Source organism: Silene latifolia, chromosome X, assembly GCF_048544455.1.
Source record: "Silene latifolia isolate original U9 population chromosome X, ASM4854445v1, whole genome shotgun sequence".
Taxonomy (NCBI): domain Eukaryota; kingdom Viridiplantae; phylum Streptophyta; class Magnoliopsida; order Caryophyllales; family Caryophyllaceae; genus Silene; species Silene latifolia.
In genome coordinates, this window is record NC_133537.1 from 305,209,306 (window position 1) to 305,281,394 (window position 72,089).

Sequence of the window (72,089 nt, forward strand, 5' to 3'; positions counted from 1 at the left end):
AAAGGTTATTCCTTCATATTCACATTCATGATCAATGCTTAAGAATTGGTGAGGAGTGGTTTGTTGGGTAGTTACTTAGGTTGCCTTCATTTGGGCAATTTGAATTGTCAACTCCTCGCCATGGGTAACAATGCTTTGGAGAACATTGTTCTTATTTTGGCTCCCTTCTAGCACTTGTGTGAAGAAATTTTGTTGGTATCCCTTCATTGGGAGAATCATATTTTGAATGTCAAAGCCATCCTCATCTTTTTATTGTGTGTGGGTGTGAAAGTGATCATATTCTGGCATTTGGAATTGGTTGTAAAGTGTGTTTTGGGAGGGTGGTTGTTGTGGATATTGGGTGTGAGGATTTTGGTAGGAAAAGTTGGAGTAGTAGTTAAGACTTTCATTGTATGAGTTGTAAGGTAGGTTTGTGTTAACTTGCTCCTCAAACTTCCCATACCCATAGCCATACTCCAAAGATCCACCACATACTCCATGTGTCAAGTCTTGCGCCATCATCATTGCTAAGACAAGGAAACAACTACAAACATGGAAACTACACGAAAGTGGTAAGAATGACCTTGAGGAACAAGTTCCTTAAAGTTAGAGCACAATTAAAATAGATAAACAAACAAGAACTTAATCACAAAACACCGTCCTCGGCAGCGGCGCCATTTTGATGGAGAGCGAATCGTTGTTCACTCAATCAAACCCATTTATATTCTCAACAAACAACTAGTAAGTGGTTAACTCAAGGTTGATCCATGAGACGGTGTGCTTTGGGTTCTTAGCCTATCTATCTCAATTTATGCAAGTGTCACGATTTGGTTTAAGTTGTAAACTACACTACTATAATGGAAATGTAAGCAAATGGATACCTCAAGGCAATCAAATAGAGATGTAAACAATCGATTAAAAGTACTAGGGTATCATGGGATCATTGGGGAATCATGGTAAGATAGCATAATTGAGTCACATAGATGTAATCAATTATTATTGTTGGAATCGAGTTAGTTTATGTCTTGCAATTCCTAAGGAGTTTTAAGTCTCGGAGCCGGATCGATCAAGACTTTACAACACTTACATCGACTTAATCCGCCCTATTCAACTATATGCATGGTCTAAAAATTCTTGAGTTAGCTTATATATTATAAGTCTTGTTGAAAAGACAAGAGAATCATGCTAGGTTGTCAATTAAGCATTTCATCAAATATAACATATGCATAAGTTGAAAGTACAATAAGCAAGTATTCATATAAACTCATTAAGCATAGATTTACACCACAATTACTCCCCTAATCCCCCACTAACCCTAGGTAAGAGACTATCACTACACATCATGATTAATATGCTAGCAATGGTGTCAAACATCACAACACAAATGAACATGATGATTAAGCAAGGTAACAAAACAAGAGATTAACAAGTAAGTAAAGAGGGATTTAGAAGGCTACCAACTTGGAAAGTAAATATGAACATAAATAAAGAAGAATCCTTGAATAAAGATGGAGACTTGTCAATTAGTCTTCAAATAAACACCCAAAAGATCCAAATGTAAATAACTTGAAATGAACAAAGGAAATTGAAGAGCAATAGAAGAAACCCTTTGATTAATGGTGGAGAGTTGTCAATTCCCCAATACAAACCAAAGAATTCTTCAAGTACAAGGCTAAATCTAAGATTGTTTGAGAAATAATTGAGGAAAGATTAAATTGTAATTTATGGAATGATTAAAGACTAATCTATTCTAATCTACTCCTAAAAAGGCTTAATCTAAACTAAGGGCACTTAGCCTTCACTAATAGGGCTTAACCCTCAATTTATTACAAAGAGGGTATATATAGAAATACAAGGATTAGGTTAACTAAGGGCTGAAATGACGAGTAGACCTCTTAATTAAAATGTAATGCCTTGCAAGTCCTGGAGAGGGGACGCACGACCTGGCTTCGAAGACAAACATCCTGTATCGACGGACGCCCGTCTTGAGCTTGGAGACGCCCAAGCCATTTTTTGAATGCTCGTCCTGAGCTGCTTTTCCTCTTTTTGTTTTGGCTGCCCCCTAATATGTGGGGGTCCTTCTCGGGTTATGGGGATCCTTTTTCATTGCCCGATTCCTAGTTTTATTGACTTAGGTCTTTAGTGTTAGTCTCCTCTTCGATGCTTAGTCTTTGGGTGTTATCAATTTAGCTCCGTTTCACTCTGTTTAGGCAAAGTTAGTGTTCCTCTCCTACATAGGACACCAAACCTCACATAATATGCATAAAAGGAAGCTAAAGACAAGAAACGACCCTAATAAATACTAAAAAGCACATGAACTAGGTTAGTTAGGGGACTAAATGTGCGTAAATAGGAGTCACATCAGAGGCTATAAAAAATTGATTTGTTTTTATGCTTAATGTTTGGACGCATCGCTATTTTGGCAAGCCCCACCTTGCCTTGCAAGAAGGCATCTTACTTCATAGATGTCTTGTTGTGAGTTGAAGGGGCATCTTACCAATCATTACGCACAAGAAGATACTGCAGATCTAACTGTGCGTAACTAGGCTAGTTAGGGTAGTTAGGGGACTAACAGTTGGACGTAGGTGATGCGTGCATTTTATATAGCCCTTTTAAGCCTTATTTGCATGCATTTCTATGCGATTCCCGTAGTTTTGAGCTCCGAAATGTCCCAAATATTCTACTTTAGTTCGTTTGGCTTATGTTGCAGGAATGGACCCGAAAGAAGCAGAATCGAGCCTTTTACTGTCCTTTTAGCTTGCATTCAGGAAATGGAATATTTGGAGCGGAAATACCACTACCCGGGGAAGCGTAAAGTTGTCTCGGAAGCTAAATCAACGAGCTTTGTGCAGACTGATACCGTCGTTTAGTATCAAAAATAAAATTTATAATCCAAACTACTACTATAGATAGTGGTAGTCAGTGTCGAACCACAAGGAGGCAAGCAATTTAAAGTTGTCTAATTTAAGTCTAAAGTAACAGTTTTGGGAGGGGGGGGGGGGTGATTTGAATGATTCTATAACTAAAGGAAATAAAATCAAAACTAAACTAAAGCAAATAAATGAGCAATTAAAGAAAATAGATGAAATCAAATATTAAAAGGATGCTAAGATAGTCGGTTCACTGTAGTTTCGACGGCAGTATCCTAGGTAAGTTTGAAATAATCGCATAAGACGGGAAAATAAGAAGTCCTCTCGGTCCATTCTTAACAGGTAGCATCTTTTGATCTAGCTACGGGTCCCTAAGTATCACTAGTACTGACTCTCGCCCTGAAAAGTGATTCTTAAAAGCCTAAATTTTACCTATCTTTCGATCTCAGTATAATTTAGTCGTTTCAATTGGTAGTCTAATTCCCTCCCCTATCTTTCGATCTAATGGGTCGGTCAATTACTAAGTATTCAACTAGTCGCGTGCACTCAATTTGTCAAATTAAGCAATTTAATCAATTAAAACGGAGCTGATCTTACGTGAAGCGGTCGATCGACCAACGGGCTCAGTCGATGTCGATCGACCAAGACCCGAATCAGGTCTACGAAATCTACGCCGCCTACACTACAGGTCCCCTACATCTTAGCACGAAGGGTTTAGCTACTCATGATAGAATTTATAATAACAACGAAATTAACAATTAACGAAATTGGGTGCATGATTAAATAAACTAAGCAAATAAGATGCATAAACGAAATGAGGCCTTGGGAAACTACTCTATGCAATCCTAATTTATGAATGAATAAAAGCAAACTGAAATCAAGGAATCAGAATTACCGAATAAAAGCAGGAAGAAGAATCCGAAAGCACGAACTTTATTGACGAAAATAAAGTTAATTGTGTTGAATGTTTATTAACTAAATCTAATCTATGAAATCTGATGCTAAAAACTTGATATTGAATGCTAAAAAAATTCCCTGCTTGTTCTGAAACATAGGTTCACGTTATATAGGAGTATAGCGTGACTCTTATTCCTAAAAACCTAATTACAATTGGGCTTCTAACTCTCGTCTTTAATTTGCGTCAGAGTCGCTGTGTGGTCGATCGATCACTAGGACTAGTCGATCGACCAAGCTTCGATGTACAGTAGCTTCTGATCTGATTTAGGAATCGTGCTCTGGTCGATCGACTAAGGGCATCAGTCGATCGATTGCTTCAACAGGTACTTTGCTCCAAAAGCCTCGTAAATTTGTCTTTCAGGCCTCGTTACGCGCACCAAGTTCGCTTCCCGAGTCTTTACTTCACGTCAGGTCCTATGCCTAGTACTCGGGGACGGATTCGGCTCATTTTCCGCTGCATTCTTCCCATTTCTGCAATATTACACAAAAACACGAAAGTAGACGGAAATAGGGAAAATAGAAGCATAAACTACATAATTGAGCTCTGAAATGCGTGTAAAATATGGTGTAAAACATCATATTTAGGACACGCATGAAACTTCCCCAAACCAAACCCTTGCTTGTCCCCAAGCAAGAACTAGACTCAATCTTAAAACCTAATGGAACGCGTTCATTCTCAGAGCTAAATGCAAATTGCAAAGCCTAAACCAGTTTAATGCTAAAAATCAACAATCAATTAGTAATATGAATCATGCAAGCGAGTTATGTAGTCGTTAAAAATTGCTGAACTTTAAACTATAGAGACTTATCATATTGGACTCTCACTGGTCGCTCAAATCACTCAATAAATACAGATGAATATATGTAAAGATAGGAAGAAGTAATATTTGTAAAGACTCTCACCAACTACGACCTATAAAACATGCCTGCAGTCTAATATGAAAATAATCTCTACAACCGTACATATGCATTCCATCCATTAAAGACCATTGACACATGCCGAGGGTACAATTTGGATATGTGAGGCTATGGGAAAGAAGGGGCTAAGACGAATTTGGTAAAAACAGTTATAAGCCAAGCTAGTAACTAAGGGAACCAAATTAAAAAATCATACCAACTTCTTGCTCAAGATTAAACGATAAAGCGGTGCTAATAGTAAGCACAAATCTCACATTCTCCATACAAACTTAATTCCCCAAATGATATTAATTGCAACATGGGAATATAAAATCACTAACTAATGAAGATTCAATCATGTGATTTTTTCTTTTTTTTTTTCTCTTTCTCTTCTCTTTTCCTTTCTCATCTTTCCAATATCATCTCAATAAGAGCATATGCAACCAAAAATGAAGTAACAATCCCAAAAACTAAAACTACTAGCTTGACAAGGGCACGCTAAATATAGGATGTAGTTAATAGGACAAAAGGCTATTTCTGGCAGTGTGAGGCTTATGGGAAAAATGAATAAAGGGGTGGCCTCTTCCACATGTATCAACATACCACAAACCGAATGCATATAGGTATTAGGCAGATTAAGTTCACATTTATGCATATTGATATAACATGTCTCATAAGGAGTACTACTCACATTCCTAAATAAATCGGTCATGAATGTCACCAGTTATAAGGCTCTAAAACTCAAAATATAATGTAGTTTGCCAAAAATCTAAGTCAAGTCTCAAGATTCAGCGAATAAATTAACGAAAACTCGTAGATATGCAATAAGACTCTACTAATAACATGTTAATGAGCACGGTTTAGGCGTAAACAGATGAAAATGCAATGTCATCATTGAACTACTACCGTTCCGACTCGACCTACATGCTAAAATAAATGTCCAATTTTTTTGAATTTTTTGAAAATTTTCAATTTTTTTGGATATTCTGTATATAAGAGGAAAATAAAAAACAATGCAAGACAAAAATGTAAACGTGAATGCAACGCAAAACCCTTCCCCAAACAAAATCACACAATGCCCTCATTGTGAAAAATCATATGAGAAAATAATCAAGGGAAATGGGAGTTTGCAATAATATTAACTAAGAAGACATGAAGGAGACATGGGGAACTCACAAGACTTTAAGCGCAACAAAAGGAAACCTGCCCAAACCAGTAGCGAGCTAGAGGTTTTGGCAGATCTTTGCCATAAGGTACCTGAAAACACAAAAGTACCGCGCATAATTCCGAGAAAACAACTAAGGAACGAGAAATATGTGCGGAAGAATAAGAATAGAAGAAAAGGGAATCAGCACGGGAGGTGGTCGATCGACCAGAGCACCTGGGAACAATGCCTCTGGAGTCCTCCGCATCAGTCGATCGACCAGGGGGTCCAGTCGATCGACTGGCATACCTGACGATTCTGCCTCTTTTCTTCGAATTAACTCAATGAATTGAGTTTATATGGTCTAAATACCTACAAACATGCACATAATAAAGCGCTCTAAAATTGCGCTACCCAAACGAAAAGTCTATAGTCTTATAAAATCCTATGCAAACCAAATAAAGCGAAGTCTCGCGCACACCAAAACAATAAATAGTCTAACAAAAAATAGTAAATAAATTGTTTTAAAAGGATTTGATCAACTAATAGTTGGTCAAGAATGGCCACGGAATGGCCCACTTGCTCGGCTTCTGGCTACAAGAAGTAGCCTCTATAGTGCTCATCCTCTCAGCTGCACTCCTAACAACTCCAATATCCGCAAAACTCAACGGATTAACATCTCTAACATCTTCCCAATCACTGACCTCGTCTGGCTCGTGAAAATCCAAATCGGACTCCGTCACTTTGTCTGGTTCCTCATCCGGCTCCTCATCAGGCTCCTCATCAGTTGCATAGCTCAGACACCCTAGACCGCCTCTCTGCACAATGGGCTTTCTCACAACTGGAGCAACATGCGGCTCTAAATTCCCCAACCCAGCTCCTGCAACAGTCAAAACAGAAGGATCTTCCTCCAATTTGCTCCCAATCTCGGGCGGAGGTGTTATACCTGAAATAGGCATAGGGGCAGGCATATCAGGCAACACAACACAAGATTTAACTACATTGCAAGTTAGTGGGTACATAGCATCCTTGTTCTTATAGGTCTGCGCAAAAACAATGGACTGTTTTCCTACCTTAAAGGTCAACGTCCCTGAGCCAACAACTATAACTGCCCCAACAGTGTGCAGAAATGGTCTACCCAAGCATCCTCGGGTATATCTAGCACGATGAAGTCAACTGGGAAAAAGAACTTTCCTCTTTGCACAGGTATGTTCTCTAAGACTCCTATAGGCCGGACCGCAGAACGATCAGCCATCTGCACTGTCATATTTGTAATTGCAAACCTAGTCACTCTCAATTTCTTAGCAAGACTCAAAGGCATAACACTAATACTGGCCCCTAGGTCACACAATGCCTTCTTAATAGAAAAGGTGTCAATATTACATGGGACTGAAAAACTACCTGGGTCTTCTAGCTTATGAGGTGCAGTATCAGTCAAATAGGAAGATGACTCCTCAGTTAGTGCGACAGATTGTAAAGTATCAAGTGACTTCTTTGTAGACAACAGCTGCTTCATAAATATCATATAGGCAGGCACTTGATTAACTAATTTTAGGAAAGGAACTTGCACATTTAAACTACGAATAACATCTTCAAACTTGTTAAACGATACCTGTTCCTTTGTCGGCACCAATCTCTCTGGATAAGGGGCTGTAAGAAGCAACTTAGCCCTCTCCTCTAGGTCTCTCATACCGGCATCAGTGGACTTAGGCTGAAATCCACTACTTTGTCCTTGTTGTAGCTCGAACCTTCTTCAGACCGTCTCAGGAATGAACCATTAATCGTCGTAGAGTCATACTTTGGAACCGGAACTGACCCATCAACATTTGGATCTTGCCTCAATAATTTCGGAGTCGTCGTACCCCGAAATAAGTAGTCTCTCAAGTTATCAGGCATTGGAGGACGAAAAGGTTCACAATCAGACGTATCTTCCGTCGATCGACCATGTAGGTCAGTCGATCGACCAACTGCACTGTTGCTCAAAGTTTCTGTTTTGTTACAGACTCGCCACTGTTCACCAGATGCGGTCGATCGACCAGGTGTGTCAGTCGATCGACTGATGCACCTGTTGATCGTCTTTTTCTTGCTACTGTTCATCCCAGCCTTTTTCTTACTCGGTTCCGCCTCATCGTTTTCAGTAACATCTTCGACCATAGTGGGCCTATCAAGGGTAGACCCACTCTTCAAAGTCATCGCATTTAGAGTCTCTTTTTGATCCGGTTGCGACAGTAATTGACCCGGAGCTCTAGTTGCAGTTTTGCTTGCCTATTGGGCAGTTTGGCTCTCCAACATTTTTTTAGAAGTCTCTCTAGCTAGAGACTCCTTTTGCAGCAAACCCAACAAATTCTGAACCATGTTTTTTAATTCGGAAATATCAGAACTTTGAAATTGCTGCTGTTGAGGCACATAGGGAGGCTTTTGATACTGCTGCTGCTGCTTATGAGGGGGCACATAGTTTTGCTGCTGCTGCTGCTGTGGTGGACCCGGAATAAGAACATTCTAGCTAGTCCACCTCAAATTGGGGAGGACATTAGAGGGATCGAGATAAGCAGCAGTGTGCCTAAAATGTTGAAAGGCAGCACATGTTTCATTCGAACTAGTACAAAACTCCGAAACATGTCCCTCTCCTCCACATCTTTTGCATGTAAAGGGACCGTCTGAAACTGCATTAAATTTATATATCCCACCTTTTTGGGATCCCCCAAAATCTAACTTGTCGAATCTCGCAGTAAGGGCCTCTATTGCAGCTGTAGTAGGAGATTCAGGTGCTTTTCTCTGATTCCCTCTAGAATTCCCATGCTCAGCTTTATGGGTGGCCATATCTTCAATAATCTTCCACCCCTTAGTCTCTCCACTATTCTCCTGGAATCTGTCATTGGCTGCAGCATCCAGGATAGCCCTCTGATCATCATAAAGCCCATTATAGAATTGATTACACAGGAACCATTGCTCGAACCCATGGTGCGAAATAGATCGCACTAGTCTCTTGAAACGGACCCATGCCTCATGAAAATCCTCATCAGAACCCTGTCTAAAGCTTGTGATCTGAGCTCTAATCGCATTGGTCTTCGATGCAGAGAAATATTGTTTTATAAAATGCTAGGGCTAGTGAATTCCAATCAGTAATCCCATTAGCAGCTCGATCCAGATCTCGGTACCACTCCCTAGCAGCATCACGGAGCGAGAATATGAACATCGTCTCTTTTATCTGGTCCTGGGTCACACTACTGGTGGGGTTATGGAACAACAATGAGTCAATGAATATCTCCATATGTTTAATCGCATCTTCATTCGCAGCTCCCCAAATTGGTTTCTCTCAACCAAGTTAATGTAGGACGGTTTCGCTTCGAATTTTCTATCCGTCCCAGTAGGCAACGCGAATCCCTTATAGAGATTCTCGACTTTTGGCTCGGAGGATCTGGTTATACTTGCTTCTTCACCATATCCGGAGATGTAACGGTCTTAGTCAAGAAGTAGAAATTGGAGATGAAGGTGGATCCTCCTCAAATAACTCGTTCTCGTAATAACTGGACAGAGTACTCAGCTCTTCCTCTGTCGGCAATACTCTAGATGATCGTCTCAACTCACGCAAAGTCTTCTCGATCTCAGGATCTAACGGTAGTAATTCACCGCCTTGTGACCTGCGCATAAGAGGAAACTACAAGTAGAATATGAGAACAGTTTAAGGAACAGATGTCCCTTAAACTAAGAGAAAGACTAAAATAAAAACAACTAAAAATTTAACAATTGCCTCCCCGGCAACGGCGCCAAAATTTGATACCGTCGTTTAGTATCAAAAATAAAATTTATAATCCAAACTACTACTATAGATAGTGGTAGTCAGGGTCGAACCACAAGGAGGCAAACAATTTATAGTTGTCTAATTTAAGTCTAAAGTAATGTGATTTGGTGTTGGGGTTTATTTGAATGATTCTATAACTAACAGCAATAAAATCAAAACGAAACTAAAGCAAATAAATGAGCAATTAAAGAAAATAGATGAAATCAAATATTAAAAGGATGCTAAGATGGTCAGTTCACTGTAGTTTCGACGGCAGTATCTTAGGTAAGTCTGAAATAATCGCATAAGACGGGAAAATAAGAAGTCCTCTTGGTCCATTCTTAACAGGTAGCATCTTTCGATCTAGCTACGGGTCCCTAAGTATCACTAGTATCGACTCTCCGAAAAGTGATTCTTAAAAGCCTAAATTTTACCTATCTTTCGATCTCAGTATAATTTAGTCGTTTCAATTGGTAGTCTAATTCCCTCCCCTATCTTTCGATCTAATGGGTCGGTCAATTACTAAGTATTCAACTAGTCGCGTGCACTCGATTTGTCAAATTAAGCAATTTAATCAATTAAAACGAAGCTGATCTTACGTGAAGCGGTCGATCGACCAACGGGCTCAGTCGATCGACCAACGGGCTCAGGTCTACGAAATCTACGCCGCCTACACTACAGGTCTCCTACATCTTAGCACGAAGGGTTTAGCTACTCATGATAGAATTTATAATAACAACGAAATTAACAATTAACGAAATTGGGTGCATGATTAAATAAACTAAGCAAATAAGATGCATAAACGAAATGAGGCCTTGGGAAACTACTCTATGCAATCCTAATTTATAAATGAATAAAAGCAAACTAAAATCAAGGAATCAGAATTACCGAATAAAAGCAGGAAGAAGAATCCGAAAGCACGAACTTTATTGACGAAAATAAAGTTAATTGTGTTGAATGTTTATTAACTAAATTCTAATCTATGAAATCTGATGCTAAAAACTTAATATTGAATGCTAAAAAAATTCCCTGCTTGTTCTGAAACATAGGTTCACGTTATATAGGAGTATAGCGTGACTCTTATTCCTAAAAACCTAATTACAATTGGGCTTCTAACTCTCGACTTTAATTTGCGTCAGAGTCGCTGTGTGGTCGATCGACCACTAGGACAAGTCGATCGACCAAGCTTTGCTTGAAAGTAGCTTCTGATCTGATTTAGGAATCGTGCTCTGGTCGATCGACTAAAGGCATCAGTCGATCGACTGCTTCAACAGGTACTTTGCTCCAAAAGCCTCGTAAATTTGTCTTTCAGGCCTCGATACGTGCACCAAGTTCGCTTCCCGAGTCTTTACTTCACGTCAGTGTTGGAAATCTATATCTCATTAATTTACATATTCATATATGAATTAATTTATTTAGTCATAAAATAAATTGTTGATCTTATGCATGCAAACTAAATAAGAAGAGATAAGAAAATCGATTTCTCACCATCTAAATTTCGGTCATTTGTGGGCACCAACAAGATCTCCTTCTTGTTAGTTCTTGAGCTTTCTAATAATGGATGAACATTCATGACTTCAAAATAGAAGCCCTCCAATAAGTAACACCCAAGACTATCCCAAAATCCCACAAACTAATATGTACTAGATATTTGTAATGTGGTTTACCTTAAAATCGGTTACTAATACTCATATACTACTACTAGTATTATTAGTGATTGATTTGTACAAATTAGATTCATAAAAATGAATTTTATGAAGAACAAGAGAGAGAAGGTAGTGATTTTCATAAAATATGAGAGAATGAATTATTAAGAGAAAAATCTCTCAATGGTGGTATGTAAAACCGGTGGGGTGGGGAGGATTTTAGGTCCTTTTTCTTTTTCCTTTTTGTCTTCACAAGACAAATTGTGTAAGCCTATGTCCATAGTCATGTCACTATCAAGCATATTAGACAAATGAATAAGACAAATGGAAAAAGACAACACTTCTCACAATGCCCACCAATTTTCGGTTTATATGTAGTATGGAGTCCATTTTATTTTTGTCAATTGTACAATTGTATGTCATGAGACATGTGACATGTCTTATGTCATGTTTTAATTTAAAATGCATATTTAATAAATTAAATATCATTTACAAATTAAATAAATCGCATTTAACAAATCGACTAGTAATTCAAAATTACTTTCACATAAAAATGGTCATTTAAATACTAGTTAGTATAATTCACAACATCTTGTAATTATAACTAACTTATCATTCTCATCTCGCGTGTTTCGCAAACACCGATTAATTTTAGTAATATAACTTCTTAAATTACTAAATAAAATCTTATTTAATCACATTATAATAAGATGCCATTTTCTCTCTTATGATAATAATTTATTCAATTTTAAGGAATTAATTAATCTGTATCGACATACAATTAATTAACCTTTTCAATTAAGGGAAACGTCCTTTAGGTGTGACCTCGAGGGATCAACTGATCACCACCGTCGCACGACAGTAATGTCAAACTCTAGCCAGCCAATCATTACCGGTATGTGTGGACCAGTTGACTATATATGTAATGTATCATCCCTTTCGTATTCTTGGTATGAGATTATGTAATCAATATAATCGACAATTGTGATCGCATTATTGTCGGGGACACTTACTGCAACAGTCAGGTCCTATGCCTAGTACTCGGGGACGGATTCGGCTCATTTTCCGCTGCATTCTTCCCATTTCTGCAATATTACACAAAAACACGAAAGTAGACAGAAATAGAGAAAATAGTAGCATAAACTACATAATTGAGCTCTGAAATACGTGTAAAATAGGTTGTAAAAAGTCATATTTAGGACACGCATCACAGACTCAGTGGCTGTTACCTCGATCGTGAGCTTTTGTTGGCCTATCTACTCGATCGAGTGCTTTTGGTTGCTGATAATCACTCGATCGAGTCCTTTCTACATTCGATCAAGAATTAGGATTTTGAGGTCCCTCTATCTAGTAGTGATGTACTCGATCGAGAGGTTTTTCTGGAGGATTAACTAGATCGAGTAGTTTCAATATGCTCGATCGAGCACTTTGCTATTGGACGTAGATTTTAATATCTTTAATTAACGTGCTTAGGTTAAATAAATGTCTCTCCTATAAATAGGGAGACTTAATTAGGTTAAAGACATCTTTTACACAACTCTTTTTCCTTTTCATCTCAACTTTTATACTGTTGAACGTTACTTTGCTCCTCACATTCTGGATCCAAACTTTTGTAATCTTTCTTTCTCTCTTTTATTCAAGTATTATTTTCTCTATTGCACACATTATTTTCTTGTCTTTTAAATTCTGTCCTTGTTAGTATTGCTATTAGTTTTACCATGTTTTCTATTGCTCTATTATTCGTTGTCGTTTTATTCACCGTCATGCGTAACTAATTTCTCTAATGCTAGGATTAGGGGAGCCATGATAGTAAAACGATGATGCTTTAATTGGCTTAGGAGGTTTACATGTGAGAATTGTTTGATAGCAATATAACTGTAATTATTAGGTTGAATGCATGCAACTGAAGTAATTAAACTGGTTAAATTCAGACCTAGATTGGAAGATTGGAATGAATAGACCTGTTATGAACAATAGACTACTGTAATGAGGGCAGAAGCTAAGTTAGTAGTATTTTAGGGCGGATAGCGTACCGGAAAGACCTTTCCACTACCCTTCTCATATCAGATCGACTGACCTACATTTAGCTGACTGGTGTAATATCATGGTGAACCGACATCCTTGCATATTTCTCTCTTTATTTGATCTTAGTTCTCTTCACTCTTGCTATTTTAGTTTTTTAGTTTAGTTTAAACAACTCAAAACCCCCGTTTTATGACCATAGACAGACTAGATAACGAGTAGATAGTGACCGCCTCCCTGTGGATACGATACCCGACTTACCTCTGCTATTTTAGTTAGAGCCGGTTTGTTTTATTTTTGATAGGGTTGCGACAGCCATGTCAAATTTTGGCGCCGTTGCCGGGGAGGCAACAATTTTATTTACTTGCTTTATTTCTATCTGTCTTTAGCCTCTAGGGATTTATTCCTTAAGGTAGTTCTTATCTTTTCTCCTAGTTTTGTTTTGATAGGTCCTACAGGTCATACTTAGACAGGATTCTGGGCGAAAGATCATCAAAGGGAAGGCTTGAGTACCTTTGATTCTTCTGCCAAGATGTCTAGCGTTTCCAGAATTATAGCACAATTTGAAGCTCAGAATGTAAGATCTGACAAGCTGGGGAGTAGACAATCTTGGGGTGGTCCATCTCAGTTCCATACTATGGTGCAACAAGTGGTCGACTGTGAGAGATGTGGTGCTGCGGGGCGCAATCCTTTGCATATGTGCCGCCACATCCGCTTTAGCAACGAGGCTATCAAAAGGCTCAATTTATTTGGCCGCCGCAATAATAAACCCCTCCTCATGATAAGCAGAAAGAAGAAATTGCTGAATTGACGTCTTTAGTGAAGGCACTTGCACTGCAAGCGCAAGAGATTATGCAAACTAAAGATGCCATTATCAAGAGACTCGAGACTCAGTTGGCTCAAGTAATTACAGAGCAAACTTCTAGGCAACCCAAGACAGTCTATGTTGTTCACACCAGGATTGATCCTCCTTATGAAGGACGTGAGTTGCCTATTGTTGATGCCGATATTTATGACTCGGAGACTGAAGTTACTGTTCACAGGGAAGCGTCTTTTGTCAATTCAAGTGCTGTGTGATGAAACAATTCGATCAAATGATTTACTTAATTGATCGAATTTATATTCTACGCAGCAAATCTTTGTTACTTCTTCTGCAGGTCCTGACAGGTTGAAAGACCCAGGAGGCGGGCATCATACGTTGAATTTGGAGACTGGAACAGTATGGATTGATGACCCAGATGGAGGTTTGGACAACGCTATGCGATATAAGAAGAAAGGGCGCGAGGAAGCCAAAGGTAGAGGCCATGACGCCGATATGAGTTGCTGTTCCTCGGTTGATGCGATGTTATGGAGGACTCAAGTCAAAGTCATAGATGCTGAAGGGACCGCATTTAGTCAGAAGCCTTGTTGTGGGCCATTGATTTGCGTAGGTGGATGAAGAAAGAGGTCGAGCTGGGACCTATCTGAAACTAGCGCTGTCTGGGAGGCAACCCGGAGTTTAAAACTTTTCAGTCGATTTTTCAAACATTTTAGTTTTTGTTCGGTGCTTAATAATTGATTTTCAGACGATAGACTGGAATATTTGGTTTTGTTGAGTGCCTGATCTTCTCGATCGAGAACTTCCGTGACCCATTTTACTCGATCGAGTACTATGCTTTCTCAATCGAGTAAGCTTGTTTTGATTCGCTTCAAGTGACGTTGTTATGAAGCTATTAGCGACCTCCCTTGTTGCTGGCTGGTTTGGGGAGGTCCCTATTTCGCGTTTTCTTATAATTTTTCCGAACTTCATTCTTCTTTTCAGTTTGCATTTCCTTTCCCTAGGATTGAGTACAATCGGGGCATTGTACAGTTTGGTTTGGGGAGGGTATGTGCATCCATATCTGTGTGTGCATGTTGTTTTTATTGCATTTCGTTTGAGTCAGAATGATGTATTTCAATGATGAAATTGCACTACTTTTAGTCAATTCACTTAAGCCTTGCATAAACTATTTATCTTTCTAGCATTGTCTTATTGCACAATCTACAAGTTAATGTTGAAATTTAGCTGAACGAATAGACTTGACCTGAAATTTTGGCAATCTACTCATATTTTCTATGTTTTAGAGCCCTAAAACTGGTGCCATTTGAGACAAGTTCATGTACGATTGTGAGTAGTTACTCCTTGCATAACATGTATCATTAATTTGCATAAGTATGAAATTCAATTGCTTATTGCCTGCATACATTCGGGTTAGTGGTTTGTGTCACATACCGGGAGGTGCTTACATTTCCTTTTCTTCCATTTTTACCCATTAATTCCACATTTAGCCAAATTTGCCTTTTGACCCTTAACTACATCCAAATTTAGGCTGCCTTGTCAAGCTAGTTTAGTGTTTGTTGTTGCGGTATATAGTCCATTGAGCCGAATTTGGCTTGTATTGATAATCGGGAGTTGGTAATATGGAGAAGGAGAATTTAAAAAAAAAAAAGAAGTTGAAAAAAAAAAGAAAGAAAAAAAAAGAAAAGAAAACCGAAAGAAAAAGAAAAAGATGAAAAAAGAATTTGATTGTTAACGGTTTTTGCTCCTATATTCTTATTCTATATCTTATGAGGAGTTTATATTATTCGGTTTGGTGAGTTTTTATGCCAAATTAAAGGCATTGTGCTTAATTTTGATGGATTTGAAGCGGATATGGTTCATTTGGTTCTATTTAGGTAGCTAGCTTGGCTCTTACCCTCACATTTCCATAAATGTTTTGCCCCTTTCTAACCCATTACCTCACTTTTTCATACTTTTGTAAGCACTCGGCTGTGATAGGACCTCGTTTGGTTGGAATGTATGTATGGTAGCTAGAATTGTCTATCATACTAGTTGAATGCATGTTTATGTTGGTCGTAGTTTAGGTGAGCGACTATTTTTCTTCCTCTCTTACAATTAATTGCTTACCCTTTACTTCATGAGAGAAGAGTGACTCGTGAGAGTCCATTATCAAAAGTCTTGCAAGGTTGATGGTTCAGCTTTATTATAAACATCTCATAACTCGTTTGCATTTGACAGTTTTTGCTATAAGTATTAGTTTGCTTGCATTAAATTGGTTTAAATGGGCATTTGTAGCTGGCTCTGAGTTTTTATTCCGTTCCATTAGTTAGTTGCGTTTAGTTCACCTTATTATTTTAAAGCCCTCCTCTCGTTGCTACATTCGATCAAGAATTAGGATTTTGAGGTCCCTCGATCTAGTAGTGATGTACTCGATCGAGAGGTTTTTCTAGAGGATTAACTAGATCGAGTAGTTTCAATATGCTCGATCGAGCACTTTGCTATTTGACGTAGATTTTAATATCTTTAATTATCGTGCTTAGGTTAAATAAATGTCTCTCCTATAAATAGGGAGACTTAATTAGGTTAAAGACATCTTTTACACAACCCTTTTTCCTTTTCATTTCAGCTTTTATACTGTTGAACGTTACTTTGCTCCTCACATTCCGGATCCAAACTTTTGTAATCTTTCTTTCCCTCTTTTATTCAAGTTTTATTTTCTCTATTGCACACATTATTTTCTTGTCTTTTAAATTCTGTCCTTGTTAGTATTGCTATTAGTTTTACCATGTTTTCTATTGCTCTATTATTCGTGTCGTTTTATTCACCGTCATGCGTAGCTAATTTATCTAATGCTAGGATTAGGGGAAACATGATAGTAAAACGATGATGCTTTAATTGGTTTAGGAGGTTTACATGTGAGAATTGTTTGATAGCAATATAACTGTAATTATTAGGTTGAATGCATGCAACTGAAGTAATTAAACTGGTTAAATTCAGACCTAGATTGGAAGATTGGAATGAATAGACCTGTTATGAACAATAGACTACTCTAATGAGGGTAGAAGCTAAGTTAGCAGGATTTTAGGGCGGATAGCGGACCGGAAGGACCTTTCCACTACCCTTCTTAGATCATATCGACTGACCTACATTTAGCTGACTGGTGTAATATCATGGTGAACCGACATCCTGGAATCTTTATCTCTTTATTTGATCTTAATTCTCTTCACTCTTGCTATTGTAGTTTGTTAGTTTAGTTTAAACAACTCAAATCCCCCGTTTTGTGACCATAGACAGACTAGATAGCGAGTATATAGTGACCGCCTCCCTGTGGATACGATACCCGACTTACCTCTGCTATATTAGTTAGAGCCAGTTGGTTTTATTTTTGATAGAGTTGCGACAGCCGTGTCAAATTTTGGCGTCGTTGCCGGGGAGGCAGCTATTTTATTTACTTGCTTTATTTCTATCTGTCTTTAGCCTCAAGGGATTTATTCTTTAAGGCAGTTCTTATCTTTTCTCCTAGTTTTGTTTTTATAGGTCCTACAGGTCCTACTTAGACAGGATTCTGGGAGAAAGATCATCAAAGGGAAGGCTTGAGTACCTTTGATTCTTCTGCCAAGATGTCTAGCGTTTCCAGAATTATAGGACAATTTGAAGCTCAGAATACAAGATCTGACAAGCTGGGGAGTAGACAATCTTGGGGTGGTCCATCTCAGTTCCATACTATGGTGCAACAAGTGGTCGAGTGTGAGAGAGGTGGTGATGCGGGGCACAATGCCGTTATTTGTCTGGCGGAGAACGACAAAGTCTATGCGTTTAAGTAGCGTAGACAAGCTAGTCATTCCTTTGCATATGTGCTGCCACATCCGCTTCAGCAACGAGGCTATCAAAAGTCTCCATTTATTTGGCCGCCGTAATAATAAACCCCTCCTCCTGATAAGCGGAAAGAAGAAATTGCTGAATTGACGTCTATAGTGAAGGCACTTGCACTGCAAGCGCAAGAGATTATGCAAACTAAAGATGCCATTATCAAGAGACTTGAAACTCAGTTGGCTCAAGTAATTGCCGAGCAAACTTCTAGGCAACCCAAGACAGTCTATGCTATTCACACCAGGATTGATCCTCCTTATGAAGGATCTGAGTTGCCTATTGTTGATGCCAATTTTTATGACTCAGAGACTGAAGTTAGTGTTCACAGGGAAGCGTCTTTTGTCAATTCAAGTGCTGTCACGACAGAGGAATTCGATCGAGCATATATTGGTGTTTGATCGAGAAATTTGGAGGAATATTTACTCGATCGACCAGATATTGGTGTTCGATCGAGCATTGCTGGAGAAAAACCCCTCGATCGAACAAATTTTGGTCCTCGATAGAGTAATTTGTGTGATGAAACAATTCGATCGAATGATTTACTTAATCGATTGAATTTATATTCTACGCAGCAAATCTTTGTTACTTCTTCTGCAGGTCCTGACTGGTTGAAAGACCCAGGAGGCGGGCATCATACGTTGAATTTGGAGACTGGAACAGTATGGATTGTTGACTCATGTGGAGGTTTGGACGACGCTATGCCATATAAGAAAAAAGGGCGCGAGGAAGCCAAAGGTGGTGGCCATGACGCCTCGATGAGTTGTTGTTCCTCGGTTGATGCGATGTTATGGAGGACTAAAGTCAAAGTCATGGATGCTGAAGGGACCGCATTTAGTCAGAAGCCTTGTTGTGGGTGTTAGAAATCTATATCTCTTTACTCAACATATTCATAATGTTATAATTTTAATTTAGTCATAAAATTAAAAGATGATCTTATGCATGCAAACTATAAGTAAAATAAGGAAGAAATATTCATTCTTACATTGAGGATTTCGGTTTATATGAGCACAAGAGAGTTCTCCTACGCTCTTGTTCTTGAGCTCTCCTTAATGGATGAACAAGGATTCAAGAAGAGAATCCCTCCCAAGGTTTTATACCCAAGGTAAACTCTTAATAAAATTAATATTATTATTACTAGAACAATATTAATTTTGTGTAAAAATTGACCCAAAAACTTATTTGATCTCTCTATTATTTTGGTTTAGAGAGAGGGAGGAGAAAGAAGATTTTATCATTCTAAAATTCTTATTTTAGATGAATGAATGAATTAATAATACACTAGACTATTTGATAGTGTATATTAGGTAAAGTAATAAGAAAAACCCATGGTTTTTCTCATCACAAAACCGGGTGGAAGGGGGGAGGTTTTGATGCCCAATGCATGAACAAAGTGTTCTTCACAATGATCACTAGGTTTGCATGGCTAGTTTTTAGGTAAATCATTATGCTTACCACTCACTTAATTAACATAATATATTTTCCTAATACCTCATTATTTCGGTTAACATGGATAAAATGGACTCCATTTTATCTTTGTCAAATTGTCAAATTGTCATATGTCACATGTCATATGTCACATAAAATTGTTATGTATTTTTAACATATTAAAAATCAACGTATTTATAAAAATACGTCATATACAAAATTGACTTAGTAATTCATAATTACTTGTACCAAAATATTTTACCAATTATAAATCACAACATCTTGTATTTATAATAATTTATTCATTCAAATGTAATTATTGTTTCCTTAAACAATAATTTCATCTAAGCAATAAAACAATTCGATTACTCAGACCGTATCTCATTTAATCAAATTACAATGAGACACGTAAATATTACTTCCAAAATCGTCCGTCAATTTTAAGTAATTTAATTGACCCGTATCGTCATACAATCAATTAAATGATCAATTAAGAGTGTTTCCCTATAGGTATGACCTAGGGGATCAACTGGTCACCACCGTCGTACGACAGTAATGTCAAACTCTAGTCAGCCAATCATTACCAATATGTGTGGACCAGTTGACAGTAAAATATTACTTCCCAATTGTATTCTTTAAAATGAGACTTAAACATGTGATCATCATGATCAACAGTTGTGATCGCATTATTGTCGGAGGACACATATTCCAACAATCTCCCACTTGTCCTCGACAAGTGTGCGTCACCAATTCTCTTCTCCTATTACTATCTCCCACTCAATGCAAGGTGTCTTTCAGGTCGTACTTGCAAGTGATCATATCGAGAGTGGTTTCCTCGATCTGGAGAATAACTGATTGACCGGATTTATCCACTATGGATACATTCCGAGCGTGGCCACGCATTTCCAGTTCATTACTCCTCGAGTGGCCCTGAGATATTGTTTTAACCCTGACTAGGGGTGGACAATTCATATCGCACTCATTCCCTTCGACTAGCCACAACCATCATAACCCAAAATATGCCCATTTGACCCCATTTACGAAGGTCGTAGTAACACAAATCAAAGTTAATCTGAAACTGTGCCATCTTAGGCGAATAGTCTTTAGTCAAAAGAATCGAATCATTAGAATACTATAGTAGCTCTCGCCACGACCAGGCTATATAAATTTGCCAGAACTCTATAAGCGGTCATCAGGCCCGACAAAATGTTCCTAACAGTCTGCCTATGTGATCGACTAGTCATTCTCATATGACTCCATGACACTTGAACTTGCCATCAATCGCATCACATTATAGTCACTTCGAGACGTCACCTCATGTAAGTAACTATGGGCGAATACAATGCTAATCTGTGTTTACTTAAACGGGGTTCAATTGTCTCTACAACCCGTTGGATGTAACAAAGTATAAGGTGAGTTAATAATAACTCAAACGACAAATGTCGACATCACACTCGGGTAGTCAATACCATATTACAACCTTGTGATGCATATCGTAAGTGTGTAAACACTTGTTGATTGCAATAGAAGTTTAACATATCATGTGTCCATGTGTTCAAACTTCTTTTTATCGCATTTTCCTTTACGTTCATGTTATCTATCATAGCATGAACCTTACCAAGTACACATCTAGGTTCACAACCTCCGTTTCGGCTCTTTTTCTTGAAAGAACTTCTTTGTCGATTATCACATAACAAACGAATTTATGGTGAATGATATAACTTGTACTGATCAAGTACTCCACCCACACACAATGCACTAGGTATATGTTTTGTAGAATCTTGCAACAATTGTCAAGATGATTAGCCAAGCACTTCTCACAAGTCCTAGCATATTAGGAAAAATTAGTTTTGAGTAACTTCTTATTCAACTAAGTATCTTTCCAAACTTCCTATTTCTCCTTTTAGCTTGAAAAGCTTAGGATTTTCATAAATCCTTACGTGTTGTTCAAACATTAATATGTGCAACCTCTTGACATATAACAAAGTGTTCTGTCCAACACTGAAATCTCTTATCGAATTCTCCTCGAGAATTCATGACGTTTCTTCTATGGCTTGCCAATGATTCATCATGCTCTTATGCATATGATTCATTATTGGACATGTGCATGATTATTCTAATGGCGGAAACATTAGTAACTAATAATCATGAGATCAACCATTCTTAGGTTCAATGAATGACCATGACTGCTACTGGCAATTCCATTTTTATTTACATGAATAACCTACATTTCTTGTTGATTCGATGTGTATATCTCAATACTTATCCAACATCTCTTGATGTAATTGGATTCATCATAGTCCATTTTCATCCAGAATTGAAAACTCAAATACTTCTTTGTGAAAGAAAGTACTAGTTCGTCATTCTCAATGAGTAGTGAGTTGTTAATTTTACAAGATGATTGCTCCCACTAAATTCCATGTCTACACATGATAATTTCCAAACTCCCACTTAATTCCAGATGTTTCGTAATTGACTACTCAATTGAAACATTTCAAGAATTGAGATTTGTTGCTTTGCTAAGTTATTGAGATAAAACCACATATGTTCCCATTTCAAAATACCTATTTTGAAGTGGTCTCATCTTATCCTTATGGAAAGAGATTTTAATCTCTAACTCACTCATATCATAATGATGAGTAGCAATGTCATTATTTAAATATGAATAATATCTAATACACGTCCTTCAAAATACCCTTTTCGGAAAGAGGTTTAACCAATTCATTTTCATAATGAGGTTAAGTAATGACATTAGCGTGGTTAATACTTAACTTAGCTATTGAGGATATCGGTATATCAATCCTTGCAACTTCTAGTCATAAATCTCATTTATTTTCTAGGATGTAACTTTGATTCATTTAGGCTCTTAAGTAAATATCAATGTTGAAACTATTGGTCAAAATTTATCATAAACTATTCAAAACTCTTGTTAAGACTTTACATTAGTCATTTTTTCTTCCAAAACTTTCTTTTGGTCTCCTCGTGTAGTTATCTTGAGAAAAATCTTTTGATTACTTCACTTGGTCTCTTTTGTCATGTAGATCTATTCGAGACCATAGATCTCATCTATTGGGCATACTATATAAATAGGTACACCTTTATTCAAATCATTCTCCCTTGCGTAGATCTCATTTACACAAATATACAAATTTCTTTTGGTGTTGTGTCCTCATTTTTCTCCCACTCTATCTTTAGAATAAATACACTAGAGATTCAAAGATAGCATATGAGACACAAATAATGATTTTTGAAGTATAAGGAGGACTATCTCATAGGTTGACTAATTGTTTTAGATTTTGTAAGTGTACTTGGTGATTAACTTTCCTTTAAGAGAGTTCATTAACTCAATATTACTTTGTAAATGATCATACACAAGCCCTAAGCTTGTGGACATATAATGAATCGCATCATTATAGTTGTCTATTAGATCACTTTAAGTGAATGATCATATGTTTCTATGAGCAAGCGGATAAAGACGAATTTTATAACAAGGATAAAATGATAAAACGGGTGACTTGGGTTGCAAACCAAGCCACCATTATCCAAAATACAACCAATATCCAAAATACATTTCCATGTCGAACACGGAAATCAAAAGGTTCTAAAATCAGAAACATAATTAAAATAAGACAATAAAAAGCGAAGCTTCATGGAAGCTATTCCTAGCTTCTCGATGGTTTCTCAAGCTTGCTTTTCTTTTCCCATGTCCTTGCTTGGCGGAGGCCCTATTTACAATAAAAAGGGGATACATTATCACAACTTTGTATCACAATACCATAGTTGAATTAGAAACATAAAAGAAAGGATAGTCATTTACCTACTGGAGTGATCTTTCCAGCCTTAATATCACCAAGGTATTTGGAACAATTTCTTTTCCAATGTCCAATACCATTACAATAATGGCATTTATCAAGAGGACCCTTCTTGATTTTGGAAGTGCTAGCTTCATAAGTCTTAGCTTTGGTGAAAGTGGGAGCTTGCTTCTTACCCTTCTTCCCATTCTTCTTGAATTTCCCCTTGCTTTTGGTGCTAATGTTAAGCACATCATTGGGTGGGTTGACATTTAACCCCATGTCTCTTTTGGCTTGCACAAGTAACTTGTGCAATTCTTCAAGAGACACGTCCTTGTCTTGCATGTTAAAATTCACCCGGAATTGAACATACGCTTTGACTTTGGATAAGGAGTGTAGAATCCTATCTACAATGATTTCTTTGGGGATTTCAACCTTTGAATTTTCAAGGTCTCGATTAGCTCCATTAATTTGAGCACACGAGGGCTAACCTTTTGGCCCTCTTTGAAGTCGAGATCAAAGAATTCCGCGGCCGCCTCATATTGGACGATCCGCGGAGTTTGTGAAAACATTGTCACAAGCTTAGAGTAGATTTCATTAGCGGTGCCCATCATAAAGGCTCTCCTTTGGAGATCCGCCTCCATTCGAAAGATCAACACGTTTTTCATTGCGGCGGACTCCTTATGGTAAGCCTCATATGCTTCCCTAGTGGCGGCGGTCGACCTAGTATTAGGTTCGGGTGGAGAGGCCTTGGTAAGGTAACGAAGCTTGTCGTCACCTTGGACGGCTAGTTTGAGTTGGGCATCCCAATCGGAGAAATTTGACCCATTCTTTTCAAGTTTACAACGATCCATGAAGGATCGGAGCCATGAAGTATTAGCGAGAGGTGTGGCGTTTGGATTTGGAGTAGCCATTTGTTATGAGAAATAAGAGCGGTCTACAAAACAAAATAGAAGGAGTAAAACAAATGTCGTTTTAAAATAATAATACTCGTAAAAATTTAATTTAAACAAGTTTTTATTGCATTTTTCTAGTGACCTCTACCCAACTAGATAAATGATTCCGAGATCCAAATTCATATTAACTTGGGCACGGGGTAGCCGATGAAACCCTTATCAATATAACTCGGTGGACTAACTTTTTAATCGATTCTACTTTTAGAACTCTCGGTCGATAAAATTACTCTAATATTTATCTATAGCCCAAAACACATCCGACAAGGGCACGGGGTAGCCGATGAAACCCTTATCAAAAACTTTTGTTGAGTTCAATCCAAATTTCGAATAAATGTGTCCATGATCCAAAACCCATATTAACTTGGGCACGGGGTAGCCGATGAAACCCTCATCAACATGAATTCGGTGGATAGACATTTATCACCCACTTCCCCTACGTAACAAGGTTTGTACCCCGGGGTAGCCGAGTGCACTCCCTCGCGAAATAGGTTTTCATGGTTTCTACTATTTGGTAAGGCTAAGTCTCAATTGATTATTTTAGCGAGAGGTCATGTCAATTTATTATCTATCACGTTTTAAGTGAACTAAAGCGGTGAACTACGATAATTGTAATTGACACGGTCGATAAACTCGATAAAATGACAATGCATGTTTTAGTTATGGCGATTTAGCGATGCATGCAACATATAAATAAAATGCAAAGCATAAAATAAATCCTAGTATGGCCTTCCTAAAATAGAAAATCTAATTAACTATTACATATTCGAAAACCAATTCCATTGGTCCCTTGAACTTCGGTTGAGGCACGCATCTCGAGGTAACACCGTCTTTATGTACCGCCTTCTTGAGTGACACCGTCTTCAAGGAACTCCGCAATAAATAAATTACATAAAAAATTACATAATTTCCTATTATACATTTGTAATTAAAATAAAATAAAATAAATCTATTAAATTACAAAACGGTGATACGAGATCACAATAAATTAAAACCGAATCTATATTCCCATACATTTCGGGTAATACCAATTAAAAAACTAAGGCCATACTAAGTAAAAATTACATAATTCAAAAATTACATAAAGTAAAATTATGACAATCATAAATAAAATGCAGCATTATAATATGTATGAACATGCCCAATTTTATGCTAAATCGCCTTTAAGGAACCAATATCGTATATTACACGGTTTTTACGGATTTGCGTGATTCAACGTTTTAAAATCACAAAAATTACATAAATTCATATTTATGCACAAGTTAATTACCCTAACCTCTTAGGACTCAAAATTAGTCTTCACTAACTATTTGACTATAATTAACTCATATTTCTTAAAATTGTTCATTAATGGACCCAAAATTACAATAAAAATGCTATAAACTTCAAATAAATCACAAAATTTCAAATAAATTCAAAATTTGAAATTTAAACTTATGAACATTCTGGACAAAATACCATGACACTCATAATGTTCAAAAACGTAGGTTAAAATTTCGTAAAATTATCGGAAAAACTATGTTGCGGTTTATCGGATTTATCAATATAAGTCATAAAAACATGAGAAAAATTATATTCACCAACTTTTAAATTTTAGATCTGAAAAAGATAATAAAATGTAACATGTGACGTTTTTCCTTAGTCATGGAGTATGTTTTAGCAATTATTCACTAATTAAGTCACTATTTATGCTATTTTTCATCAAAAATTCATAAATCATGCAAAAAGACTTCAATATAGCCTATTATTTTAGACACATCTTGTAAAATTGCATGTGACAACATACTAAATTTCTATGACCAGATTCGAAATTTATCTCATATTAACCTATTTTTCATTTAAATTTGATTTTTATCATGAAAAATCCATATTTCGAGCATAAGAACTCCAAAAATTATGAAAATTTACAGGTCATCTCAAAATAATATATGTGATTACATATCCAAAAATCACTGGAAAATTCGAAGTTTAGCTAATTTTAGTCCGAAAATAACATTTTAATCATAAAATCATATTTTAATGCCATTATTATATAAGATGAACAATAAAAATCCATAAATTAACCAAAATATCCTAAAAACATTTTAGGATCAGAAACTTTAACATGCATAATTATTTTCGTGGTATATCATAATAACACAAATTTAACAAGTTTTATATGTTAATCATATAACTCGGAAAAACTATAACCGATTTGCATGCAAACAACCAAGGCTCATGATACCGCTTGTTAGAAATCTATATCTCTTTACTCAACATATTCATAATGTTATAATTTTAATTTAGTCATAAAATGAAAAGATGATCTTATGCATGCAAACTATAAGTAAAATAAGGAAGAAATCTTCATTCTTACATTGAGGATTTCGGTTTATATGGGCACAAGAGAGTTCTCCTACTCTCTTTTGTTCTTGAGCTCTCCTTAATGGATGAACAAGGATTTAAGAAGAGAATCCCTCCCAAGGTTTTATACCCAAGGTAAACTCTTAATAAAATTAATATTATTATTACTAGAGCAATATTAATTTTGTGTAAAAATTGACCCAAAACTTATTTGATCTCTCTATTATTTCGGTTTAGAGAGAGGGAGGAGAAGGAAGATTTTATCTTTCTAAAATTCTTATTTTAGATGAATGAATGAATTAATAATACACTAGACTATTTGATAGTGTATATTAGGTAAAGTAATAAGAAAAACCCATGGTTTTTCTCATCACAAAACCGGGTGGAAGGGGGGAGGTTTTGATGCCCAATGCATGAACAAAGTGTTCTTCACAATTACCACTAGGTTTGCATGGCTAGTTTTTAGGTAAATCATTATGCTTACCACTCACTTAATTAACATAATATATTGTCCTAATACCCCATTATTTCGGTTAACATCGATAAAATGGACTCCATTTTATCTTTGTCAAATTGTCAATTTGTCATATGTCACATGTCATATGTCACATAAAATTGTTATGTATTTTTAACATATTAAAAATCAACGTATTAATAAAAATACATCATATACAAAATTGACTTAGTAATTCATAATTACTTGTACCAAAATATTTTACCAATTATAAATCACAACATCTTGTATTTATAATAATTTATTCATTCAAATGTAATTGTTTCCTTAAACAATAATTTCTTCTAAACAATAAAACAATTCGATTACTCAGACCGTATCTCATTTAATCAAATTACAATGAGACACGTAAATATTACTTCCAAAATCGTCCGTCAATTTTAAGTAATTTAATTGACCCGTATCGTCATACGATCAATTAAATGATCAATTAAGAGTGTTACCCTATAGGTATGACCTAGGGGATCAACTGGTCACCACCGTAAATGCGGCAAAGTAATGTCAAACTCTAGTCGGCCAATCATTACCGATATGTGTGGATTGTTGACAAGAAATATTACTTCCCAATTGTATTCTTTAAAATGAGACTTAAACATGTGACCATCATGATCAACAGTTGTGATCGCATTATTGTCGGAGGACACATATTCCAACAGTGGGCCATTGATTTGCGTACGTGGATGAAGAAAGAAGGTCGAGCTGGGACCTATCTGAAACTAGCGTTGCCCGAGAGGCAACCCGGAGTTTAAAACTTTTTAGTTGATTTTTCAAACATTTTAGTTTTCGTTCGGTGCTTAATAATTGGTTTTCAGACGATAGACAGGAATGTTTGGTTTTGTTGAGTGCTTGACCTTCTCGATCGATCACTTCCGCGACCAATTTTTCTCGATCGAGTACCATGCTTTCTCAATCGAGTAAGCTTGTTTTGATTCGCTTCCAGTGACGTTGTTATGAAGCTATTAGCGACCTCCCTTGTTTCTGGCTGGTTTGGGGAGGTCCCTACTTCGCGTTTTCTTGTAATTTTTCCGAGCTTCATTCTTCTTTTCAGTTTGCATTTCCTTTCCCTATGATTGAGTACAATCGGAGCATTGTACAGTTTGGTTTGGGGAGGGTATGTGCATCCATATCTGTGTCTGCATGTCGTTTTTATTGCATTTCGGTTATCACGTTTAATTTTTGTATGCATTGCCTTTTATTTTCAAAAACTCAAAAATCTCATAAAAATAAATTCGAAAATTCGAAAAATTCAAAAATTCACATTTACTTTTGCATTTAGGTGGAGTCGGAACGGTGTATTTCAATGATGAAATTGCACTACTTTTAGTCAGTTCACTCAAGCCTTGCATAAACTATTTATCTTTCTAGCGTTGTCTTATTGCAAAATCTACAAGTTAATGTTGAAATTTAGCTGAACGAATAGTCTTGACCTAAAATTTGGGCAATCTACTCAGATTTTCTAAGTTTTAGAGCCCTAAAACTGGTGTCATTTGTGACTAGCTCATGTAGGATTGTGAGTAGTTACTCCTTGCATAACATGTATCATTAATTTGCATAAGTATGAAATACAATTGCATATTGGCTGCATATATTCGGGTTAGTGGTTGGTGTCACATACAGGGAGGTGCTTACATTCCCTTTTCTTCCCTTTTTACCCATTAACTCCACATTTAGCCAAATTTGCCTTTTGACCCTTAACTACATCCAAATTTAGCCTGCCTTGTCAAGCTAGTTTAGTGTTTGTTGTTGCGGTATATAGTCCATTGAGCCGAATTTGTCTTGTATTGATAATCGAGAGTTGGTAATATGGAGAAGGAGAATTTAAAAAAAAAAAAAAGTTGAAAAAAAAGAAAAAAAAAGGAAAAGAAAACCGAAAGAAAAAGAAAAGGATGAAAAAAGAATTTGAATGTTAACGGTTTTTGCTCCTATATTCTTATTCTATATCTTATGAGAAGTTAATATTATTCGGTTTGGTGAGTTTTTATACCGAGTTAAAGACATTGTGCTTAATTTTGATGGATTAGAAGCGGATATGGTTCATTTGGTTCTAGTTAGGTAGCTAGCTTGGTTGTTACCCTCACATTTCCATAAATGTTTTGCCCCTTTCTAACCCACTACCTCACTTTTCCATACTTTTGTAAGCACTAGGCTGTGATAGGACCTCGATTGGTTGGAATGTATGTACGGTAGCTAGAATTGTCTATCATACTAGTTGCATGCATGTTTATGTTGGTCGTAGTTTAGGTGAGCGACTATTTTTCTTCCTCTCTTACAATTAATTGCTTACCCTTTGTTTCATGAGAGAAGAGTGACCCGTGAGAGTCCATTATCAAAGGTCTTGCAAGGTTGATGGTTCAGCTTTATTATAAACATCTCATAACGCGTTTGCATTTGACAGTTTTTGCTATAAGTATTTGTTTGCTTGCATTAAATTGGTTTAATTGGGCATTTGTAGCTGGCTCTGAGTTTTTATTCCGTTCCATTAGTTAGTTGCGTTTAGTTTGCTTGGGGAAAAGCAAAGGTTTGGTTTGGGGAGATTTGATGCGTGCATTTTATATAGTCCTTTTAAGTCTTATTTACACGCATTTCTATGCGCTTCCCGTAGTTTTGAGCTACGAAATGCCCCGAATATTCTACTTTGGTTCGTTTGGCTTTAATTGCAGGAATGGACCCGAAAGAAGCAGAATCGAGCCTTTTACAGTCCTTTTAGTTTGCATTCAGGAAATGGAAGATTTGGAGAGGAAATACCACTACCTCGGGAAGCGTGATGTGATCTCGGAAGCTAAATCAACGAGCTTTGTGCAAACTCAGTGGCTGTTACCTCGATCGTGAGCTTTTGTTGGCCTATCTACTCGATCAAGTGCTTTTGGTTGCTGACAATCACTCGATCGAGTCCTTGCTACATTTGATCAAGAATTAGGATTTTGAAGTCCCTCGATCGAGTAGTGATGTACTCGATCGAGAGGTTTTTCTGTAGGATTGCCTCGATCGAGTAGTTTCAATATGCTCGATCGAGCACTTTGCTATTGGACGTAGATTTTAATATCTTTAATTATCGTGCTTAGGTTAAATAAATGTCTCTTCTATAAATAGGGAGACTTAATTAGGTTAAAGACATCTTTTACACAACTCTTTTTTCCTTTTCATCTCAGCTTTTATACTGTTGAACGTTACTTTGCTCCTCACATTCCGGATCCAAACTTTTGTAATCTTTCTTTCTCTCTTTTATTCAAGTATTATTTTCTCTATTGCACACTCTATTTTCTTGTCTTTTAAATTATGCCATTGTTAGTATTGCTATTAGTTTTACCATGTTTTCTATTGCTCTATTATTCGTTGTCGTTTTATTCACCGTCATGCATAGCTAATTTCTCTAATGCTAGGATTAAAGGAGCCATGATAGCACTACGCCAAATCTGGCAAGCAATAAGTAGCGGATCACAACGATTTAATGCATTTTATAACGACACAGCATTTTCCAAATATTGGCGAAAACCTAGACCGCGCTAATAGGAATTACGGTTTCCCTCGAAAATCGTTGTTATTATAATTTGACAACGGCTGATTAACAAACCGCTGTCAAAAGCTTTTAACGGTTTCCAAAAACTCGTTATAGAATCACTCTTATCAACGATTGTTAGAAAACCGTTACCAGTTTAAGATATCGGCATTTCGAAAACCGTTACTAAATTAACACCAGCAACGGTTTTTGTTACCCGTTGTTATGTTATTGCTACGGATCTTTTGTTACCATTATTATTGTATATGATGAGATAACGGTGTTTGAATTCAACCATTGTCAGTATTTGATAAATATTAAATTTGACCAATCATATTTAATTTGACCAAAATAATTGTATAAATACGTCTTCATAATGTTTTAGGTCAAATTTTAAATTATCAAACATTTACTCTCTAATTTCTTTCTAAATATCTCTCCAAAACAAATATGGCTGGTGAGGTACAATCACGTTCTCTTTACGCACAGCCTTTTACTTGCATTTTCTATAATCTCCCGGTTCATTATGGTGTGAATGGAAAGGGTTTAAACCCTAATTTTGGGTGGTTGACGGAAATCCTTCATAACTCCGATTTCACCGCGGTTAAAAAAGTGTACCCTGTGTCTACAAACAAGCAAGGTTTTGTAGGCTTCGCTTTTATCGTGTTTGACGAAGCCAACTGCCATGATAGTTTTTGTCATGCAAGAAAATTAGGGGCTAGATTTGCGGGGGAAGATGCTGGGAAAGAGGACTTCTATTCGGATGATAAACAACAAGACCCTTATCTATGGGTTGCGACCCTTCTTGATCATCATCTGCTAAAACATTGCAGGAAGTATCACATTCTTGCCACCGTGCTTATGTCATGGGAGAGAGAGCCAATTCCACCTGCGCTTCCCGGTGATAATGAAGGGCCGATCTACGACTTGCTCTATACCGAAATTCATAATGAGTATCCTAATAATTCATCAGATTCTAATAATTAAGTGTTTAATTATTATCTGGCATTGTAAGTGAAAGATCATAGATCCAAATTAGACTCTCTAATAAAAATTAAATTATCTCATAATTTATCATTTTGGTGATCTATGTAACATGCATGCAAATATAAAAGCATAAAAAGAAAGTTTAAGGAAAAACAATTTCCTTACATTGATTTAATGGTAATATGGGCACAAACTAGATCACCTTTCTAGTTTGTTCTTGAGCTAAAAAGATATGGATGATCCTTCTTGAAAAGCCTTCAAAAAGAAAGTCTTCTTCAAGTTGCACCCAAGAACTACACCCACAAATTATCTTACAAATACTAACTAGATACTTGTAAAATAAACCCTTGATAATATGTAAATAATACTAACAATCTTAGTTATTATTTTTAGTTTACTAACAGCTTAGTAAAATGATGGTTATTATTTTTAGAGAGAAGATAGATGAACACATGCAAATGTTCAAGTGTTGTAGTGTAAAAATGAACAAATGATGGAGTGTATATGGGGGATGAGGCCGGGTAGGTGTAGGTGGAGTGTGGGAGTGATTTTCTTATTTTTTGTCAATCTTACATCACATGCAAAAAAGATTATAAGATAACTTATGGAAGAATATAAAGTAAGGTGAAATGATTATGTTCCTAATCATCCACAACTCTATTTTACACGGTCCACTTGCCCATTTACGGGTCCATATTGGTTCTTATATTTGTCGCACAAATACGTGTAATTTTATTTTTCATGTTTAAATACTTCCAATTAATTTCGTTCAAATCACTCCATAAATATACGTGTACCGCTACACATATTATTTACGTACTAATATTAATCACATTAATCAATTAGTAAAATTTTAGTGAATTAACAATTAATTAACTAAAACCCGTCTCCCAAAATTTATTATTCAATTATCGCATAATTAAATAATAACTGCCGTGCCTCGAGTTCGCAACTCGAAATCTCTCTAAAAATAATCGACTAACCTTTTAGTCTATAAATCAAGGGACTAAATAAATTGTATCTCATACAATTAATTAGTTGTCAACTGGGGTTCGTTCCTTTAGGTGTGACCGAAAGGGGTCAGTTGATCACCGCCATCTCACGACAATAACGTCAAACTCTAGTCAGCCAACCGTTATCGATTTACGTTAATCAACTGACGAGGATCAAATAATTAAATATCTGATGATATTCCTTTAATGAGATTTATAATGTAAATGCACTATTGTGGAGGACACTAACTCCAACAATCTCCCACTTGTCCGACACAAGGTGTGCGCTACCAATTCTCTTGTTCGTTTTAATCTCCCACTCAATGCAAGGTGTAACATTCCGTTTGATGTTATGGGTATTTTGATATTGGATTGGCTCTGGATGATATATTATGGAGCTAGTTGGTAGTGTATGGTGTTAGTGTTGAGAGAGATATAATGGAGTTGATGCGATAAAAGAAAGTTTCATGGTGGTGCATGTTGTAATATAATTGGAAGTAGAGTGTTAGCGTAGCGTAAAGGAGGGATTTGTTTTGTGGATGATACTTATAAAAGGCCATGGTCGTGCATGTAGTAGTGTGATCCTTCGGAGTGTGAGAATATTTTATATAGTGTTGACAGTTGGAGGATGATGTTATGAGTCTGAGTAAACTTCGAGGACGAAGTTCCTTTTAAGGGTGGTAGAATGTAACATTCCGTTTGATGTTATGGGTATTTTGATATTGGATTGGCTCTGGATGATATATTACGGAGCTAATTGGTAGTGTATGGAGTTAGTGTTGAGAGAGATATAATGGAGTTGATACGATATCGTGAGCCATGTTGCGGAGGTAATAATAGTTAGCGGAGTTGGTTTTACGAGTTCATGTTTGGGTTGGAGTTTTGTTTAGAGTTCTTAGTCACGTTATTGTGTCTTGATCGAGTTAGTATGTTTGTTTTGAGTATGGGTTGAACTTCGGGGACGAAGTTCTTTTTAAGGAGGGAAGACTGTAATACTCCATATTTATGAGTCTCTGGGTACTCTATCGAGTAGGCCTTACTCTGTCGAGTAAGGGTGAGTTGCGTTTTAAAATAGTTTCTGACCTGTTTGGTACTCGATCGAGTAACTAGGATACTCGGTCGAGTAAGGGGGCACTCGATCGAGTACCTTAGCTACTCGATCGAGTAGCCGGTTTACGGGGAGTTATTTCTCGGGTTTTGTTAATTATGCGATTAAAGTATTTAAGCTTTTTCCGTCATTGTTCTTAAACACTTTTCAAAACCTAAATTACTGTCAAGAGAGAAAGCAAATTACGTTCTTCACTTTAATCGCATTGTTAGCAAATCCCGGAGTTTGGAAGGTCGGATATCACCGTTCGTTATACCGTTGAGATCCTTGCGTCGAGGGTGAGACCTATGTACCATTTGTATAGTATTTCCTTTAAGTTGTTTAAACCCTAATATGGGGATTTGAGGGTTTTGTGTAGATTGTGATTTGGTAGTGTTATATGTTTGTATGATAGGAGGAGGTTTTGTAGAAGAGGCTTTTTGATACACCTGTAGAGACCGTCTGATTGTTGTGCTTTCCAGGTTGGATTTCCTACTCAGTATTAGTCCCATAATGAGATGATTGTTGATGTGTTGAGATTGATTGCTTCATTGATATAGTAATTGTGTTGTGACGGCTGTGATTGTGAATGTTTGTCTATGGTTCTCGAGATGCGTTCTCGGCTGAGTAGAGTCACTTGCGGGAGTGGCTTTACGCCCTAGTTTTGCCCTTCGTGGAACCCGCCACGGAAGGGGATGTGCACATTAATGGACAGGGTTATCGCTCAATATGAGGAGCGGGGCTTAGGTGGGTACGGCTGCGGTCCCCCATCGGGGGGGTGGTCCGGTGGAGTCGGTGATTGAGATTGATGGGATTTGGTGTGATTGTGTGTGTGTGTGACGGTGTAAAATTTTGTCTTTTGTCTTATTGTTGATATATATATAAGTTGTGTGATTAGTACGGCCGGTTGTTGTTTTGTAAAACTGCGGTGATCCATTCGGGGATGGTGGCGATGAATTGAGCGGTTTGAGTTGAGTCACATGGGATTTTTGGGATGTGCCTTTCTCGACGATAGAAGTCTTCATTTGTAGCTTAGTAGTTTTATAAACTTTGCTTTTAGTTGATTAGACAATTGGTTTGAGAACTTGTACTCGTATTTTGGGATTTGGCTTCAGTTGTACTTTTCACTAAAGTTATATCATTATAAAGTTGTTTCGTTATTGTCTTATGAATATCATGCCTCGGGTAACCGAGATGGTGGCATCCTTATACCTGAGTGGTCCTGGTAAGGCACTTGGAGTATGGGGGTGTTACACAAGGTGTCTTTCAGGTTGCACTTGCACATAAACATATCGCGAGTGGTTTTCTCGATCGGGAGTGTGACTACCTGACCGGAAAAATCTCTCACAGATTATTTCGGAGCGTGGCCACGCATTTGTAGACATTAAATCCTCGAGTGGCCTTGAGATATAGTTTACCCAACGTGGGTGGACAATTCCTGTATGCCCTATCTATCCTATTGCACATTACAGATCACCATGACCTAGTAAATGCCCTTTTGGCCTGCTTTCACGGCACGACCTAGGACAAAAACCAAAGTCACTCGAAAACTGCACTTGCTCAGATAATAGTCTCCAGTCAAAAGAATCGACTCATAGGAATATCTTAGAGATCCCCGCCACGACCATGCGTCTATAATAGAACTTAGGGACTCTCTAATGTGGGATTTATCTGTATGCATCCCTTTAACTTTAAGGATTATAACGAATTTATTGTGATGATAACTAGTCATAAAATAAATTGCATAAACAAAATCGAAGATGAATAAGAAATAACCTTCGGTCCTAGCTAATAAGGCCTATGAACAATATCGCAATGATATTCTCCTATCAGTTGCACCCAAGATGATATGAGATATTCCCTTGTTCTTTTGCTAGAATCGATCCCCCAAATTAACTGATTAACTTTAGGTTTTTGTGTTTTTCTTTTTGATGAGAGGAGGCTAGGTTAAAAGAGAATTAGGGTAGAAAAATAATGATCTACCTCTTCCCTTATAAAACTGTGTATTAGGTAAAATAGGGTAGATTTTTTTTCTTCCAAAATCTCGGCCCAAATTTCCGAAATTAAGAGGATTATTTTTTTCTTTTTTCGGTTTTAGCAACCACCAAAAATTAGGATAAAATCCTCTTATTTTTGGTTATTCAAAAATTATATATAATGCGTACATTTTATTAATTGTCATACATGTTGTCCCGTTTTAATAAGTCCATACATAACTGATTGTAGTCGATTTATTAAGTCCGGCCTGACAACATATATTATAACAATCTCGTGTAAAATATACTTTAACTATAATAAATATAACCGATTACATTTAATTACGAATTAACATATTAATTCGTCCAAGCTAACATTATATACATTAATTAAATATAACATATTATATTCAATTTTACGAATTGACATTTAATTCGTTTCAGCTAATATTATTTAATCGGCATTAAATAATCGTCTCATCAACACATTGACTAACTGTTTAGTCATATAAGGCATCAATGTGATTACATTTCCATAATCACATCTCTCAAACACATCCTTTAGGTGTGACTTTTAGGGACCAGTTGATCACCGCCATCTGTATGATAATAACGTTAAACTTTCTAGCAAGCCAACCGTTATAAGGTAATCGTTAATCGACTGATAAAATACGAAGTATACCCTTGTGAACCTATAAGAGATTTATTAATGTTATCACACTAATTTGTGGAGGACACAAGCTCCAACAAACTCCCACTTGTCCTCACAAGTGTATGTGCGATAACCGATTCTCATATCCTAAAATTTCTCCCACTCAATGTAAAACAATTTGCAAAATCCGTATTCACAAAGGTCGTATTTTACAAGTGATCTGTATCAAGAGTGGTTTCCCCCCGACTAGAGAGTAACTTAACTGATAAATGAATCATCATTCGAGCATGGCCATGCATTTCAGTTACTACTCCTCGAGTGGCCCTGAGAAATAACTATACCTGATAAGGGTTGGATATGTTCCTCAACTCGAATCCTGCAGATGTAAGCACAGTATGAAATGACCTAGAAAAAATCTACTTAGCCTCCAGTTACGGCAGACCGTGAGAAAGAAACCAAAGTCACCCAAAAACTGCCTTAATCTCAAGAGACAGTCGATAGTCAAAAGAATCGACTCTAGGAACACAATGGATGTCCTATCCACGACCTGACACCGAATGTTGTTAAACATTTAGGACTCCATTACGTTGTCACAAAAATTTGTCCTACGAGGTATCGTTATAATCTCGCATCTGTGATCGATCAATCAACCGTTTGACTTATGGCTCGTTGAACCCACCATTAATCGACTGCACAATATAATAACCAGAGTTATCAGCTCATTAAGGCGATTACAGACCAAACAAAATATAATGTAATTCAGTTCACTTTGTGGCGTTCAATGTTGTCAGTACAATCCACATGAAAAACAAAATATAATAAAAATGATGAAGTTATAAATAGTATATGAAAAAGATAATGTATCAAATCCATAATCAACTACTACAACTCAGGAACACGTTTAATTCCCATGGAAATAACGTGCCCTTCATGCTTATCAAAATTCAACGGTTTAGTGAGAGAGTCCGCGATGTTATCATCCGAAGCTATCTTGTCAATCACAATCTCTTCTTGCTCCACGTAATCACGGATCAGGTGAGCTTTCCGATGTACATGTCTAGATTTGTTGCTAGACTTTAGCTCCTTAGCCTGGAAGATGGCACCTCTATTGTCACAATAGATGGTGATCGGGTCATTCGAACTAGGAACTATTGTAAGTCCTTGTAAGAATTGACGCATCCATATCGCTTCCTTAGCTGCTTCCGAAGCGGCATAGTACTCGGATTCAGTGGTAGAATCTGCTACAACACTCTGTTTGGAACTCTTCCAGCTAACCGCGGCACCATTAAGAGTGAAGACGAACTCGGACTGAGATTTTGAATCATCTCGATCCGTTTGGAAGCTAGCATCTGCGTAACCGATTGCGCATAGCTTAATATCGCCTCCATATGTCAATACCCTATCCTTAGTCCTCCGTAGGTACTTGAGGATGTTTTTAACAGCTATCCAGTGTGTTTCACCAGGATTCTTTTGGTACCGACTCGTCATACTCAATGCATATGCCACGTCTGGACGTGTGCATATCATGGCATACATGATTGATCCTATTGTAGATGCATAAGGAACACGACTCATGCGCTCAATTCCTTCAGGCGTCGTGGGTGCCTGAGACTTGCTCAACTGCATCCCAGACGTCATAGGAAGGTTCCCCTTCTTGGAGTTGGTCATGCTGAACCTCTCAAGAATCTTATCCAAATAAGACTCCTGACTAAGTGATAACGTCCGTCGTGATCTATCTCGGTAGATACGGATTCCCAATATGCATTGTGCCTCACCCAGATCTTTCATCTGGAAATGGTTCTTCAACCATTCTTTAACCGAAGATAGGAGAGGAATGTCATTCCCAATCAAGAGTATGTCATCGACATACAATATCAAGAATACAATCTTGCTCCCACTCGACTTGATATATAAGCATGTTTCCTCGACCGATCGAGTGAAACCATACTCTTTTATCACCTGGTCGAAACGATGATTCCAACTCCGAGAAGCTTGCTTAAGTTCATAAATGGAGCGCTTAAGCTTGCATACTTTCTTAGGATGTTCAGGATCTATGAAACCTTCGGGTTGTACCATGTACAACTCTTCCTCCAAATAACCGTTTAAGAAGGCGGTTTTCACATCTATTTGCCAAATTTCATAGTCATGAAATGCGGCAATCGCTAAGAATATCCGAATGGAACGTAGCATGACTACAGGTGCAAAAATCTCATCATAATGTAATCCGTGCACTTGAGTGAAACCTTTTGCCACTAGTCGTGCCTTATAGGTATCTGGTTGCGCGTCTACTGAACGCTTTATTTTGTAAAGCCATTTGCACTGTAGAGGTTTTACCTTATTAGTTAAATCAACAAGATCCCATACGTCATTCTCATACATGGAGTCCATCTCGGATTGCATGGCTTCGAGCCATAGCTTTGAGTCGGAACAGGACATAACACCTTTATAGGTAGCGGGTTCATTACTCTCTAGGAGCAAAACGTCATTCTCCTCGACCATACCAATGTATCTGTCCGGAGGATGAGAGACTCTACCCGACCTCCTAGGTTCCTCAGGAATATTAACCGTGTCATCAGTTGGAGGAACAACTTCCTCCATCTGTTCCTCGGTTGTTGGTTCTTGATGCGAATTGAGCAGCGGAATTAAGGACGTTTTGGATAGTGCTGAGGACTGTTCGTACTAGGTACGTGCAGACCTGGAATTGTTTGATTAAGACAACAAGAACTATTAAAATGATGGACTATTTTTGGCGAACCGAACGTAATAGGTACGACCCGTTCTGGTTTTTGTGAATATATAAAAGGGATAGTGTTTGAACAAGTAAGACCTATTACTTGATCAAGGTGAGTGAGACCAAGACCTATTGATCTACAACTCGAAAAGTTTAATCGAAAACGCGTTTCAACCAAACCAGTTTTGTTTCTACGCAAGAAACGATTTTAACACAAGTGTTTTTACTGAAATTTCTGGATGATTTTATTCAAGCAAATGAAGGCCTTATATAGCCCTCCAAGCAGCCGTGCAAGCCTAGCAAAGTGAAGAGTTTATCATTTACTCTTCACTTAATTACAATCATTAAAACTACTAGTTCATTGAACTTAGACAATTACTTAACTAAGCTAAGATATTATTGAAACATAATCTGAAAATGCAAAATAAAAGTAAAGCTTGGACCGTCCTCTCCTTGGTAAACGTGCCACAAATCAGCTCCCTTAGTCCATACTTAGCAAATTCGCAAAGGAAGGATAATTGAAGCTTAAAGGCTGAAAACCACGAGCCATAATCAGACTATTACCGTGACTGTTCACAACCAGCTCGTCCAGCCCGTTAACCAAATTCGAGTCATTAATTTGGATCGCATCATCCCCTCCCCCTTGGAAAGGAATTGACCTCAATTCAGCTAGACCATCGTCATCCAAGTAAGGAGAGAGATCACCCACATTAAAAGTGGTGTGAACACCATAATCACCGGGAAGTTCAACCTTGTAAGCATTGCTGTTGACTCGACCACGATTTTGTAAGGACCCTCGGTCCTAGGCATGAGCTTATTCTTGCGTTTGCTCGGGAATCTTTCTTTCCTAAACTGCACCCAAACCAAGTCTCCAATCCCGAACATCCTCCGCTTCCTATTTCTGTTGGACTTGCGTTGATAGGCGCTTGTACGGTTTCAATTTTGGTCCGGACTTGCTCATGGGGTTTCAACATTGCTTTCCACTTTGATGCGACGTCTTTATGTACCATTTCATCCTTTTGCTTTTGGAGTTCCTTTGTTTCTTCGGGATTACAATGATAGGCAGCCTTATTCGAGAGAGATGAGCCCGGAATAAGGTCAACTTGGTGATCAATACCCCGAATAGGAGGCAAACCCATTTGCAAATCATCGGGTAATACATCACTAAACTCCGTAAGGAGTTTTTCAACTCGGCCATTTTCCTGCAAAACAACATTAGAACTCGAATTTTCTTTAGCAACCAGTAAGAAAGCACGTTCACCACCATCAATAGCACTCTCCACATCCCGTTCTCCAATCAATAAAGACATACCAGCCTTGGGAACCGTGTTAGTAGCAGCAACACGGCTGTTTTGAGCTGATAGAGGCTTGAGCACAATTCGTTTCCCCTTATACCTCAATTCATACTCATTACACCTTCCCCGATGCAATACATCCCGATCAAATTGCCAAAGCCGACCCAACAAGATATGACAAGCATCCATGGGCATAACATCACACAAAATCTCATCAACATACGAACCCATAGTTAAGTTCACACGGGCCTGTTTCGTGACCTTAACACTACTACCATTATCAAGCCAATGCAACTCATAAGGACGAGGATGTTTTGTGGTCTTAAGACCCAATTTAGACACCATTTCAGTAGAGGCAACGTTAGTACAACTCCCTCCATCGATAATTAGACTTACCCATCTATCATTCACCATACAATTAGTATGAAACAGTTGGTTTCGCTGTCCCGACTCAATTGGTTTAGAATCAACTTTCAAAGTTCGCAAAACCAAACTAGTATTGACATTAGGTGCCTCATAACTCTCTACTTCTTCTTCCCCTTCCTCATTATCATTAGAAATCAGAAACTCATCCATTTGTTCCTCCTCGGCCAACAATTCATCCCGACACTCTAAGGCTTCTCTTAAGGTCACAACTCGTTGATTAGGACATGCACTTTGATAATGACCGAATCCTTGACACTTAAAGCATCGAACCTTAGCCAAACTAGTCTCTTTTCCCGGGGTTTTAGAGGACTGACCAACGGTGTTTTTAGGGCTGCCAGTCGAGGTGTTAGACACGGCCTGGTTTATTGGAGTACCAACAAATTTAGACTCGGGTTTAGACCATGATTTTGGCTCACTCGATTCTGAACTCGACCCTCCCTCATATTTAGGCTTCCCTTGTGACTCTACTTTCAGACAAAGACCAACAAGAGTATCAAAATCAGAATATTGGTATAACTCAACCGTGCTAGCAATGTTATAATTTAAACCACGCAAAAATCGAGCAATTTTTTGTTCCTCTATTTCCTCCAATTCACCCATAATAGCAAGATTCTGAAATTCATCTAAATACTCGCTAACACTCAATTTGCCTTGTCTAAAATCAGCGATTTTGCGATAAGTAGACAGCCTATGGGTCGATGGTACATACCTTTTCCGTAGTTTGCGTTTTAGGGACACCCAAGAATCAATTTTCTCTTTGCCTTCTCGGACCCTCTTAGCCTTCATCGCCTCAAACCACAGCGATGCTCCTTTGCTCAATTTCAAAATTGCAAACCTACACCTCTTATCATCATCCAAGTCTTTGAAATCGAATAAACGATTGATTTTCCGTTCCCACTCCAAATAGGCCTCGGGATCAGCCCCTCCAACGAATTCAGGAAGATCACTCGCTTTGAATGCATCAACAATTCATTCTCCTCTTCTAGGTTGCCAACGCTCTTCAGTTTCACGAGCATTTTTCAAGGCTTCCCGTACTTGATGAATGAATTCTGGACTATTGAAATCCACCGACATAGTTAAACAAGGATCAAGAGCCGAAGCTCTGATACCACAAATGATGCGAATTGAGCAGCGGAATTAAGGACGTTTTGGACAGTGCTGAGGACTGTTCGTACTAGGTACGTGCAGACCTGGAATTGTTTGATTAAGACAACAAGAACTATTAAAATGATGGACTATTTTTGGCGAACCGAACTTACTAGGTACGACCCGTTCTGGTTTTTGTGAATAAAACGGATAGTGTTTGAACAAGTAAGACCTATTACTTGATCAAGGTGAGTGAGACCAAGACCTATTGATCTACAACTCGAAAAGTTTAATCGAAAACGCGTTTCAACCAAACCCGTTTTGTTTCTACGCAAGAAACGATTTTAACACAAGTGTTTTTACTGAAATTTCTGGATGATTTTATTCAAGCAAATGAAGGCCTTATATAGCCCTCCAAGCAGCCGTGCAAGCCTAGCAAAGTGAAGAGTTTATCATTTACTCTTCACTTAATTACAATCATTAAAACTACTAGTTCATTGAACTTAGACAATTACTTAACTAAGCTAAGATATTATTGAAACATAATCTGAAAATGCAAAATAAAAGTAAAGCTTGGACCGTCCTCTCCTTGGTAAACGTGCCACAAATCAGCTCCCTTAGTCCATACTTAGCAAATTCGCAAAGGAAGGATAATTGAAGCTTAAAGGCTGAAAACCACGAGCCATAATCAGACTATTACCGTGACTGTTCACAACCAGCTCGTCCAGCACGTTAACCAAATTCGAGTCATTAATTTGGATCGCATCAGTTCTAGAATCTCCGAGAGCTCGAAGGTTCTATTACTTGTCTTGTTCTCGAGAAATTCTTTCTCTAAGAACGTCGCACTAGCCGCAACAAAAACTTGATGTTCGGTAGGCGAATAGAAGTAATGACCAAATGTTCCTTTTGGATAACCTATAAAGTATGTCTTGACCGATCGCGGGCCGAGCTTATCCTCGTGTCTCCACTTGACATAAACCTTGTAGCCCCAAACACGAATAAAGGACAAGTTAGGGACCGTTCCCTTCCACATTTCATATGGAGTCTTGTCGACAGCTTTAGTCGGACTTCAGTTAAGTATAAGAGCAGCTGACAAAAGAGCAAAACCCCATAATAAATCAGGTACTACCGTGTGACTCATCATGGATCAAACCATATCAAGTAATGTTCGATTTATTTGTTCGGACACACCATTCAATTGAGGTGTTCCAGGTGGAGTTAACTGCAAAACGATTCCGCAGTCTTTAAGGTGTTGATCAAACTCATTTGAAAGATATTCGCCACCCCGATCTGAACGGAGTGCTTTAACCTTTCTACCCAGTTGGTTCTCAACCCTGTTCTGGTATTCCTTGAATTTCTCAAAGGACTCACTTTTATGCTTCATTAAGTAGTCATATCCGTATCTACTCAAATCGTCCGTGAAAGTGATAAAATATCTATAGCCATCTCTAGCGGTAATTGACATAGGTCCACAAACATCAGTATGTATGAGTCCTAATAGGTCACTAGCGCGCATTCCAACACCTTTGAAGGAAATTCGAGTCATTTTGCCAATGAGACATGATTCACACGTGCCATATGTAGAAAATTCGAATGCGGGAATAGACCCATTATCGACGAGTTTCTTTACACGTTTCTCATTTATGTGTCCCATTCGACAATGCCATAGATAGGTTTGATCTTTGTCACTAACCTTTAATCCCCTATTTACTAAATGAATAGGTGAAACTCCCATTTTTCCCGCCTAAAATATATTGCCTAGAATAGTGCGTGGTATTTTTAACATATACGGTGTGGACATGATAAGTTATAAATGGACATAATATTTTGTACTTAAATATTTATATCATTTAATATTTCACATTCTGCAAAAATTTATCTCGGATTTTTTTAGGATAAGGAAATTCTTTTTTTTTTTTTTAAGAATTTAATGATAAAAATTTATTGACTTTTTATGATAAGAAGTTGCGGCTAAAAAATATTCTATTAGTAAATATTTGTTAAAGTTTCATTGACAATATGATAAAAATTTGCAGTTAAAAAATATGTTATTAGTAAATATTTGTAAATTAACATCATTAATTTTTCGGTAAAAAAAAATACTCATTTTATTACTTCTTACGATCTAAATTATTTTTTATTTCTCCAATCAAAATACATTAAGGAGAAACTTGAAAAATAAGTGAATTGTCAATTTAAATTCTATAAATAATACACTAGAAAGTAAAACTCTATAAATATCGTGCATATATTGCACGAGGTCTATATTAGTAGCTCTATAAATACCGCACATTCATTGCACGGGATCTAAACTAGTTTCTTATTATTCACGTGTAATACTTCCGTGGTTTGATCTAAGATGTAAATTCCATTCATGGAAACCGCTTTGCCATAAATCATTTCATTGAATGAGAAAATACAGCTATTATCCTTTATTAAAAATAAAAATCCGTCTTTATCATGTACGGAAACTGAAATAATGTTCTTAGACAAACTGGTACATAGTAACAGTTATTTAAAAATAACTCAAAACCACTAGGGAGTTGTATTACATATGTTCCCTTCGAGACAGCAGCAACTCTAGCTCCATTCCCGACTCGCAGGTCCACATCACCCTTTCCGAGAGGTGTGATGTTTCTTAGGCCCTGCAAATGATTACACAGATAAGAACCACAACTAGTATCAAGTACCCAAGTTCCGAAACTTGCATGGTTAATCTCAATCATATGAATATAACATGACATACCAATAGGAACGACGCGGCCTTCTTTAATGTCCTCACGGTACACGGGACAGTTCCTCCTCCAATGTCCAGTCTTGTGACAATGGTGGCATTCAATGTCACCGCCCTTGCTCTTTGCCTTGCCCTGTGAGCCACTAGTCTCACCAGGCCCACTCTTACCGTTTCCTGGCTTCTTGAATTTTGGCTTACCTACAGTTAGGTCGCCTGGAGCTTTGCCCTTACCTTTACCCTTGTTGGAAATCGTGAGAACATCCTGCTTCATGCTCCCACTCAATTTCATATCCTTCTCGGTCTGTACGAGAAGTGAGTGTAGCTCATGAGGACTTTTCTTTAAGTCATTCATGTAGTAGTTCGCCCTGAAAAGGGCAAAACCATCGTGAAGAGAATGGAGCATACGGTCAATGACTATGCTCTCACTGATTTTACAATCAAGTGCCTCCAATTTCTCGACATTCTCAATCATGTTAAGAATGTGTGGGCTAACCGGTTGGCCCTTTTGGAGTTTCGCATCAAAGAAGCGACAGGTATGCTCATAAGTAATGATTCTCGGTGCTTTTGAGAACTCGTTAGTGAGCGTGGTGAAAATCTTGTTCGCACCTTGGGCAATGAAGCGTCTCTGCAAATTGGTTTCCATTGCAAAGATGAGTATGTTCTTTATCGCACCCGCTTCCATGACGAAATCACTATAAGCAAGTGACTCGTTAACTCCCGCATTGGGGCTGGGTTTACCGGTATTGGCTCGATTAAGTACTTGAGCTTACCGTCAAGCAATGGCGCATTCCGTAGTGTCGCCTCCCGTCCGCAAAGTTGGACCCATCATGCTTGATCGCGTGTCTTGATTCATGTTGTCCATAAAAACTTTCAGCCAGGACTCGTGTCCAAGTGTGGCACTTGGCATTGGGATTTCGTTATTTCCAGCCATTTGTTGTAACAGTAAAATAAACGTGTTCTACACTGCGAAAAGAAGAATAAATAATAAGCATGTGCATCGATTTTAATTTAAGTCTAATGCAATACTGTTATAACGCGAATAGTTATGCATTTATATAATTGACCTTCCTCAAGAATTATATAAATGATCCCAAGACTCAATTATCTATAAATTGATAAGCCAACCTTTTGGCTAATTCTACTGTTAGAATTCTTGGTCGATAAATTTCTGTAAATTCTATCTTTAGTCCATCATAATCACGAGAAACTTTTCGGACTATAATATTGAGATAAACTAAGTCAACACAAACTACTTACCGAACGTAGAAGGGGTCATATTATGCCTACCGACGAAGAAGGGATTCATAGTTGTTTGCCCTTATAAAGACTAATCTCAATTTCCGTTTTAGAGGAAGATCCCATCAACTTTGTTTTAATTCATTTTAAGTGAACTAATATCTAGCATGCGTGAATGAATAAACTAAGGTGATGGCTTAATAAACATGTGACATCTGTATGTCTATGAAAACTAACATACAACCTATATGTGTCAATTTTCATGCATTTTAGTAGGTGGTTTGGTTTTAGGCGGAAAATGATGCATAAACTAACATGTGAATGAAAAGCAATAAGAACGGTAAAACGTAAAACAAAATAAAGTCCTAGTGTGGCCTATCCTATCAAAATGAACATAAATACAACTTTGGAATCCATCCTTGGACCCGAGAAGCTTGTCTTGATGTTCTATCTTGATCCATGTAGCGGGAGTGAGCTCCAATCTCCATCTTTAGTCTTCTCAAAAATTACAATTTAAAAATTACATAATAAACCTATTTACATTCTAATTTCAAAACCGTAATAAATAAAGAAAACCAAAACGGAGATACGAGATCTCAAATTACATTAAAAATTATGCTCCCATCATTACGAAAACATAATTTGACTAAGGCCACACTAGGTATTACAAATTACAACCGATTGCAAAAATACGTAAATAAAACCATTCAACGATTCATTCAACTAAAATAAAATGCATCAACTAAAAAAAATTAAACATACAAGACATAATTCTTTAATTATGTAGATTAATTTTATCCAAACCAACTATTTAATTGATCAAATTAAGTGACAATTCCTCAATTACTCACTATAAATTTAATCTTAATTCATATTAAACTTGTAATATGAATTTAATCCATCAATATTTTAAACTGCTTTAAAATAATTAGGTATCTATGAATTATGAACCGCTTCACAATAATTATCATACATTATAAATTTAATGTATAATCATTCTAGGCCAAAAACTAAACAAAAAAAAAACAGAAAAGTTTTTTTTTTATTATTTCAAATTGCCCACGGCATTTGCACAAAAAACGAGAAAAAAAATTCTTTTTCTCTCGGCATATACCCAAAAATAAAACAGTCCTTGTTTTTTTTTTCTTAGCTCACGGCATGTGCACAAAAACCAACAAAAAATTATTTTTTTATTTTTTTTTATCATTCACGGTTTTCTGCAAAACCGAAACAAAACAAAAAGATAAAAAAATTTATCTCGGCAAACCCTAAAAAACCAGCCGTCAATTTTTTTTCTTTTGCGGCAAAAATGCCCTAAAACAAAAAATTAAGATGAAGAAAATCGTTTATAGTTGCTATTAGAACATGATTAGCATATCAATTAATGAAACATGATCACCGTATATGCCAAAAACTATATAGTAAAAACGTATTTTATATCATCAACATGACGATTCCATTTACATTACAACTTAATCTTCATTAAATCAAACATCTACCAATTCTTCATATAATTATTTTAACTGATTAAAACAAAAATATGAAAAATAAAAATGGAAATAGCATCAAGAAAAAGAACAAAAACAGGCTGCCCAAAAAAAAAATTTCAATCGGCATAATTTTTTTTTTTTCAACCGTGTATATTTTTTTCGATTCATAAACCCTTTGTTCACATCCAATTATATGAAAATCATCAAAATAAATTTCGTGGCCTTGGTTTTGATACCACTTGTGGGATTCATCTGTATGCATCCCTTTAACTTTAAGGATTATAACGAATTTATTGTGATGATAACTAGTCATAAAATAAATTGCATAAACAAAATCGAAGATGAATAAGAAATAACCTTCGGTCCTAGCTAATAAGGCCTATGAACAATATCGCAATGACATTCTCCTATCAGTTGCACCCAAGATGATATGAGATATGCCCTTGTTCTTTTGCTAGAATCGATCCCCCAAATTAACTGATTAACTTTAGGTTTTTGTGTTTTTCTTTTTGACAAGAGGAGGCTAGGTTAAAAGAGAATTAGGGTAGAAAAATAATGATCTACCTCTTCCCTTATAAAACCGTGTATGAGGTAAAATAGGGTAGATTTTTTTTTTCCAAAATCTCGGCCTAAATTTCCGAAATTAAGAGGATTATTTTTTTTTTTTCGGTTTTAGCAATAACCACAAATTAGGATAAAATCCTCTTATTTTTGGTTATTCTAAAATTATATATAATGCGTACATTTTATTAATTGTCATACATGTTGTCCCGGTTTAATAAGTCCATACATAACTGATTGTAGTCGATTTATTAAGTCCGGCCTGACAACATATATTATAACAATCTCGTGTAAAATATACTTTAACTATAATTAAATATAACCGATTACATTTAATTACGAATTAACATATTAATTCGTCCAAGCTAACATTATATACATTAATTAAATATAACATATTATATTCAATTTTACGAATTGACAGTTAATTCGTTTTAGCTAATATTATTTAATCGGCATTAAATAATCGTCTCATCAACACATTGACTAACTGTTTAGTCATATAAGGCATCAATGTGATTACATTTCCATAATCACTTCTCTCAAACACATCCTTTAGGTGTGACTTTTAGGGACCAGTTGATCACCGTCATCTGTATGATAATAACGTCAAACTTTCTAGCAAGCCAACCGTTATTAGGTAATCGTTAATCAAGTGATAAAATACGAAGTATACCCTTGTGAACCTATAAGAGATTTATTAATGTTATCACACTAATTTGTGGAGGACACAAGCTCCAACATCTAAATGGTCACTGTCCGGCAAAGTGTCACACACTCTGCCTATGTAATCGACTAGTCATCACGTATGACCTCGTGGTGTTGAACAACCATCAATCGACTTACAATCTAGTCACTCCGAGACGTCACCTCATTAAGTGACCAGGGACAAAATACAATGTTCATATTATTCACTTGAATAGTGTTCAACATTGTCTCCACAACTTATTCAGATAAACAGGGTATTTAAAATTTAGTCACACTAAATAAAAGATTCATAAAATAATGAATGCGAAAACAATGAATGTGATTATCATATATATAATAAGAGATACACTATCCAATTATTACATATCCATAATCTAAAGAAACTCTGGTACTCGTCTCAATCCCAATGCAACGACATGACCATCATGCTTAGCCTTTGATAAAGGCTTGGTTAAAGGATCAGCAATATTATCATCTGTCCCAACCTTACAAATGTCAATTTCCTTCCTTTCCACATAATCTCTAATTACATGGTATTTCCTTTCAATGTGTCTAGATTTGTTACTAGACTTCGGCTCTTTGGCTTGAAAAATAGCTCCACTGTTATCACAATATAGAGTGATCGTATCTTTGGCGGAATGGACTACTCCTAGTCCCTCCATGAATTGGCTAATCCAAACAACTTCCTTCGCAGCCTCAGACGCTGCAAGGTACTCAGCCTCTGTTGTAGAATCCGCAGTAACGCTTTGCTTGAAGCTCTTCCAGCAAACAGCTCCTCCATTTAGCATAAATAAATAGCCGGATTGGGATTTCATGTCATCCCGATCGGTTCGGAAACTTGCGTCCGTGTAACCTCTTACACGTAACTCTGTTTCTCCTCCAAACACTAAGAACGAATCCTTAGTCCTTCTCAAGTACTTAAGGATGTTCTTTACGGCTATCCAGTGACTCTCACCAGGCTTGGCTTGATAACGACTTGTCATGCTCAAGGCATACGCAACATCGGGACGAGTGCAAAGCATAGCATACATGATAGACCCAACATCGAAAGCATAAGGGACGGTCTTCATGTGTTCAATTTCCTTAGGGGTGGAGGGAGACTGTGACTTGCTCAAAGTAATCCCCTGGCCCTTAGGTAGAAATCCTCTCTTGGAGTCTTTCATATAGAACCGGTCAAGAACTTTGTCAATATAAGCTTCTTGACTCAATGCTAGTATCCTCTTGGACCTATCCCTATAGATCCGGATACCCAAGATTCGTTGTGCCTCTCTCAAGTCCTTCATCAGGAAGTGTTTCCCTAGCCACTCCTTAAAGGAAGTGAGCGATGGAACATCATTCCCGATGAGCAATATGTCATCCACATATAGGACAAGGAATGCAACCTTACTCCCACTAAACTTCATGTATAAACACGGTTCTTCCACACTTCTAGTGAAACTGTATTGTTTAATGACATGATCAAAGCGATGATTCCAACTCCTAGATGCTTGCTTAAGACCATAAATAGACTTCTTGAGCTTACACACCTTCTTAGGGTTAGATGTATCCATAAAACCTTCAGGTTGTATCATGTACACCTCTTCTTCTAGAATCCCATTCAAGAAGGCGGTTTTGACATCCATTTGCCAAATCTCATAATCATGAAATGCGGCAACCGCTAAGATATTATCCTAATGGACTGAAGCATAGCGACTGGAGCGAAGGTTTCATCATAGTGTAAACCATGAACTTGGGTGAAACCTTTTGCCACCAATCTAGCTTTGTAAACATCTACATGTTTATCCACGCCGAGCTTAATTTTATATATCCATTTACACTGAAGGGGCCGCACTCCCTCCGGTAAATCCACCAAATCCCATACTTTTTTCTCGTACATGGAATCCATTTCGGATCGCATGGCTTCTAGCCAAAGTGAGGAGTCGGGACTAGACATGGCCGATTTGTAGGTAGTGGGTCCATCACTTTCCAAAAGTAACAAAACACCATCCTCTTCAATGTTACTAAGGTAGCGGTCAGGTGGATTAGAAATCCTACTTGACTTTCTAGGAACAATTACCGTTTCAGAGGAAGAGGGAATGCTATCCTCCATGTTCTCCTCTACTTCATTCTCGATTTGTGGCTCTCGAACTTCTTCAAGTTCAAATTTTTTCCCACTCTGTATCTTAGAAATAAACTCCTTTTCTAGGAAGACAGCATCACGAGCCACAAACACTTTGTTCTCGTGTTTATTGTAGAAGTAATAGCCACGTGTTTCCCTTGGATATCCTACAAAAAGACATTTGTCAGACCTCGGAGCAAGCTTATTGTCAGACTTGATCTTGACATACGCTTCGCAACCCCAAATACGCATGAATGACAAATTAGGGACTTTCCCTGTCCATATCTCATATGGAGTCTTATCGGCCGCTTTAGTCGGGCTTCGATTTAGTGAAATGTTGCAGACAAGAGGGCAAAACCCCAAAATGAACTAGGAAGCTCAGTTAGACTCATCATAGACCGAACCATGTCTAATAAAGTTCGGTTTCTCCTTTCGGCCACACCATTTAATTGCGGTGTGCCAGGAGGAGTCCATTGTGATACTCTAGCGGTGATGGTTAATGGTCCACACACATCCGTATGTATGAGAGCCAAAACAACACTAGCTCGTGTCCCTTTTCCCGCAAAAGGTGCACGAGTCATCTTGCCTAGAAGGCAAGACTCGCATGTACCATAAGATTCGAAACCATATGGTTTGAGCACTTTTGATGAAGCAAGTCTCTTAATGCGTCTTTCGTTTATGTGGCCTAAACGACAATGCCAAAGGTAGGATTCGTTTGGATCACCCGTTTTGAGCTTTTTAGTTTCCACATGGTAAACGTCATTAACATCATTTAAAATATAAATGTCTCCAATTGAAATGGCCTTGCCATAAACCACATCATTTAAAGAAAAAGAACAATTGTAGATACCCAGTTTGTGTACAACTTTACGTCGGAAAACTTAAAACGATTTCGAAAATAAAATATTTCAAAACATTTCAAAAATACCTGGAGTGTTTAATGCACGACGACGGGGTCGCAATGACACTAACTAGAGTCAAAACCGATACCGGACCAAAAACCGACTCAAAAATTAAAATCCCGACTCCAACAACGAGTCAAACCGAGTCAACCACCAAAAACAAAACATTTCAAATCTTCTACCTTAAGTTTTCCCGGATTCATGTTGGTCAAGTACCAAACATGTGACTACAAAACCTAGGATAGAACAAATGATGATTGCGTTTGTTGTGAAAGTGACAACACAACTCGAAGAACCGCGACGTGGCTCGCGCCTCTTTGAGCAGCCCAAGTGGCCACGTCGCTCAAAACTCACACAACCACTCATTCTCCTATAAATACCCCTCAAATGCCACCTATTTGAGAGTTACGCGAGTGTCTGCCCCCTCTTTTCTCCCTTAAAATTCTCGACTCGACTTCTTAAGTCACAACCCGACGCGTATTTACGACCTACCGATCGTAAATACAAGCCTTACACATTGTTTGGTACCGTCATTGTGCATTAAATTACTTGACCGACCACTCCGACCATTACACCATCATTAACAAATGTGGTCTACACGACCCCTTAAAATCAAACCGGGTTCAAATACCCATTTTCAACACGTTTTATAACGCTTTCTAAAAGGTCAGAACACGGCACATAAACCGTGGGCTAACCCGCGCCTAAACAGGCTCTCCATTTCTCATTTTCAAAATCAGTGGGAGGCCCCTTACACCGCCGGCTGGCTCGCGCCTCATATAGCCGTCTGGTACAGGGCCTGTTCCTTTCCAGCATTAGTCTAGGACGATCCCGACTCCGGTTAACCCGGATATAGGACGGATCAGATGACTATTTGATTATTCAAAACCATATTTGCAAAATGCCGTACTAAGACAAAATGGATCACGTTATGCAGCCTAAACCTAATACGGTAAATGAATGTTTAATGTCCGTCTTGCATGCAAATCAATCGTTAATCCAATTCGACATCTTATACTTGATACTTGGATTAAACCAACCGACTTAGAAAGCTCTCACATGTTAGGTTTAAATTATTGGATGCGCATTCATGTATTTAAACCGTTTTATCAACTTTTGCATTCAACCAACCAAGATCGATCAGTAGAGGCCGCTAACGCAGGCGGGATTGGGTGTCTGATTAAAGGGCTTCCCAATACGTACCTTCACCTCTTACTCAGAAACTTTGGATAGTCGACGACCTTATCCAGGGCGTACGAGAGTCATTCTAGAGATAGGATGCTAAAGAGGGACGATTTCCTTATCTTTAGTACCTATGTCAAACGCTGCTTTGTGCTTCGATTTGACCGACGTATAATGTGGATTTCGAACGGGTTCCAGGCATCCCACAAATTCTTGGTGGCGACTCCGATCATCTCTAATCGTTTCGAGACCCTTACCGAGACGAAACCGACCGATCTAAAACAATCCGGTCGAAAGCATTTTTACGCCGCCGAGCGTGGCTTTCAAAAGACCGCTGTATGTCCACAGATTGGCTGGGCTTGCAGATGGGCCATGTCCACAGATTGGCGACTCCGCTGGGGAAAACTAGGACACTTACGTCTTTGTGATCTCTAGATTGTGAGACTCGAACGAGGTCTTGGTTGGAATGCATTAATTGATATTACGGTCACAGTTGGGTTCCTTGTCCGGGCCCACAACCTAACCCTTTTCGACCAATTGGCTCGTCTCGTTGGCGTGAGTTTTTCTGATCCCCGCGTTTCGAATCCCGATTGAGTCAAGCATACCATTGACGTTACACATTTCTATTTCGTCAAAGAGCTTTCATCACTTTCGAGCACGAGGCTAGGGCACCCTCCTTACACATTTTGTTTGGATTGGTATCCCTCACGCAAATCGGGGTTTGATCGCTTTGTGTGTAACCCACCCTTATAAACCAAAACCCGTGTCAGCATAATGCATAATATAATGAACTGCGAGTGCTTATGTGTTACTTCATCATAAGTCCTTCCGTGTCATTTTCAAACTTTCAAAATTACCCTTTTGCGCAGTTATAATGGCCGTTTCAAACCTCGGTCTTTCGCCGACCGTTGCACGCCTTTTTAGGACGTCGTAATGACGATTTTCAAACCCGGTTTTTATAACCATTTCAACACGCCTTTCTAGGCCGTCGTAATGACGATTTTCAAACCCAGTTTTTTATAACCATTTCAAACACGCCTTTCTAGGCCGTCATAATGACGATTTTCAAACTCGGTTTTTATAATCATTTCAACACGCCTTTCTAGGCCGTCGTAATGACGATTTTTAAACCCGGTTTTGTATAACCATTTCAACACGCCTTTCTAGGCCGTCGTAATGACGATTTTCAAACCCGGTTTTGTATAACCATTTCAACACGCCTTTCTAGGCCGTCATAATGACGATTTTTAAACCCGGTTTTCTACAACCATTTCAAATCACCTTTTTATGCCGTTATAATCGCCGCATCTAGACACGAATTTTAACCCGTTTCGCGCCAACAATGTCTCTTTCAAAACCCGAGAAAAGCACACACCCTTTTCTCGAGACACTTTCGGGATCCCGAGGACCATACACCGTCCCCGACACCCCTTCAAACATCTCAAACCCGATTTTCAAAACATGCAATTTTGAATTTCAAAAACCGTCTTGGGAAACAATACACTGTTTTCCGAGCCGACTCAAACTCAAACAGTCTTTTGCAAATAAACTTAAGACGACCCTTTCAACTGATCGACTTGTGGAGATTTCTATCTTCGGAACCCGTCCATTAAAGCAACAAATGAATCTTTTTGAAAATTTCTATTTTCGAAAACTTCAGTCCGCCATTCCAATTCCGCCTCGTGTCTATCGAGTCAAAGCAAACATACTTATGGGTCTTTACATATGAGTCGTCTCACCACGAGACCCGTCCAACGGCGTCACGCCGTCATGTTGGACTCGTGTCAAAAGTTCGGTCAACACCGTCACGTCATAAGTCGAGTCAGCACCGAGGCACCACACACGGTCACCCCGTCTTGTTGAGTCTGATCTTTGTCTCGTCCTTTGTGTTGTATGCGTTCAGTCTTGGAACCGTGTCGGATTGAGTTGTAATGTGAGCCGTTTTTCTTTCTCACAGCCATGGCCCCGTCTTCAGCTTCGTCCAACAACAACAATGATAACAACAGAGATGTCACAACCGATCGCCTAGCGGCCGCTTTACCGCCCTTAAGGTCACCCTGGATCGCGTCGAGACCCGTATCGACGCCCTGGAGAACAAGGAAACTGGGGAACACAATACCCCACCTCTGACTAAAACTGAGAAGAGGCTGAAACTCTTGGAAGAACAACTCCTAGCCCGGGGTAACAATATCCATCTTGAGAACAACCAAAGGTTCGAACCTGTTGGGGACCAGTTACCTGACAACTTCACCCTGACCGACGTGCCTAAGTTCAAGGGAGTGGTGGACCCACTCAACCATATCCGTGCTTTCAAGGACTACATGGCCATTAAAGGGGTCAAACAGGAACTTTTTACCCGGATCTTCCCATCCTCTTTGGAACCGATCCCTCGCCAATGGTACTACTCCCTTGATCCGAAAAACCTTACTACTTGGGATGAGATCGCAGTTGAGTTTGCCAAACAGTATGCCGACAATATCGAGATCCAGGCCAATACCCGTACTCTCGAGGTGCTAACCCAGAATGATAAAGAAGGGTTCACTGAGTTCCTAACCCGTTAGAGAAGGGTGAGTACTCAATTGATCAGTAAGCCCAGCGAATCAACTTTGGTGGAAAAGTTTGTAAACAATCTCCGCCCAGTTTATGCCAACCTACTGAGGTATCAGAATATCAAGACCTTTCAAGATCTGCAGATTCTGGGGACACGTATTGAAGATGACCTCCGAAAGGGTGTCTTGGCCAAAACCACTGGCAGAGGCTACCAGGGATCTACCTCAACCGGATCTCGCCCTTACGGCCAGACAAACAAGATTGATGAGGTTAACCTCGTCGAACCATCTGCTAAGAGAACTGAGCGCCCCCAGAGAGTGTTTACCAACATAGGGTCAACTTATGCGAGTGCCCTGAAAAGGCTCATGGACCAGGAGAAGTTACAACCGATCGGACCCACCCCGGATCCGACCGATGCCAAGAAGTCCCGGTTCTGGAACCCCAACGCCTACTGTCAGTATCATCGAGGAAAAGGGCATGATACCGAAACTTGTTTCAAACTTAAGCACCTCATTCAAGACATGATTGACAAAGGAGATTTGCCTATACCCCCACCAACTAAACCGAACAACAAAACGAATCCTCTAGGAATCCACGCCATCTCTGACGATGAGCCGACCCTAGACTGCTCCCACCTCATCCTGCCAATTGATGACGAGGTGAATGCTTTGGAAAAGGATCCTTCAGACGAAGTGTTTGTGTTTAGTGCTGCCACCATGCTCACTATGTTTCAACAAGTTGAAGAGGCCATAGCCAGCCTCTCTGAGAGAATCACCCGACTCGACGACGCCTACCGTCGACTCATCTTCGATCCTCCAGCACCGCGCCCGAGGGAGAATTCCCCAAGCATTCAAAACTACCCACACCAGGATGGATTGCTCCCGCGACCATTCTGGCATAGACCCCACGAAAATCACCCTCAAAATAACTACCCTCAAAATAACTACCCCCCATAACAACTACCCCCATAAAAATCACCCTCACAAAAATCACCTCCACAAAAGTATCCCTCACAAGAACTGCCCACCGAGGAACACCCCTCCAAGGTACCCTCGAGACTCTGAAATTAATGGCATCTGGAGAGATGATGTTGAGGATGTCTATATCATCCCAGGGCAGGAGAAACGGGCGAAAGAAATCGGACATCTCACCCGGTCCGGACGTCCCTATCAGAATCCGAACAATCCAACGGTCGTTCCAACAACGAATGACCAAGCCGTCCCGGAGGTGGACACTCAACCAAGGGCTCCTGAGAACTGAATCCTGAAACAGCTTCAGAAGGCGAAAGCTGAAATCTCAATTTGGCAACTGATCGCAACGTCTTTTGAGCATCGGCAGGCCTTGGGAAAATTAACCGTGCCCTCCACCTCTTCCCCAGAAGAAATAGTGGTGCACATGTCAAGGGACGCCTCTGATCTAAACAACCCGGTCGTCTTCTCCGATGACGATATCCCTCCGTTTGGAGCCAATCATAACCTGGCCCTGTATATCACCGTACAATGCCTCTAGAAAAATATACCCATGGTCCTCGTGGATGACGGTTCCACGGTAAATGTCATTCCTCTTAAGACTGCCCACAGGCTGGGTATCAAGGAAGCTGATTTGGTCCCAACGAATCAAGGAGTACGCGCCTACGACGGCACTCGTCGCAAGGTCGCTGGGCTTATCACTCTGGCTGTCGCGACCGGACCACTGGAAAGACAAACCAGTTTTCAAGTGGTCGACATCGATGCTTCCTTCAACATGCTCCTGGGACGTCCCTGGATTCACGCCGTCAAGGCGGTCACCTCAACTCTCCACCAGAAGATCAGGGTCCCCTTCAACGGGAAAACGATCACAATTCCCGCTTCCCCGATCAAGGCAGACATGAGAAAGGGAATAGCCTCCCAAGCCATTGAGGAGGACGACAATGAAATGTGGGGTTTCCAAGCCGTGAACGCCATAACTGATGAATTGACGCCCTCTGATTGTGACCCGTTCACCAACCTCACGGCCAACCGTATCATGATGCGTCAAGTTTATTTCCCGGGTTTGCCGCTCAATCCACTAAAGGACCTATTGCCTCCCTTGAAACAGGCTAAGGTCCCCAACATTCCCTTTGGGCTGGGATACGAACCTACCGGCGAAGATATCCGGGAGATGAACCTCCTAGTCCGAAAACGCAAGAAGCACGGGGTTATCCTCCGTCCCTACCATCTGACTCTGAACGGATACTTTGTCCCCGAGGGAGAGTCCGAGCTATACCATGGCTTTCCGGAGCCAATCTATGACTCTGTGGCCAGAGCTAGGTACCAGGGAGTGGAAGTCTTCCAGGGCTGCTACTTTATCCCCGACAACATCAAAGCTGTATCAACTGAGTCCAAGCCGTCACCATGCCTTGACGGACAAGCTGTCACACTCCTCTTTGGGGAAGGTAACGTCAAACACCTCGACTATGAGGACATCATCAACATCGCCCTGAAGGACAATCACTTTGACCCAACCGCCTTGATCTCCGATACTGACCCGGAGAAAGCTACACAGGGCTGGAGGAAGACCGTCAAGTGGACCGATCGCCAAGGCCGCTTTCTCAAGATAACAACTGGAGAAGGCCCTATGTTCAAGGAGGGAAGTGAGGAAGAGTCCGAGTCAGAGTCAGAGTCAGAGTCTGTCATAGCTCCTAACACTCCTGATGTCCCAGTCAAGGTCCCCTTCCCACTGTTTTATCACAAAGTCGTGGCCGATTCTGGAGAGGTCGAGTCTACTAGGGTCACCCCCACTCCCATGAATGGTGACAACCTCGGAGCTGTTCCGGGGCCACTTCCTCTCGTTGTGTCGCCTTTGACTGACCACGAGATGTCTGTCCTTTCCGAGCTTTTCGCTCGTGTCAACTTAATGAACGCTAAGTTTGCTTATGACTCGTCTCAATTTAACTACAATGCAATTCTGAATGACTACGAGGAATTTGACTTGAGTGACTACCCACCTCACCTAGCCAAAGAACTTGACAAGCGGGAAACCAGAACCCCCATCATTGAGGAGACCGAACCTATTAACGTAGGAACCGAAAATACACCTCAAGAACTTAGGATAGGGACAACCCTGGACCCCTCGGAAAGACAACAGTTCATTGACCTCCTCCACGAATATAAGGACGTGTTCGCCTGGTCTTACAGAGATATGCCTGGGATTGACAGAGAAATCGCAGAGCACTGGATACCCATTAAACCCGGGGCTAAACCTGTGAAGCAGAAGCTACGCCGGATGCGTCCTGAATGGGCCCTGAAAATCAAGGAAGAAGTGGATAAACAGTTCAAGGCTTGCTTCATCAAAGTGTCTGAATACTCGGATTGGGTGGCCAACATTGTGCCGGTACCAAAGAAAGATGTAAGAATTCGGGTTTGCGTCGACTTCAGGGATCTGAACAAGGCGAGTCCAAAATACGACTTCCCTTTGCCACATGTTGACATTCTGGTGGACAATACTGCCGAGCATGCTCTCCTATCATTCATGGACGGGTATGTTGGGTACAACCAGATTAAAATGGTTGAGGAAGACATGCACAAGACTGCGTTCACTACACAGTGGGGTACATATTGCTACACGGTCATGCCTTTCGGCCTCATCAATGCCGGGGCAACCTATCAAAGAACCGCTACCACTCTCCTACATGATATGATGCACAAGGAGGTAGAGGTATATGTCGATGACATGATTGTAAAATCAAAAGAACGGGACGGCCACATCAATGCCCTCTGGAAATTCTTCGCTCGTCTGTGGAAATATAACATGAGACTAAATCCTCAGAAGTGTGCATTCGGGGTCACCTCCGGAAAACTCTTGGGACATGTCGTCAGCAAAAGAGGCATTGAGATTGATCCAACCAAAATCAAAGCCCTTCAGCAAATGCCTCGGCGTAGGAACGAGAAGGAGATTCGGGGATTTCTCGGCCAGGTCCAATACATCAGCCGGTTCATCGCCAAGCTCACTATGATTTGTGAACCAATATTCAAAAAGCTTCGCGCCTCCGATCACACAGATTGGGACGACATCTGTCAGAAGGCCTTCGACAGGATAAAGGAAATCCTATCCAAACCTCCTGTCCTCATGCCACATCATTCGGGGATCTCTCTATCCCTATACCTGACTGTTACCAACACGGCCATGGGAGCAATGCTAGCACAAACAGTCGGCGACGAAGAACGGGCCATCTTTTACATCAGCAAAAAGGTCTTTGAGTTTGAGACGAAGTATACCCAACTGGAAAAGACATGCCTTACCCTAGTATGGTCAACAAAGAAGCTGCGGCATTACATGCTCAGCTACACGGTCCACATCTACTCCAAGATGGACCCGGTTAAATACATATTCGAAAAACCCGTGCTAAACGGAAGGCTGTCTAGATGAACACTCATGCTGTCCGAATTTGACCTCAAGTTTGTACCCCTCAAGGTTATCAAGGGAAGAGCAGTTGCCGTTTCCTAGCAGAAAATCCCGTCAACGAGGATCCTACGACCGACACATGGTCACTTCCTGACGAAGACATCCTTTGTGCCGACTCCGACGCATGGGACCTATACATCGATGGTGCATCTAATCTGAGAGACTTCAGGGTAGGAATCCTTCTGATATCACCAGAGGGAGAACATGTTCCGATCTCGGTCAAGCTAGACTTCGCCATCACCAACAATGCCGCTGAATATGAAGCATGCCTCATCGGCCTACAAGCAGCCATCACACTTGGCATCAAGAGACTGCGGGTCCACGGCGATTCCTCGCTCATCATCAATCAGGTGTCCGGATCATGGAAAAAATCCGATCTGACAGCTTAGCTCCCTACCGAGCAAAGATCAATCAAGAGGCCGAATTCTTCGACCAAGTCGACTACTTCCATCTGCCATGAGAGGAAAATCAATTTGCTGATGCCCTGGCAAAACTTGCCGCGCTCGTCAACATACCTGACGACATAACATCGATGCCCCTATGTGTTGAGAGAAGGAGCGAGCCAACTCACATTTGTGCTATCATCAACGACGAGGAAAGCCATGATGAACCTTGGTACCAAGCCATCCTCAATTACAAGACCAAAAACGAATTCCCTCCCAACTCTGATCAAAGAGGACAAAGAGCCATCCGTTTACTTGCATCACAATTCGTGATAAACCAAAATCAACTCTACAAAAGAACGCCCCAAGGAATTCTCCTCCTTTGCATTGACCATCACAAAGCCAAAAAAGTCATGGGAGAGGTTCACGACGGAGAATGTGGCCCTCACATGAGTGCAATGATGCTTACACGGAAAATCATGCGGCTAGGTTACTACTGGACAACCATTGAAGCCGAATGCCGTAACTACGTCAAACATTGCCACAATTGCCAAATCTTCGCCAACATACAACACATACCACCATCCCTTTTATACACCATGACATCACCCTGGCCTTTCTCAACCTGGGGCATTGACATCATCGGGAAAGTCAACCCGATAGGCACCAAGGGGCATTGCTTCGTCCTCGTCGCCATCGACTACTTCACCAAATGGGTGGAAGCACAGTTATATGCAGTCTTGACCGCCAAACAAGTGGCCAAGTTCATTCAAAACAACATCATCTGCCGACACGGGGTACCCCATGAAATCATCAGCGATCAAGGCTCTCACTTCCGGGCGGAAACTCAAACTTTGCTGGACAAGTACAAAATCAAGCGACATCGATCATCCCTCTACCGTCCCCAAACCAACGGAGCGGTGGAGGCAGCGAACAAAACTCTTGTCACCATTATCAAGAAAATGCAAGACAACTACCGCGATTGGCCGAGCAAACTCCCATTCGCACTCTGGGGATACCAAACCTCCATTCGAACACCGACAGGCGCCACACCCTTCTACCTGACATACGGTATAGAGGCGGTTCAACCGGTAGAGTTAGAGGTTCCATCTCTACGCATCCTACTGGAGAGTCAAGTCCCTGAGGCGGAATGGACCCGTTGAAGGTACGAACAACTCACTCTTTTAGACGAACGACGACTCAACGCCTTGCACAACGTCAAGCTATACCAACGACGTATACAACGGGCATTCAACAAGAAGGTAAAACCCAGAAACATCCAGGAGGGCGACTTGGTCCTGAAGTCAGTTCGGGCACCATTACCCGTTGATCCGAGGTGAAAATTCAAACCCAACTGGGCCGGGCTATACCTGGTCAAGAAAATACTTTCGGGGGGCGCAGTGAGACTGAGTGACCTAGATGGGGAGGACTTTACAAACCCGACCAACCTAGACCAACTCAAGAAATACTACCCTTGAACCATAGCAACCAACGACCTAGCCTAGTTTTACAACTAGCAACGACCTCAACCCTTTTCAAGTCAAGTTCCTCAACGTGTTCTGATTTGAAATTTCATGTTTTATCGAGTCTAAGCTGCGGCACCTTGCCCGTTTCGAATGTCCTTTGATCTGTCAAAGGCAACGTCCATTTGCACTAAAACAAAACAACCCCCTGAACTACGAGCATAGTTTGATTTCACCTCTTAAGGTGAATACGTAGGCAGTCCCTCTTATACCTGAGGGATACAACCACAAAACCCAATTCAAATTCACATAACATTTCGAACTACGGTCATGGTTTGATTTCACCTTTTCGGGTGAATACGTAGGCAGGCCTTTCTTACACAAGAAGGATACAACCATTCCCACAATCAAAAAACAACCATCCCCATATAAAAATCCCACGTACAAAAACATCCCAAAAAAAAGAAAAGGGAAAACCATTCCCCTTTTCCCACAAAAATACAAAATAAGCCTTTCTCCCTTTCCACAAAATACAACTTTTCCAAGTGCAAATGTTTAGGACGATTCAAATCGAATTGCCTTTACCAAATGGATGGAAGAAACAAGTGTTCGCAATTTTCGACACGAGCAATCCTCTTATTTAATTAATAATGGGAGGGATTACAATTTCAACAATAAATAAAGCTCGACGAGTCTACAACTTGTCGAAGCTAAGGTGTCAATTAAAACACCTCACATAATAAATCTAGCGCAAAACACACAATAACTAGCTAGTACAACATAATAAAAACATACAACAATAATACAACATAATAATAAAGTGGGTAATGGAGGTCCTCACTCTTCCATTCTACCCTTGCCTTTTCCCTCGATGTACATCTTCCCCTTGTTCTTCTTGTTGGCCCGCCTAGCATGGACTTCCTCCTCGGAACGGATCCTCAACGGATCTAAGACGGCAACGGCCTCCGGTCTAGCACAAGACCCCATATTCGACCCAAGACGAGCCAAGGCATGGCCCACCATATTCTTGGGGCCGGAACTCCTCCTCTTCGGTGGTCTCATCACATCGGGAGTAGCTCCATCAACATACTCCTCAAAGAAGGCACGGTTGGCCTTGCCAACCTCTCGATACTTCAAGTCGACAACCTCGTCCTTACGAAATTTGGATCTCTCTTCCAAGGACGGAGCACGTGACCCCTTGACATAAGCGGGAGTCACCCATGTCGTGCCAACGGGGTTTGGTACCTCCCAAAGCGGCCGAGTGGCCCACCATCTTTCGAAGACCTCCACAAGCTCGGAGTTCCGGAAAACGTTCTCTTGGACAAGAGTATCTTGAGCGGGCATGACACGGCTATCGTGTACCCTGTCAAAGATAAAACCTAACGGTCTCAACTAAAATGTAGTAGAGGTAGTCGAGTATCGAATCCACAGGGAGGCGGTGCAATTATCAGTTGCCTAATTCTAATCTTAAGGTAACAAATGGGGGTTGTTTGAATTGGTTGCTAAACTACGAGATTTAAAAGAAGAGAGATAAGGTAAAGAGCAGTAAAAACAAGGAAATAAGTTTAAACTATCAAGAGAGAAGGGACATGTCGGGAATTCAGTTCACTACGGTAGTCTAGTGACTCAGCTGTAAATGACTCAGACGAATTAATGTAAGACGGATGTTGAAAGGTCCTTTCGGTCCACTTTCTATCCTAAATTACCACTAACTTAACTTTCATTCTCATTAGGGTAGTCTATTGTTCACAGCAGGCCTATCTAGTCCAATCTTTCGATCTAGGATTAATTTTAGCCAGATTAAAGGGTGACATAGAAGCGTGCACTCAACTAAGTCGAATAAATACAATTAAATTGCTATGGTGACAGGGTCTCACAACTAATTCATCTAATTCATTTACTACATCGTCACATTTCTACCGCAGATCCCCTAATCCCAACATGAAAGGGGTTTAGCTACTCATATCGCTAATGAAACTAACAGCAATTAAATTTCCAGCAGTAAACATTATGAAATAAACAATAAATTGCATAAAAGAGAAAAACATTATGAAATAAACAATAAATTGCATAAAAGAGAAATTAGGGCAGAAGAAATAATGAGACAAACAAAGAATTAAAGCAAACAAAAGGTTAATTATTATTAAAGGAAGAGAAGGAATTACAATCAATGCGAATCCGGCGTAGAGAACAATCGAATCCGAGCAATAATAATCCCAAAGCAAGGTTACAGTAAAGAAGAATGAAGTACGCAGTAAAAGTTTTATGTAAACTGACTAAGATAAAAGCTAGCTCGTCCTAATGACCTAGTAAAGCGTGCTCAAATAGCAAAGCAAAAGAGGTTAGCGAAATAAACATTCACACGGGCTGATTAAAGCCCAAAACCATCAAAACCACTCGATCGAGTGGATTAAAACCACTCGATCGACCAAATCCTCAGCCAAATCTACTCGATCGACCAGAAAGTCACTCGATCGAGTAGATGGTCTTTCTGCAAGTTAAAGGTCGAGTACAAAGTGCTCGATCGACCACTCTGGGATGTAGAAACCACTCGATCGAGTGGTAAAACAGCTCGATCGAGTAACTTGACTTCCTTTCAGCTCAAGTCTTCGCCTAAATGCCTCGTAATGCGTGCCACGACGCTTCCAAATGCAGTATCTCACTCTGGAACAATCCCGTCTCCTCTAAATGCATGCAAAAAGGACAAAAAGGGGTACGATTCCACTACTTTCGCGTTCATTTCTACAAAATGGACAAAACGAACCAAAGTAGCCAATTCGGGGCAAAATACTATAAAAACAGTATAAAAAACGCATAGAAATACGTGCTGAAATAGGCTAAAAAGACTATATATTAGGCACGTATCAAACCTCCCCAAACCAAACCTTTACTCGTTCTCGAGTAAACTCAAAACTAAACTAATGGAACGGAAACGATAACTCAGAGCTAGCTTAACTTGTCTACTTGAACCAATTTAATGCAACAAAAACTAACAGTTAAAGCTAAGCAGTCAATACGCAAACGAGTTATAAGCTATTCAGAAATATAGCCAACCTATCGACCTTGCAAGACCAACAAAATCGGACTCTCTCGTGGTCACTCTTCTCTCATGAAGCAAAGGGTGAATGTTATATGTAAAAGAGAGAAGAAAAGACAGTCACTCACCTAACTGCGACCTACATAGCATGCATGCAACAAAAATGAAAGACAATTCAAGTACTAATGCACACACTCCAACCAATAATGTCCGTCACAGCCGAGGGCTTACAAATAATTTGTGAATAGTGAGGTTCCGGTGAGAAAAGGCAAAACATGTTATGGAAATGTGGAGGTAAAAGCGTCAAGCTAGTTCCTAACAGGACCATAATGAAACCATCCGAATCTCAACTGACTGAAAAACTAAGAACAAGTGCCCTTCATTTGGCACAAAACTCACTAGACTCAAAACACAATCTCCTCAAAAATAATGGGATAAAACGGAGGAGTCAGACGGTCACAAACTTCCCTTTTTTAGACACCGTCTGAAATAACCAACTGAAACAAAAACTTCTTTTTTTTTTCAGACTTTTCTTTCTTTTTCTTCTTCTGTTCACGTTTTTAAGCTTTTTTTCTTTTTTTTTCTTTTTTTTTCTTCTTTCTTCCTTTCACGTCTTTTCTCTCTTTTTTTTTCATTTTCAATACTTTTTTTTTCTTCTCCTCCTTCCATAATTTTTACACCAACTCTAAAACAAGAAATACAGACCAAACTGCAATGGAAGATCAAACCACAAAAGAACATACTAACTAGCTTGACTAGGCAGGCTTAGTTTGGGATGTAGCTGATGGGTAAAAAAAGGCAAATTTGGCTAATGTGGAGCTAAATGGGTGAAAAATATACGGAAAGGAAAATTTGCAAGCACCTCCCTGCATGTGATACCAACCACAAACCCAAATATGTGCATTTGACGAGAAATTGAATGTCATAAATGTGCAAAATAGACGAACATGCTTTGCAAGGAGTACTACTCAAAATTCCTAATGAACTGGTCATGAATGTCACCAGTTATGGGCTCTAATATCTCAGAATTTTTAAGTAGTTTGCCAATTTATCAGGTCAAGTCTAAACATTCAGCTATATTTGAACAAAAACTCGTAGACTATGCGTATGACAAAGCTAATAACTATCAAAAGAAGTGCAAGGCTCAAGTAACATGACAAGTTATAGTGCATTGTCATCATGGAAATCTACTGTTCCGACTCAACCTTTTTGCAAAAATAAACATGAATTTTTTGAAATTTTTGATTTTTTGTGAAAATAAAGAACAATGCAAGCTGAAAAAGAAACGTGAATGAAAAAACAAATGCAAATGCAGACTCAAAAGGATGCAATACCCTCCCCAAACCAAAACGGACAACGCCCTCGTTGTCCTCCAGCATACACCAGTAGATATATACAAGGGAACGGGAATATACAACCAACAAAATAACAACAATAAAATAAAGGAGACAAAATAAAAGAGTAAGAGATACATACAAAATACGAACTTCCCCAAACCAGCCAGAAAACTGGGGAAGTGAGTAGACTAGTAGCTACTCGTCGTCGTCGTCGTCACTTCTGTCACGGATCTTCTCCACCACCCGGTACTCCGGGTCTCTCTCCTCCTCTCTCCTCCTCCGCTCCTCAGCATGAGCTCTCTCCACTTCCTCCTCAGGGTCCTCGTCCTCCTCCTCGTCAGAAACCGGGTACCCCTCAGGTGGGTACCGGAAGAAGGAAGGGTGTGGCCAACCCTCCGGGATCGGTATGTGTCGCCGCAAGTGGTACTCGTACAGAGGGTGTAAGGCAAGAGCCATGTCCCTCTCCATACGAGCCTGGCGCTCTGCAATTTCACGCAACAAACCGTAAATGGCGCCCCCTTGGTCCAACCGCGGGCGCCACAAAAGGAGGAGGTGGTACGTAAGTAGCCGATAAGATCGGCTCAGACTGTGTCTGGTGAGTGGGAGGTGGAGTAGGAGTAGGAGTGGTAGTAGTAGTGGGAGTAGGGGTCGGATCGGGAGTAGCCGTGGAAGGCTGGGTACTCCCTGAAGGTGTGGACCCCTATCCAGTCTCAAGTCGCCGCTTCTTGGCGGCAGGTGCAGCAGGAGTAGGTCTGGGTGGAAGGAGAAGGTGAGGTAGTGGTGGCAGACGGTGGCCCTTTGCAACAGTAGTTAAGGGCTCAAGACGGGGGAGAGTCTCACAAGGTAAGTCAACAGACAAGGAGCCGTCTATCTTCCAAGTCTGGTAGTCTGGGGTAAGCCAACGCTGAGAGAGCATGGCGTCCAGACTCAGTAGCCTCTCTCCAGCGAGGTACTGCAAGTCACGAGGCCAAACGGGGAAAAGGCGACGGGCAAGAATGGTGGTTATGCCACCGCAGGCAATGGTTCCCGTCTCCTTCAGCCCCTGGCTCCGAAGGTACTGGGCGGTCAAGTAAGCTATGTTGAGGGTGAAGGGACCCTCGCAGTCGATGTTTAGGTAACCGCCCAGGACGTGAGCTCGGTGTTGGTCATGTTGTTCGGCTCCTTTCGGCCGAAGATAGTGCTCCCCATCAGTCTAAGGAAAACACGAACAGGGGGTAGGTGGACCTGATGGAGCTTTTGCTCCCTGAAAGTGGTCAGGGCCAGACACTGCCAAAGCTGACGGTAGACCTTCCTCGGAGCAGCAGTCAAGCCCGTAGAGGAAAGGTCAAGTAAGCTACCAAACTCCCCTAGTGTCATCGGAAAGGTCCGGTTAAACAACCGGAAGGCCACTGAAGAACTCTCGGGGGCAGCCTCGTGTGCCCCGGGGGAGAAGGTAAAAGAGTTGAGAAACTCGAGGCTCAGCTCTAAAAAGGTACGGCCTCTCATAGTGATGAGGCCAGGCATCCCCGTGGCCTGTAGTAAGTCACAAACCGACTCATAAATGCCGAGTCTATCTAGTGTCGTTTTCTCTAGAAAACGGGAAGGTACATGTACACACTTTAGCAGGTTATAAAATTTCGTACGGTGTAAAGCGTTGACGAATAATACCTACGGATAATCTGGGTGAGGGTCGAGGGAGGTGTCCCCTCGGACGGTAACAGTGCCAGAAGTAGAAGCAGAAGTAGCAGCTGTAGAAGTGCTAGGAGCGGAAGTAGAGGTAACAGGAGCTGGCGTAGCTCGAGACTGTCTACGACCCCGGCCTCTGGAACTCAAAGCAAAAGCTCGTGAAGCGACGGTGTGAGGAACCAGGGCTGCTCTGAAGGCAGCTGCGGCTGCTGGCGAGTCCGCCACAGGAGTAAAAGCAGGGGCTGGTGCAGAGTTAGTGGCTACTGTGGTCACCACTGAAGAGGTACTAGCAGCAGTGCTAGTTGTGGTGGTGACCGTAGAGGAAGAGGTAGCCTGAACTGGGCTAGCTGCTGAGCTAGCTAGAGCAAAAACTGTCCCTGCAGCTGAAACTAGAAACACTGGGGCTGCAGTGGTCCCTAAAGTGGAGACAGTGGCAACAGCAGGGGCCACTGTCTCACTCGAAGACGGACTGAATGACGAACTAGTGGATGGTAAAGAACTAGAATCCTTCCTGCAAACAGAAATTAAGGGAGACCAGGGGTATGATGAGAAAATAGATGCTAACCGTGGCTAAAACAGTATGTAAAACCAGCATGTGACAGCATATGAATCCCCTACTAGTCGAAAAATTCGACTTTACAGCAAACAGTTACCAACAATTCCTCAAAATTTCGAATTACTGAAAGCAAAAGGCGATAGGGAATGGCAATAACAGTTAACAACAGTAACGATTAACAAGTAACTGAGGTTAATTAAAGCAATGCAGCATAATAACCGTCTCACAGTCGAAAAATTCGACTTAAGCAGCCCTAATCGCAGTTTCTGTGCAAAGGTTCAGAGTAAACATGTCTCAGCATCGACAATCAGCAGCAAAATCGCAACAAGGATGCTAGCTAGGCAAGTTTCAAAGAAGACAATAACAAAGTGACAAATCGAAAAATTGATCGTCCCGAACTCATATCACCACGAAAATCATGTGAAACTCGAATTAGACATGCGACAGCAGTGAGGAAGGGGAATAGATCATTAAACAAGACAAGTAAGAACAATCAAGGGCAATCAACACAATTAAAGTCGAAAAAATTCGACCAACATGGATTTTCGAACCCTAATTTCGATTTTTCTTCATAAAATTCGAAATAATCGCAATTAAAATGCAAGAGGTTATAGAAATCACTTACTTGATGGCAATGAACCTACAATAAGCAATTAATCTTAAAAGAACAAGAGAAATAGGCGATTTTTCGATATCAAAACCGCAAACCCTAATCCTTCTTTAAAACCGTGTAAATCAACACAAATTAAGGGGGAAATAAGGGGCTTTTGAAGATTAATTAGCAAGCAACGGATTGTAGGTGGCTGATTTGGTGATTTGGGCAAGAAATTGGGGATTTGGGGTTGATTTTGATCGCAATAAGGGGTGTTAGACGAAATAAAGGGGATGAATGAGTGTAAAAACGAAACAAAAGAGTTTAAGGCAAAAAAACTCCCTGTGTCCTGTTCATTTCACTCGATCAAGTGGTTAAAACCACTCGATCGAGCACTTTTATGCTCCAGTTGCTCGATCGAGTAGAATTCTACTCGATCGAGAAGTTCCCCTTTTTGCTTTACTCGATCGAGTAGAAAAAGGTGCTCGATCGACCAATTTTCACTCGATCGAGTACAAAAAGTACTCGATCGAGGACTTTTCTCGCGTAAGCTCTTTAATTTTCATCATTTCTTCCTTGGAATACGTAAAACTTCCCCAAACCTGCATAAAAACACATGCAAAAATTTCCCAAAATACCAAATACGCATAAGAACAGTCTATAGTCTTACGTCTACGCTAAAAACTTGTCTAAAACTAATTGTCCTAATAAAAGCAATAAAACAAATTCAACGGAAATTCAAAAATTATCTATTACAAAGTGTTACACGGGGCATTTCCCCGCTCAATTCCCAATGCAATTCAGTAGCCCCTCGGTGGGCTCCTGACTGAAGGAAGTCATCTCAGCAACGTTGACTGTCCTCTTCAACTTCCATGAGCATGTATTATCATTTGAAATGGTAGGAGGGGAGTAGTTCGCGTCCACATAAGCACGAACCTTCCTCGTCCTTGCTCCTTTATCACCAGCTGTAGCGTCATCATCTTCAATCTGATCGACTTTAATTGCACCATTCCCTTTGACAGCTCCTTCATTGCTTTCATCTGTACCTGTAGAAAGGAAAACAGACGAACTTTCCTCCTTTTTGCTCTCAGTCTGAGGCGGAGGGGTAACAATAGCAGCACAATTCTCCAAATTTTCATCTGGAGTGTCAATAATAGGATCAATAGAAGATAGAGCATTGCAAGGCTGGGCTTGCATGGGAGCTCTCCGGAACTTAGACTGATGAAAAATCAGCTCCTCGTCCCCTACCTGAAAAGTCAAGGTCTTCCCCCCGACGTCTATAACTGCACGGGCAGTAGACAAAAATGGTCTCCCTAAAATGATAGGGGTGTGTGCATCTTCGGGGATGTCTAAGACAACAAAATCAACGGGAATAAAGAACTTCCCGATTTGGACAGGTACGTCTTCTACTACACCTAATGGCCGTGATAAACTACGGTCGGCCATCTGGACAGTCATGTTAGTGCAACTCAGCTTTGTCAAACCAAATCTCTTAGCTAGAGACAATGGTAAGACACTCACGCTAGCGCCTAGATCGCATAACGCGTTATCAATCAAATGGATACCGATATGACAAGGGATCGAAAAACTACCCGGATCTGACTGCTTAGGAGGTAACTTATTTTGAAATAGGGCTGACCCCACCTCAGTCAAAGCTACGGTCTCACTATTACTAATAGTCCTCTTATGCGATAAAATTTCTTTCATAAACTTAAGATAAGAGGGTACCTTCACAAGAATTCAAAGTGAACGGCACGGTGACTTCCAAGCTTTTTTTGAAGTTTGACAAATTTACCGAATTGTTGATTGGCCTTTGTATTCGAGCCGCCTCGGGGAAGGGAACCGTGATGGGTATCTCGAGTCCCTTGTTTCTCGCTTCCAATGTATCTTCCGGTGCAAGTTCTGTATCCTTTGGACGCTTCTTACCTCTCGAACGAGGTCTTTCCGGTGATTCCTCGCTTAATCGAGCACTAGCAGGCTCTCGAACAAGCTTTCCGTCATCAAAACTACTCGATCGACCAATATACCCATTTGATCGAGCAGTTTCCTCATCAAATTCACTCGATCTAGTGATATTTTCACTCGATCGAGCAACTCCATTTTCTGCTTCACTCAATCGAGTAGAATAACTACTCGATCGACCAGTCTGCTCTTCCTGTTCTCTCGATCGAGTGGAAAAACCACTCGATCGAGCACTTTCATCTCCAGTTCTGCTCGATCGACCACCTGTAATCAGTCGATCGAGCACTTGCTTTGCCGTGAGCTTATTTTCTTCGACAGAACACTGTTCACCATCAGTTTTAGCCTTCCTCGGATCTGATTTCAACACTTCCGGTCCCTCATAAGAAAGACCGCTTCTCAAATTTATCAGATTTACCGTCTCATGTGGATTTTTCTCATTTTGAGTTGGTAAATGACCCTGCTTTCTCGAGGATTGATTCGCGGCTAGTTGGGCAACTTGAGTTTCAAGTGCCTTAATAAACGCGTCTTTCTGTTGATCACTCAGCTACAACTGCTTTGTAATGAATTGCAACATAGACTTTATCTCACTTATTTCACTTACCCCACCGGAAGATGATGCAACTTGATTAGAAGGAGTGAAAGAAGGAGGCTTCTGATAGCCTTGATGATTCATGTGTGGAGGGACATACGACTGCTGCTGGTGTGGAGGAGGAGTGGGATTGAGCACATTTTGACTACTCCACCTCAAATTGGGGTGGACGTTTGGCTCATAATAGGTGTTTGTCTGCCTGTAATGTTGGAAGGCAGCACAAGACTCATAAGAATGTGGACAGTTATCTGAAACATGTCCCTCTCCTCCACATCTCTTACAGACGAAAGGACCGTCTGAAACAGCATTCATATGGTAGATTCCTCCTTTCGAGGCTCCTCCCAACTCATATTTATCGAATCTCACCGTGAGAGCCTCTAATGCAGCTACAGAAGGAGATTCAGCACTCCTCCTTTGATTCCCTCTGGAATTCCCATACTCAGCTTTATGGGTGGCTAAGTCATCAATGATCTTCCACCCCTTAGTCTCTCCCATGTTCTCAGCAAATCGGCCACTAGTCTGAAAAGCATCTAAGACTGACCCTCTGAACGTCATACAGCCCGTTATAGAACTGATTGCATAAACTCCACTTTTCGAAACCATGGTGCGGAATGGTTCGCACCAACTTCTTGAAACGGACCCATGCCTCATGAAAGTTCTCATTGGGACCCTGTTTAAAGCTCGTGATCTGAGCTCTAATGGCATTAGTCTTCGAGGCAGAGAAGTACTTCTTGTAAAATGCCAAAGCCAATGAATTCCAGTCAGTTATCCCATGAGGAGCCCGGTCCAGATCCCTATACCACTCCCTTGCAGCATCGCGGAGTGAGAAAATAAACATGGTTTCTTTTATCTGATCCGGGGTCACGCCAGTTGGTGGGGGTATAGAACAGTAGTAATCAATGA